Here is a 67,566-nt window from a genome sequence, read left to right as displayed (position 1 = left end):
GCTTTCAGTAAAATATGGGGATTCTGGCATCCCCGAACGTGCTTTCAGACATAGAGCTTGAGGAAACTACCCCACCCAATTGTGCCCTCTCTGTGCACACTGCTCTGTTCCCAGACCAGACCTGATATCCCAGATTGAAGTGGGGCAAGAGCCATTCACTCTTCAGAACCGAGGGGAAAAAGAGAAGACAGAAGGACCCGTGCTCACACAGGGGACAGAAGCTCTCCTGTGCTGGTGAGCATTCGGATTTGAAGAGCATCACAGCGTGGCTGTTTGGCTAAGTAAGAAGGAGCTGGAGCGCTGACACTTGAGACTATGCGATGAGATTATACAGATTCCTTGTCTTAGTCTTCTCGTCATAGTCACTGCTTTGGGGTGGGGGAAATGGAAATGACTGAACTAGAAAAGAGACCTTATTGCTCTTCTAGACAGGAATAAGAGACGTGGGCTTGTTCACTGATGGATTTGTAAAGCCGATATCAGAAATAGACCAAAAACCCTAAGATGAAACTAAGACTTCGGGGGCCGGCCCTGTGGCCAAGTGGTTAAGTTTTCACACTCTGCTTCAGCAGCCCAGGATTTCGCCGGTTCAGATCCTGGACTCAGACATGGCACCACTCATCAAGCCATGCTGAGGTGGCGTCCCACATGCCACAACTAGGACCCATAACTAAAAATATACAACTATGTACCCGGTGGCTCTGGGAAGAAAAAGGAAAAATAAAATCTGTAAGAAAAAAAAAAGAAAGAAAGAAATAGGAGCGCTGGAGTCAGACAGAAGGTCCATATCCTGTATGAATTGCCACATGCTCTGACAATTAATATCAGTATGACCCGGGACAAGATAAGATAATCAGGCTCTTCAAGTCTCAGTTTGATCTCAGTAAGATGAGGATAAAGATAATGCTTGGGCCATCGGATTATTGTGGGATTTAAATGGAAAAAAATGCACGTTGAAATGCTTGGCAGAGCACCTGTCATATAGTGCTTAAAGGTCACTAATTTCCCAAGATCATAAATTTCACAAGGGAAGCGACAATAACTAGGGTTACCACTATATCCCTGGGCCTCACTCAATGCCAGCCCCACAGTTGGTGTTCAATAAACATTTATAGTGTGCTCCTCTCCATACCTATGTCAGGAAAATATGTGGCTCTGCTACTATACTAAGTCACCTAGTTTATTGCACACATCCAGTTATGGGGTTTATTTAATTTAATTTAATTTTTTTTGAGGAAGATTAGCCCTGAGCTAACATCTGCCGCCAATCCTCCTCTTTTTGCTGAGGAAGACTGGCCCTGAGCTAACATCTGTGCCCATCTTCCTCTACTTTATATGTGGGACGCCCACCACAGCATGGTGTGCCAAGCGGCACCATGTCCGTACCCAGGATGCGAACCGGCGAACCCCCAGCCACCGAAGCAGAATGTGTGAACTTAACCACTGCGCCATCAGGCCGCCCCCAGTTATGGGGTTTAAATCTAGCTTGGCCAGTGCCTACAGGCTTCCTCTTGTTGAAAAGGACCGTATCCTCGTGTGGGTTTTCTTTCTGTCCTATCAGCGACTGGTTAGCTCAGATGGCTATTCACCACAGTAATGAGGATAAGGTGTTGCAGCTCATCTCTGAGTAAGCTTTACCTTTAAAAGGAAGATTTTTTTTCTATTTTTCTCTAAAATGGTTTTCCTTTCCAAAAAGAAAATCACATCTTGTCTCTATTTTTCTATTACATCCAGTTATTTTAAAGTACCCACGAAAGTGGAAAAATCCTTCAAATATAATGTTAACAGAAAAAGAAAAATAACACAGCGCCCAAGACTGTATACATAGTATCTCAGTTTTGTAAAAGAAAATTTGGAGGTGTGTATTGTGTGTTCACACTGATAGAAAAAAAAATTGGAAGGAGCTAAAACAAAACATTCACAGTAGTAATCTTTGAGTGGTGGGGCTATGGATTTTTCCCTTCTAATATTTCTTTATACCTTCCAAATATTCTACAAATAATATGTATTACTATTTTTAAACACCTCATGAAAAGTCCATAATTACTTCTCTGTTGATAAATCTTAGACGTCATTGTTCTTCTTCATCTTACTGTTCTCTCTTTCATGAAACTTTTCTCTTTCACAGCAAAATGATCATTCTTACCTCTCTTGTTTCCTATGACGATCCCTGAAATGTTATTGTTCCCCAAAGTTTCATGCTCGACCTTCTTCTCAACACACTCTCCACGGGTGATTTCATCCACTCACAATGCTTCACTCCTATTCTTATACTGGTGTCTCTCCTAAGCTCCAAACCCGGCCGACTGTGTATCTCTACTTAGGTGCCGCCCAGGCATTGTAAACTCAGTATGCTCCAAACTGGAATCATTCTGCCTCACCCCCGCCCTAGTCCCCGCCTGCCAATAACCCGTTCCTCCTCGTCTGGTCCCTATCTCATTGAATGGCACCACTAGCCACCCTACTGACTCTTCATTCCCCTTCCCCGTACAGCTTGGTGAATCATCAACTTTCACACTGACTTTAGCTCCTTATTATCATTTACTTTCCCTACTTTTCTTCCTCCCCGCTACCACCACCATCTCTCATCTGGGCTAGCATGAGACCACCTTCTGTCTGGTGTTCGTGACTCCAGTTGCTTCCTCCACTGCAACATGCCCACCAGAGTGATATTTATAAAATGCAAATATTATCATGCCACTCCTCTGCTTAAAACCATTCACTGAGGGGCCGGCCCAGTGGCAAAGCAGTTGAGTGCGCACCTTCCGCTTTGGCAGCCCGGGTCCGCCGGTTTGGATCCTGGCTGCAGACATAGCATCGCTCATCAAGTCATGCTGTGGCAGGCGTCCCACATACAAAGCAGAGGAAGATGGGCACGGATGTTAGCTCAGGGCCAGTCTTCCTCAGCAAAAAGAGGAGGATTGGCGGCAGATGTTAGCTCAGGCCTGATCTTCCTCCAAAAAACAAAAAAAAAATCCTTCACTGACTTTTTCTTGCCCTCAGGCTAAAACCTTTTATCATCTGGCCTTCTCTTCTCCAGCTTCATCTCTTGGTGCCCTCTTTCACTTTATCTCTGCTACAGTAAGTAACCTGCCTTTCTCCAAATTCTCCATCTTCCAGTTCTTTGCATAAGCTCCCCTTACATGGACTATCTTTCACTATGTATCCAAGCTATATTATGTTTTCCATTCTTCATGTTCCAGTTCCTTTGCATGGACTCTCCTATATCTGCCCTCTCCACCTACCTAATTCAAGGTCTAAAGCCATACTTAGAGGGAAGTTTATAGCACAAAATGCCTACATTAGAAGAAAAGAAAGGTCATAAATCAATAATTACCTCAGCTTCCACTTTAACAAACTGGCAAAAACAAACAGTAAATAAAACCTAAAGTAAGCAGAAGAAAGGAAATAAAGATTAAAGCTGAAATCAATGAAACAGAAAACAGAAAAACAATAAGGAAAATCAATGAAACCAAAAGCTGGTTCTTTGAAAAGACAAAAAAATAAGGTATAAACCTCTAGCCAGACACAACTAAAAAAAGAGAAAAGACAAAAATTATCAATGTCAGCAAGAAGAGAAGGAACCACACTACAGATTCTACAGTTATATAAAGTATCAGAAAAGAATATTATGAATAACTTTATGCCAATAAATTTGATAACTTATGTGAAGTGGGCAAATTTCCACTAAGTGCCAAAGCTCACTCAAGAAGAAATAGAGAACCTGAATAGCCCTGTATCTATTAAAGAAAATGAATTTATGGCTAAGATCTTTGCTACAGAGAAAATTTCACTAGGGGCCAGCCCTGTGGCTGAGTGGTTAAGTTCACGTGCTCTGCTTTGGCAGCCCAGGGTTTTGCCAGTTTGAATCCTGGGCATGGACATGCCATCTCTCATCAGGCCATGCTGAGGTGGCGTCCTACATGCCACAACTAGAAGGACCCACAACTGAAAATACACAACTGTGTACTGGGGGGCTTTGGGAGAAAAATAAAATCTTTAAAAAAAAATTCAGTAGAGCATTCTACCAAACATTTAAGAGAGAAAGAAAAGTCAATTCTACACAAACTCTTCCAGGAAATTGAGAAAGAGAGAATATTCCCCAACCCATTCTATGAGGCCAGCATTACTGTGATATCAAAGCCAGAAAAAAATGGGGGCGAGGTGAAAGGGGTAAAGGTGCGCATATGTATGGTGACAGATAAAAATCAGACTATTGGTGGTGAGCACAATGCAGTCTACACAGAAACTGATATATGATAATGTACACCTGAAATTACACAATGTTATGAATCAATATGACCTCCATAAAATAATTGAAAAATATATATATATTTGATTTATGTAGTTTCTTGGATCTGGCTTTCTGTGTGTGTGCATTTTATTTCACCAGAAAAATATTTTTAAAATTCAAAAAAAATGCCAGACAAAAGTATAACAAGAGAAGGGGCCGCCCCATGGCATAGTGACTAAGTTTGGCACACTCTGCTTCAGCAGCCAGGGTTTATGGGTTTGGATCTTGGGCGTGGACATATACCACTCATAAGCCATGCTGTGGCAGTGACCCACATACAAAATAGAGGAAGATTGGCACAGATGTTAGCTCAAGGCAAATCTTCCTCAGCAAAAAAAAAAAAAAAAAAGAAAAAGAAAAAATAACTTTCAGAAAACTAGGAATTAGAAGGGAATCTCCTCAACCTGATAAAGGGCATCTATTAAAAGCCTATAGCTAACATCATATATAATGGAAAAGACTAAATTCTTTCCCTAGGATCAAAAACAAAGCATGGATAACCACTCTCACTACTTCTCCTCAACATTGTACTGGAGGTTCCAGCCAGTGAAATAAGGAAAGTAAAAGAAATGAAAGGCCTCCATAATGGAAGAGAAGTAAACTGTCTTTATTTGCAGATGACCTCATTTATGTAGAAGATCCAGTGGAATCTACAAGAAAGCTACTGAAACTATTGTGAGTTTAGCAAAGTTGCAGGATACAAGGTCACTATACAAAAATCAGTTGTACTTCTATACACTTGCAATGAACGATAGGAATTTGAAGTTTAAAAAATGCACTTTAAAATAGCATAGGGGCCGGCCAGGTGGTGCAGCGGTTAGGTTCACATGTTCTGCTTTGGCGGCCCGGGGTTCACTGGTTCAGATCCCAGGTGTGGACCTACCCACCACTTCTGAAGCCATGCTGTGGCAGGCATTCCACATATAAAACAGAGGAAGACGGGCACAGATGTTAGCTCAGGGCCAGTCTTCCTCAGCAAAAAGAGGAGGAATGGTGGCAGATGTTAGCTCAGGGTTAATCTTCCTCAAAATAAAAAAGAAAGAAAGAAAGAAGGAAGGAAGGACGGACGGAAGGAAGAAAAGAAAGGAAAAGAAAAGGAAAGAAAGAAAATAGCATAAAATATTCCAAAATGTGTGCAAGATTGCACAGTGAAAACCACTTGACGCATATTTGGTACTCAATAAACATTGAATGAGTAAATAAAGTGGTAGGGTCAAGGTCATGCAGTCTGACTCTAGAGCCTCTACCCTTTCACAAAAGATACAGTAAATAGTTTTTGTTTCTAATATAAAAGTATTCTGTCTTTGATTTAAGTTTTATGTTTAATTTCCATGAATCCCAGGAGTGTTGGTTTTTTCAGTAACAGCTACCAAATGCCTGGAATCTTGTAGCATTTGGTGACAATGAAACTTATATACTAAGAAAATCATCTTAGTTTGAATCTTAAAACATCTTCTTAAGAATTCCTTCATCTAGGCCCGGCCTCATGGTCAAGCGGTTAAATTCGCGCACTCTGCTTTGGCGGCTGGGGTTTCGATGGTTTGGATCCTGGGCGCGGACATGGCACTGCTCATCAAGCCATGATGGGGCGGCATCCCACATGGCACGGCCACAAGGACCCACAACTAAAAATATACAACTATGTACTGGGGGGCTTTGGGAGAAGAATTAAAATAAAAATAAAAAATAAAAAAGAAGAAGATTGGCAACAGATGTTAGCTCAGGTGCCAATCTTAAAAAAAAAAAAAAGAATTCTTTCATCCTTAGAACAATGAGAAATCGTGGTCAAGACCATTGGCTTAACAAACAAATGACTGTGCCAGTTACATATATCCGCAAACTTTGAAAGACTATCTTGTCACGACAACATGCTGCAAAAATGTCACCTTGGCCTTATTTTCAATGGTCAGCCACACCCATTTGTGTGAATATTTCCCTTTTTTTTTTTAAAGATTGGCACCTGAGCTAACAACTGTTGCAAATCTTTTTTTTTTTTTTTTTTTCTGCTTTATTTCCCAAACCGCCCCGCCGCCTCAACGTGGCCTGACGAGCGGCGCCATGTCCGCACCCAGGATCCGAACCCTGGGCCGCTACAGCGGAGCACGCAAACTTAACCGCTCGGCCACGGAGCCGGCCCCTATTTCCCTATTTTGAATCATATCAAAGGCAGTCAGTACTCGAAGTTACTGGAAGATGCAATAAAAGTTGCAGCAGCTGGAATATCATTACATTCCATAAGATAATGATAGCATCTGAGGAGAGTTAAGGGATACGGTGGGCATTCTCAGGCAGCTGCTGGAGCAGCAAAAGAAGTTCTGAGTGGGTATGGGAGCTCGTTTCAGTCTCTAATCTTCATGAATCAAGGTGGACCCTTCAAAGGAGAGCTAAGTTCCCTCAGAAGACAATGTAACAGCATGGGAAAATGAGTATGATGTGATAGTAAGTTAAAAATGTGGGATAGAAAATTACATGCAGATTGTGTCTCTGGCTACAATAGTATTTGCCTGAAGAGGCAGAGATTTCTGAAAGCTTCAGCTTTTCCCCTTTCTGCGGAAGGGGAAGTATGTGAGAACCATGGGAAGGTAGTCAGGCCCGTTTCTGAGTTCTCGGCACATATAAGAAGTTGTTTCATCTCACACTAATAAGATTGATCATAAGCCTCATGCACGCAGGGCATGCAGGTGTGCAGCTGCCTGGTTTCAGTTCACGGTTTTCTGACCATATATTCTTGGCTTCTGACGGTTGGCGTAAGTTCTAAGATTGGTGATGACACTGTCACAGATCTACCTGGAGACTACTTAGATGGGGAGGATTATTTCCTCATAGCCCACTTCTCTAGAGAGTGCTGTGGGGGAGAAGAGGGAAGCACATGTTCAAATTGACCTATAAACATCACTTAATAGTGTTAAATGGCAGCCCCGGGGACAAGCCAGGGGCCAGTTCTGTGAGTTAACAGTCAGCCTCTCTGTGCTCACAACCAATTGTGGAAATCTTGGAGATAATCATGAAAATATCATCTCTCTCCATTCTGACCCTCAACACAGTGATCTCCCAGCCTGCTTGTACCCATAACAAAATTGGGTGAGATTCAGGAATAAAGAAGAAACAAGGAGCTTTCCAACTTGATAATGTTTTGCTGTTGAATGAACTTCTGCCACTTTAAATGCTTTAAAAAAGAATATAGTACTTTAATTTCACAAGGAATACAATACTGATTTCATATGGATGTGTGTGTGTGTTTACATACATATACGTATACTGCATTTTGAGAGGTTTCCTTCCATACCTTGTATCATCAAAGGATCTTAGTGAAATTGGTTGTGTTTGAGCCACATCTCGGCAAATGGGCCTCTCATTCCTCTCAGTTTAATAAGGGTTCATAGGAAAGTACCAAGAAAGACAAAAATTCTGGCTGGGCTCTATTTTTTGGAAGAGTTCTTTAAAATGAACTGTTTGATATTCCACGTTCATAGCATTCTGATAAATCACTCAGTGCATACTCTGGTGCTAAAGTTAGTTGTGTAAAGTCTTTCTGACCTACAAAATTGAGGGGGGATCCATCATATTGAGGAGTTCAATAAAAATGTATTAAGTTAAAATTTTCTAATTGCTAAAGCCTGTGAGTAGCCAGCTTTCTTTCTTCCTGACTTAATCTGTGTACACGGAAAAATACTCCTGGACTCTTGGGTTTTTTGTTCTGTTTGTCTTCTATAATTCTTCAGGCATACTAATCCCCAGGTGTTAAAGAAATCTCAAACCCTACTACACACCACAGGCTTGACACACAAAAATCATTATCTTAACCTAGTTTTCTTCTCCTAAGTTGTCAAGAGGTGAGACCTCAAGTCTATAGACTTAGGTAAACCACTAGATTGCCTACCTGATGTATCACTTATGCAAAAAATCACGAGAGGAATAAATAACATGAGGCAAAGATTAGACACGCATCCGATGGCCTGTTCATAGATGAAACCGTGGAGAGAAGCTTCCCCAAATCTTAGTTCTGAATTAATTTTACTGCATGCTCATCCCCGCTCCCAAGCCCAGTATGTGTTTTAACCCAGGAAAGAAATGCAAACTTTTATTTGCTCAAGCAGAAAAAAGAAACCAAGAAGCCCCACGAAGACGACGCTGACTTGGGAGTCCTGTTCTCTCCTTTTCCCACCGACAGATTTGCTCGGGCCCCGACGCCGGTTGGATCTGAGCCTCCCGGGGCCCGGGCAGGTTACACGAACATCCCTTTTCCCCACCGCTCCGCTAAGGACACGTGTTCTTCCTGCCAAGCTAGACCTCAGGACCCGGAGCTGCATCCCGCCCCATTCCTTCCAGGCCCCGCCCCGCCCACTGAGCCATCAGCCAATCGAGCCTCGATGCGTAGCCAGGCCCCGCCCCTCAGGCTCTGGCCCGCCGCCTTTGTTCTTCCCCGCTCCCACTCTCAGCCTGTGCGTTCCCAGCAAACCGAGTGGCAGCCGCTGATTGGTGGCCGCGACGCAGCCAATCAGAAGGGGGCACCTCACGTTAGCGCTCGGAGCTTTAAACGCGCGAGGCGCTGGGCGCGCGGAGGAGGCTGGGGAGGGGGCCGGCGCGGAGGGCGGTGCCGCGGGGCTCAGCCGCGCAGCGAGGCACACGCGGCCCGCGCTCGGGTCGGGCTGGGATTGGCCGGCCTGTGGCTTCCCCCGCCCCCAGCCAATCGCCGGCGAGGTCTTTCGGGGGGCTTTCTGTCCCTTCCTCCGGCTTGGCTCGCGAGCCCCGGGCCGGAGATCCCGAGCGCCCAGCGGCCGCCGGCGCGGAGAGGCCGCGCCCCGCCCCGCCGCGATGAGGCCCCGGAAAGCCTGCCTGCTCCTGCTGCTCCTGGCGCTGGCGCAGCTGCTGGCCGCGGCGAGCGCCGGGGGGCCGGACGAAGGTGAGCGGCCGGGCGGCGGGCCGGGCCTGCGGGCTGCCGAGCGCTGCGCGGGGGCCGCGGGGGCGCGACCCGGCCGGTGGTGCTGGCGGAGCCCTCCGGAACTGGCGCCCGGCGCCAACTTGGGGGAGTCCACGGGCGTAGCGGTGGGCAGGGCCGCCGAGGAGATCCCGGGAGAGGGGGCTGTGGGGCCGGGCCTCTTAACGAGCTCCCCGCCACGGGGGCTCGGACGCGGGGAGGGTGCCGAGTGCCTTCTTTGCAACCGGCTCCTTCGCCCTGGTTCTGCTCAAATTTCTCTCGGGTCCAGGCGGACTGCCCGTCCCTGGGAAGGGGCGCTGGGGAACTGGTTACCATTTCCAGACGAACGCGCCCGGGGAGTGTGAAGGGAGAGGGGCCACTGCTTTCAAAACAGGTTTTAGAAAAGGGGCGAGGGTCTGGAAACCGCATCGGGAACTCTCTGGGGCAGCCGCGGGCAGCAAGCATTTTACTTCTTAAAGATGGGGTTTGTAGATAAATGATTCAAGGGTTCTGGTCTGAGGGAGAAAGGGATGGCTTGGTTTGCATCTTTTAGAAACCTGAGAGACCATTGCTTCTGCGAGCATTTATTCAGCACCGACTCCGTGCCAGTCGCTGCGCTGGGTTCCGGGAGTAAAGGATGATGTGTGGCCCGGGCCCATCAAGTGCCCGCTCTAGTAGGAACATTAGACAGCTACTAGACATGGTTCCTGCATTTTTCTTGGAAATAAGCTAGCAGAAAATAAATGCGTAAGAGAACTTTGAAAATTAGAAGTCCTAGTCAAGACAAGGCGGCTATTCCTGGAGAACAGGGCATCCCGTTGCTGGTCTTAATCTTCTTCCTCTCCGGCCTTTCTCCTGATGACTGTTTTTTTTTTTCCTATTGAGTTTGTTCCAATGTAAATAACCCCTTTTTTCTAATATTAGTTTGTAGGGGAAGTGTGAACTTTATACTCTTTCAGACAGATTGAGTAACTTATGTGTGAATCACTGATTCAGGAGCCTGTCCCCAAATAGAAGAGGAAGTAAAAACCGGCACTTGGTGAAAAGAACACCTGAAAGGAACTAGATAGCAGTGTAGCCCACACGTGTGTCTTGGGACCTTTATCTAAATCACCTGGTGCCTATTTAAATCTAGAGTCCCGAAATATACCCAAGCAGAATGTAGGAGGGAGCCCTGGAATCTGCATTTTAAAGATGTTCTTCATTGATTCATAGGCAGAATAAACTTTGGGAGGACCAGTGGGGATGGAGGGTAGTCTTTGGAATGTAGCCAGAAAGCAAAATAGCATTGTCTTGGTTTTGATCCAGTGATTCCATTTGGGGGGGATTTTTAAGACGCCTAGGAGAGTGGTAAAGTTGGGTGAACACCAAGGGCTATTGGGTCCAGTAAGTTTATCATTTGGGTCACAGGTCACCAATGCAGTGGAGGCCCTGGGAAGCATTTGCCTCTGGGGTGAGCTCAGGAACCTCTGGAGTTGTCATGGCCGTGGTTGGCCTCTGAGGGGCATCCTCTGGGGTGCGGTGGGGGTTCTAGTCCTCATCTTCACTTTCCCATCCCTGAGGGCATCCCTGGCCCTTTGCTTTGAACACCTATCACAGGGGCTGCCCTGGTGGCTCAGCGGTTAAGTTTGCACGTTCCGCTTCGGTGGCCCGGGGAGGGGGGGTTCACCGGTTCGGATCCCGGGTGCGGACATGGCGCCACTTGGTAAGCCATGCTATGGTAGGCATCGCACATGTAGAGTAGAGGAACATGGGCACAGATGTTAGCTCAGGGCCAGTCTTCTTCAGCAAAAAGAGGAGGATTGGCAGCAGTTAGCTCAGGGCTAATCTTCCTCAAAAAGAAAAACAAAAACAAAAATACCTATCACAGGTAACAAGTCCTGTGGATTTATTTAGGGGCCACACTTCCCTCCACCCCAGAAGTTCCAAGTCTTTGGGCTGTTTTGTTTTGCTTGCCTCTCTTTCATTTTAGATTCAAACAGCACAGTGGTGTCTGAGTTTCTAAATGCCGCCCCCGCCCCCCGCAACATGGTTCCTAAATAGAGCTTAAGCTCTGATGGTGTAAGCCACAGGATGCAGGCTTTCCATGTCTCAGATGAGAAGTCACTTGTCCTCTGCACATCTTTCCAGCCAAAGTAGTAAAGGAAAATGTTTTGGTGCTGGTTGTTGCCTCCTTTTATTTGGGATTGGTTTAGATTTGAAAGTAAGTGGAAATTCACTTGGGTGTAGTGCTAAGGACCTGCCCATCTCTTTTCATTCCTGAGAAGTAATTATCAAACGATTCCCCCTAAAACTTAGGGTATATTGGGAAGAAACTCTGATGCGACAATACGGCATAGCAGGTGAGTGGTCAGGACCCTCCACTGAGCAGCTTTGTTATCCTTGAGCGGGTGACGAAAGCTCTGTGCACCTCAGTTTCTTCATCTGTACAGTGCGTGTAATGTGTTTCCCTCAAGGGGTGAGGTGGTATGTTGAGGAGCTCAGCACAGTGCCTGGCGCATAATGAATGTCGGCTGTAATAAAGTTAGATCTGGAGTTAATTTCTTTGTTTAATGTAAACATTCAGTATTGACCTAGTGGTAGAGTTTTTCCAGCTCTTACAGGCACTTTGTGGGGGTGAAGAGTGGCCAGCTGAGGAGGTAGAGGGAGGGCATCCTGAAGGAGCTGCCTGCATCCAGGCTGGGCAGGGATTCACTGCTGGGAGTGGACAGGGCCTGCAGTGACCTGGTTGGAGGAGCGGCCCCACATTTCAGGAGTGGCCCTTACATTTGGGCTAAGCAATGTAGAAAAGCTGCGAGAGCCTTCCCAGGCCTCACGCTGAGGAGGATGGCACCCTTCCAGAAGGTGCTAGAAGGCTTTGGATATGTTTCTGTCCCAGAATGTCCAACTTTAAAAGTGAAACTGAGTGAAGAGTGGTCTCCCCATTAAAATGTGGGATGTTTTCCTGGTAGGGATGTGTGGGTGTCTAGTGAATAGGAATACAGAGCCCGCACCTTCTCACATTGCAGAGGAACCATCCCAGGGTTATCTGCGAGTCGGGGAGGAATGGAAAGGAGGGGCCCCACCTTAATGCAGATGAGAATCTTTAATTACGTAGGGGAATGTTCTGTCATTTTCTTTGTTATCCTTAAAAATATAAAATGAAAATCTTTTTTTTTTAAAGTAGCAAGAAATGAGCTCACTCTTAGGAACTCTGTCCCATGGTAACTCACGGACACCCATTTAATCAGGAGACCATCACTAGTGGTGGTCACAGATGCTTCGGGCTGAGCATAGAGCTCAGAGCGTCTTTGCTTTTCTCTTCTGTGAAGTTCGCCTTATCCCCGTGCGTTGAGCGGATCGCCAAGTCCCTGTTTCTGCCTTAGCTTGAAGAGCGGATTAGGTCCCCAGTGCTTTCTTTTCAGCCTCCGTCCAGTCTTTCCATCTGCCTGCAGGTAAATTTGATTCTCATACTGGACAGAGCAGCCGGGCAGTGAGAGTGGATATGCACGGCCCGCGAGCCCTGCCAAACTGCCCTCAGCAGGCCTTCCAGACCGTGTGAGCATCCATGTCCCGGGCAGCACATGTGGTTCCTCCTAGGCTCCCCGGGTTTGCAGCCCCCATGCAGCTCACTTTGGGTAGGACCTTCAAGTGAGGGGTGGTCAGACTAGCCTTTTGGAAGGCCATTGTGACTAGCGTCCCACAGGCCTGCTTAGGTAAGCTCAGTACTTGTCCTGCAGTATTCCTGGAAATACCTGGAACCCCTAGCCAGCCAGGGTGAAACTCAAGTTCCCAAGAGCCATTAGGTCAGGACCTGAGTGTAGAGTGTCGGCTGCCAGTCACCAGTGGAACGGGATTCAGTGTGATGTGAGTGTAAAGAGACAAGCTTAGGCCATCAGCCTAAGAGGTGGAGATGGGGCCTGAGCCCAGGGGTCTCCCTCGGGTCCTGTCCTCTACACACCCCAGGAGCCTGGTTCTTACCACTCTCCCCAAGCCCTCTTGATGCTGCCTGATGACAGTGCTGGGGGCCTGGGGCCTCTGCAGGTCTGTCCACCCCAGAGGGTTCCTGCTGTGGAGGAAGGAGGTGGTGAGGTGACCGTGGAAGTGGGGATGTTGGAGAGCTGTGGCCCAGAGTGCAAAGGTGGGGAGGGGCGACAGGGCAGGGAGGGAACTTGCCCCAAGAAATATGGGCATCTGCTTGGTTTGTACTTCTCAAATTGGTTTCTATTTGGATTTTAGAGCTGTTCTTCCCAACACCGCCCCCCCCCCCCCCCAAGGAACTTAAACTTTAAGTTGGAGAGCGGAGAGAGGAATGTGAAAGTCAGGAAAAAGCAGTGGGATGTTTAAAGGGACACAGTTGAGGAAAGTGTGGCTCCGTGGGGAGGAGGTGGGTTTTTGGTTTGCTTTTTGTAATTAGTTTGCAGATTGGGTTGATCTTAACGATAATGAACAAAACGGCCACCCCACCCAGACCAGTTCCCTGGCTTGTCCAGCAGCTGCAGAGGCGCCACTGGATTAGTTGGGGCGGGGCGCAGATTGGACAAGTCCCAGGGGTTCCAGGATCCCAAGGGCAGGTTTTCAAGCCCCAACCTCACCCTCAGTCCCAGATAGCTGTAACTCTTAGAGTTGGTTTATCTCCTGGGGAGCACCTCCAAAAATGACTAATTGGCGCCTTGAAACATCCTGCCTCGGGAGTTAATGAAATCGTGCTCTTCTGCGTGCCCATGTGACAGTAGCTGGAGAGCCTAGTTAACGCAAGTGCGGTCCCACAATTCCTTGCATCTGTAGTTGGGCAAAAAGGTCATTTGAACCTTGGTAATAAGATGTACTCGGATTCTTGCATTCTGGGAAGAGAACTTTGCTCCCAGACAGGGCATCCTGCACAGGTGTAATTTGTTGTATATTTTTGATGCATGTTGACCTGTAAATCCCTAAAATTCTTCATGGGATAACGCCCACCCTGGAGATTACTCAGGGCTGACTTTATAAGCAAAACGTAATTCCCCATCCTCTTCCCTTCATACTTCAAACTTTCTCTGAAGGATAATGAACTTCTGGGGCTGTTTTTTATGCATATGAGGTAAAATGCCATCCCCTTTTCAGAAGTGGAAATCGTATTCTGTCCTCAAGAATGAAAAGAGATCAAGTACTTATTTCCGGTTTGTACTGTTTTGGGAATCAGACAGTCGTTCAGTCACGGGAGATTGAAGGAGGCCCTGCCTCTGGAAAGCATAGAGGGTGAGCGAGAGGAGGCATGTCCCTAAAGTTAGCCTTGCCCTTGAGCACAGATGTGGGGGAACCACAAAATGAGGAGCTCCTCACATGCCAGGCGTGGGCTGCGGGTACAGGAGCCTGTGCTGTGGGGGCGAGGCCTGGAGAGACTGCAGAGGGGCGGTGCCGAGGACTGGATCAGACCTCCGGCAGGAGGTGGGGAGGAGAGGCTGACGTTGGGGTTCTCTGAGTCTGGGCAGGAGGCATGCACAGCAAGCCCCAGGGGGCTACGTCTGGAGAGGGGGCCAGTCCTGCCCTGCGAGTCCTGCTGGGGCATATAGCCTTTAAATTCTAGTCCTCTTGTTTTCAGATATCTCTTAACCATCCCCTCCCTTCAAATGAAATCTTAAGAGGCCACCCAGTGTGCAAATTTAGAGGATAATTTCTGGGATGGGGGAGGCCTGATGTCACCACCTCTTCTCCTGGTGGCCCCCAGGAACCACTTAGTACTTATGACACCTTTTGAGGGTTTGGGGTTCTAGGGAGGTTTCTGAGGAGGAGAGTCACCAGTTCTCTAACCAGTCTGGATGTTTTCCACTCAGATTCTTCTGATAAGGAGGATGCCCTTGAGGAGGAAGATGAGGAGGAGGACGATGACGATGAGGAAGAGGAGGATGACTTGGAAGTTAAGGAAGAAAATGGTGTCTTAGTCCTAAAAGACGCAAACTTTGATAACTTTGTGGCTGACAAAGACACAGTGCTACTGGAGTTTTATGCTCCATGGTGAGGACCCACGTTCTGCTTCCGTCGGCTGGATGGACCAGGGGTTTCTCTGTGCTCGCATGCTTGACCTCTCACAGAGTCATCCAGATCTGGCAGGGTGGGAGTGTCTGCGTGCAGGAATTTGGCCCCTTGGTTCAGGAACACCAGGAGCACAGCATTCCGCAAGTGCATCGAGCATCCAATGAGCCAGCCCTCAGGGACCGCAGTCTCACTTATTTCAGACTCTAGTAGTTTAAAATATGAATATGTCCTCTGATAGTTACAGCTCAGGCGGGGGGACCTTTAACAAGTTGTATAACTTGGAGAACTGTGTCAGTGACAGACATGTCCCTTGTTACAGATTCTGCCCCCTACCCATCTCATGGCCACCCCACCTCCCTCCTCCTGCCAGTGGTCAGGCCAGTTGCCCAGTGCAGGCTTGGCCTGCGGCGTGGTTTCCAGTTAGGAAAGGCACACAGACCCTGGGGGAAGCAGAGCTGGGCGCCCCACTTCTTTTCTGGTCTCTCACCCTCACGGTGTGGCACCTTTCAGCGCGTGCACCTTTCCCTCACCTCTCTTCTGCTGGGTTTTGTTCTTTTTTGGGGGGGGGGTGGAGGGAGAAGATTAGCCCTGATCTAACATCTGCCTCCAATCCTCCTCTTTTTGCTGAGCAAGACTGGCCCTGAGCTACCATCCGTGCCCATCTTCCTCTGCTTTATATGTGGGACACCTGCCACGGCATGGCTTGCCAAGTGGTGCCATGTCCACACCCGGAATCCCAACCGGCAAACCCTGGGCTGCCGAAGCGGAACGTGTGCAAACTTAACCACTGTGCCAGTGGGCCAGCCCCATTTTGTTCGTTTTAAATCTCACAATCCCTTCTTTTCTTTTTTCTTCCTCCTGCCCTCCCTGGTTGACTTCGGAGACAAAATAGTCAAGATATACTTATGTCATTTGTCCAGTGCCTGCTGTTCAAGCATGGTACAGGGTGTCTTGCATAAAATATCTAAATAGTCCTTTGAACAGGTCTATGCCATTATATTCCTATCTTATAGATCACCAGTTCTCAAACTTTTTGGTCTTAGGACCCCTTGACACTGGAAAATTGAGGACCCCAAATAGCTTTTTATGTGGGTCATGTTTATCAGTATTAACCATTAAACTGAGAAATAAAAAAGTATTAATTCATTTTTAAATCACAGTAACCCATTGCGTGTTAATGTCAGCATGCTGACATCATTGTCGTTCATGGAGCCTCTGGACAGCTCCACTGTACGCTTCTGAGAGAATGAGTGAAAAAGACAGAAAACGTCTTTTGTAGAGAGTTCTCACCACACAGACCCCCTGAAAGGGATCCCTGGGCCCAACTTTGAGAAACTTACAGATGGAAACCCTGGGGTTTGGAGATGTTAGAAGTCTGCCCAAGGCAGAGCTGGGATTCAGACCTCTATCTGATGTCCAGCTGCCTTGGCCTCCCTGTTGTGTTACATTGTGTCTCTCCTCTTAACTGGAAACATTTCTGGTCCTAATGCCACCGTTTTTTTGTGCATTGCTGGATTTAAGTCTCCTTAAGTTAACCTGCTGCTGCTTCCCTAAATCTAATTCTTAGGTGCGGACATTGCAAGCAGTTTGCTCCAGAATATGAAAAAATTGCCAGTACTTTGAAGGAGAATGACCCTCCCATTCCTGTCGCTAAGATCGATGCGACCTCGGAGTCGGCACTGGCGAGCAGGTTTGGTGTGAGTGGCTACCCGACCCTCAAGATCCTTAAGAAGGGGCAGGCTGTCGACTACGAGGGCTCCAGGACCCAGGAAGGTGAGTGGTACCTGAGCTGTTGGAGGAAGCTGGGGCCAGGACTCTCCTCCTGGAACGGAAAGTGAGGGGAGGGAGAATTTGGATAATAGAAAGGAAGACAAGTTGAGGGGACTAGGAGTGACCCCTGGGAGCGCCAGCTTCTGGGAATGTTTGAGGTAACTACGATCAAAATGAACTCGTCCTTGGGTAGGGGGATGCCTTCCCATTTAAGACCATGAAACTCAGGGTCTAGAGCAGATGTGTTAAGAAATGACATAAGAGGCCAGGGTTCTTGGTGCTGTTCTAGAGCAGTGGTTCTTAATGTTTACCTTGCATCAGAGTCACCTGAAGGGCTCGTAGAGACAGATGGCTGAGCCCCATCCCCAGAGTTCTGATTCAGTAAGTCTCAGGTCAGGATCAGTAATTTGCATTTCTTATGAGCGAAGCTTCTTAAGTCCAAGGCTTGCCAAGGCTGCCAGTCCAGAGCCCTGCATTGAGAACCAGTAGTGTGGGACCCAGATGGTTCTCTAAAAGTAGGCCTAATGGATCCCTGCCTGGCTCACATTAGGCACTAAATAAATTTTTTTTTTTTTTACTTTTTTTTTTTAATTGAGTTATTGATAGGTTACGATCTTGTGAAATTTCAATTGTACATTAATGTTTGTCAGTCATGTTGTAGGTGCACCACTTCACCCTTTGTGCCCACCCCCCACCCCACCTAGGCACTAAATAAATTTTATTAAATGAATGAACAAATAAAATTGTGGCATCTTTTGCATATCTCTTAATCACTGAGAAAAAAATTACTCGATGCTCCATTTTCCATTCCCAGTGTGGCATAGTGAGAACAGCACTGCACAGGGTTTGGGTCTTTATAGCTGTGAAATAGCGCTGTGTCCTGGACAAGGGCCTTCCCTTGCCAGGCCTCGGCTTCCCCATCCTCGGAACATGAGGCCACTCGGACTTGGTCCCCAAGTTTCCTTTGAGTTGGTGCGAGAGTCTGTCCTGTGATCCTCTGAGCGCTGGAACCGTTGTGGGTACGTGAAGAAGACATGATCACGACCATTAATACTTTCACATTGTATTTGTTGACTAGATAATGTGGTTTGGAATTCAAAGAGGTGGATAATCAATAGTCTTTCCACGCTGGCCCCACCCAGCTCCCCTCCAGTAAGGCGGCCGGTATAACACGCTTCTCCTGTGCCCTTCATGGATACTTTGTACACAGCAAAGCAGATACATCTATGTGTATAATTTTCACACAATTATTAGCATATCTTAAACACCATCTGCACCTTCATGATTTTACTTAACAAATTTGTTGTAGCTATATCAGTACATAAGGAACTTAATCTAAAAACATGCTGAAAGTTTACTGTTTAAAAGTAAATAGGCCTGTATATTTGGAGGTCTGTGCTCAACCTTTGACCTCTAGGGTTGTGGCCCCATTTGGAATCTTGAGAGCAGTACTGGCCAAAGTGGGCTCCTCGGGCAGTCTGCCCCCCAAGTGCGTGTTAACAAATGGGCCTGTTCCGCGTTCGCTGACTCGGCCTCGGGCGTGGGCTGGGGCAGGCACCTGACCTGTGGATGCCGTGGAGGTGCTGCTGGTGCTCGCTTCGTCTGAAAGCTTGTCATTCGCAGGCATGGTTCTCAGACCTGGCTCCTTGGGTTCCACTGCAAAAAAGGGGACATTTTTAAAAGTTTGCCACCACTGCTCCTAAGAACCACTTGGAAAGTGCTTTGTGAGAGTATGTTCTGTGTCCTGCTCCCACCATTGATTCCTGCTCTGGGGACCAAAGCCACAAATGGACCTTTTTTTCATGGCTTCCCAGGTGATGCTGGTGCAGCTCAAGCCATGGGGGAGCTGCTCCTCTTGTCCATTTTTCTCCATTTTCACATGCATTTTACCATGATGAAATATGCTGGTGCTGAGTGTGCATGACTGAATGCGTATATATTTGCACATGCAGAGGGGAGACCCCCACGACTATTGCCGGGCCTGTGTGGTCCAGGCACTGGGGTGCCCCCTCGGGGTTCACTTGCAGTTAGTACCGTGGTCCGTAAGAACGGAGTCTCACCCATCAGGTTGGTTGTGGTCCGTAGAGAAGTCTGCAGGTTTGTGCAAGGCAGTGGACCTTCTGACTCCTACCTGTGGCCTCAGAACTGCAGAGTGGCCCTGGCTAGAGATGCTATTGGACTTCAGGAACTCAAATGTTCCCTCTTCTCCTGTGTCATTTCCCCCCCACCCCCACCCTTTTCTCTCTTTGCCCCTCCCCACCTGCCTCTGGAGTGAGGTGAGTGCCCACTGTCTTTGGGTCTGCCTATGCTCAGTCTTTTTGGGTTTCTTTCAGAAATTGTTGCCAAGGTCAAAGAGATCTCCCAGCCTAACTGGACACCTCCCCCAGAAGTCACGCTTGTGCTGACTAAAGACAACTTCGATGAAGTGGTGAACGATGCAGACATCATTCTTGTGGAGTTTTATGCCCCATGGTAAGATGGTGTCGCTCTCACATTATTCGGATTTTGATCGGCCCTGTACTGTGCGCGGTACCCTAGCAGGCACTGGGCGGGCGTGTCAGAGGCAGACCCCCTGCACGAGGCAGAGGTGGCTGAAAACCAAGGTGTGCAAAGGGTGGAGTGGAGCTGCTCAGTGTCCGGGCAGGGGTGGGTGGTCCTGTGCAGTCTTCTCCCATGGCATAGGATGAGGCTAAACAGAGAACGGGAGTGTCGAGCAGAGTGAAGCCCACGTGTTCACATAAGGGGGCTGCCGGGTGATCCCGGGCCCCTCAAGGCTGGAGGACACCACTGTGCACCAGGCCTGTGCCTGCCTAGATCACCTTTGTCACTGCACACCTGCGAGTGCGGGGGAAGTGTCGCTGTGAAAGCACTCTGACAGCCATGACTCGCAGTGGGAGCTGGCGCTGTTTCCTATCCTGCAAGGCATCGAAGTGCTGCTCTGAAAGTTTGTCCGGCCATGATAAGGAGGAAAGAGCAGAGCTGCCACAACAGCAGGTGGGGTGGTGGCAGCTGGCCGCCTCGTGCTGCCTGTCCCAGACTGTAGTCGGGGCCTTGATGCCTCCCTCCCGAGGTGTTTGAACCATGGTTTCCTCTGTCTTCATCTTTGCTCATCGCTGTTCCAGAGTGAATCTCGGAAGATGACCCCCAGCCTTGCTTCACTCCTGAGACGTGTCCCCTTCTCACGCTGGAGCCTGTGGTTTCCACAGCTGTCCTGCCGTCTGTCCCTCTGCTCACCTGTCTCCTTTGGCCTCTTGTGCTCCCAGATCCTCCATTACAACCTGTGCCTCTTGATGCTGCCCAGCCTCTCCACAACCCCCAATCTCAGACTTTAGCTCTGGGAGGAGATAAGCAGCAGAGAGCCTGGCTGGTGGGGGCCCCGCCTCCACTCGCCCCCAAAAGAGCCCTTGTTTGTTTGGGTGCAGTGGCCCCAGGATATGGTTAGGATTGGAGAAGACACAATCCCTTAACCCAAGCTTATGGCCCACTCCCTGCCAGAAAATAGGAGCCCCCAGTGCTGCAGAGGAGTCAGGCCAGTCCCTTAGCGTTTGTGAGGGATGTGGCTGCATGACTGCCACATACACAGGTATCATAGCCAGTTCTGGCAGTCAGATAATGAGTGATGACAGAGCTTGTCGAAGAGGGGAAAGCAGAAATTATTGGAGTGGAACATGCAGGAGAAGGAATCCAAAGGACCGAGGTGGGGTGAGGGGAGGACCGGGGGAAGGAAGAGGCCAAAAAGAAAGGCAGTGGCAGACAGTGACTACTCCTTGAGCGCGGCTTAGGGGCAGAGGTGTTGCTGTTTGAGGAGGGAAGGAGGCCTGAGCAGTTGGAGTAGACGGAGCCGGGCAAAGCAGGCTGTTTTCAAGGGAGATGTGCCTGTGGCTGGTGGTCCAGGAGGCTGTCAGCCTTCCCAAGGAACAGCCCCAGGGGCCGTGTATTATCTTGGTGAATTCACCATGGATCAGCTAGTGGTTCTGATTCTTGAGCAGGCTTGGTGTTTGTCAGGATGGGCAGCGTAGACCAAAATCGGGAATATGACCATGGGGCAAACAGGCGTGACCCCAGGTGGCGTGTGCTCTGTGACAAAGCCCCAAAGCTCTGGATCCTGCCGCAGAAGACGCTGTGCTTGGTCGTCCTTGGGCCTGCACACGGGAGAAGGAAGGGAACACCATGGTGCATGTGGGGGGCGGGTAGGCCTGTGGCGCCCTTGCAGCCCTCCTCCGAGGTTTTTGCTTCAAGAGGGGCCCGTTGTGGGGCCGGGGGGTGTTGAAGGAAGAGCAGCAGCACTGTGACGCCTCGCTGCGTGGGCCCATTGTGGAGCGTAAACGTGTGACACCCTGAGCTGGGTCAGCGGGCCACTTCCTCACATCGGTGCTCAGTACGTGCCTCGAGTGCAGATTCTTCCTCTTTCTATTACAGCAGGGGAACAGTTATCCTTTTACCTGCGAATGGTCCGCATATTCCAGGAGGCAGCCTTTAGTTCACCTGGGGGTCCTGAGGACCTTGACTAGACAGGGTTTTGTTTTTGCTCAGTACTGAAGCCCCCGGCTTGCCATGCCAGGCTGGATGTGGTCCACAGGCTCTTGTTGGACAGAGGCATTCTAGGTTATCTCAGTTCCGAGGTCTCTGGACTCATGCCTCCTCCTGCCCTGGTTGGTTGGTGTCAGTGAGGGTTTGTCATTGCTATTCCATCTGTCCTCCATGCTTTCGTTATGTTATGACTTTAGTCCACCGTCCCTCGCCTCACGCCTCCTTTAACAGGCTAGTGTCAACTTCCTACCTGTCCCTCGTGTCCCAGATCAACTGTCACATCCTGTATGAAGCCATCCTCCTTAGCTATCCCAACTCTCCAACCAAGAAAATCTCCCCTCTTAGGACATTGTCTGTCTTGGCCTTTCTTCTGTCTTACCCCACACCCCAGTCACACTCCTGTCTGCACCTGTGTTGCCTGTGAGCGTGTGTACACACACACACACCCCATGTGACTGCCACAGGAGGAAGCGATGTCATGCTGGCCTCTCCAGGGGCCTGGCTCAGCGCCCTCACCTAGGAGACATTCAGAGCTTGGCTGGATCTAAGCAAATTGCTCAGGAATGCAAGTTGGATCGTTTCCTCATTTAGCTGCGAGGCTGTGTCCATGCTAGAACAGCCCCTGACAGAACTGGCTTCCTCTTGCAGGTGTGGACACTGCAAGAAACTGGCCCCCGAGTATGAGAAGGCCGCCAAGGAGCTGAGCAAGCGCTCTCCCCCAATCCCCCTGGCGAAGGTTGATGCCACTGCAGAAACAGACCTGGCCAAGAGGTTTGATGTCTCTGGCTACCCCACCCTGAAAATCTTCCGCAAGGGAAAGCCTTTTGATTACAACGGCCCACGGGAAAAATACGGTACAGTGGCTTCTTCCTCCTACCTTGGCGGGAAGGGGAGGCTCCCTGGCTGATGTGGGCAGCGGGCAGAGCCGCAGCAGAGCGCCCTGGAACCCTGGGCCCCTCCTCAAGTGAACCTCTGCTCCCAGGGATCATTGACTACATGATCGAGCAGTCTGGGCCGCCTTCCAAGGAGATTCAGGCCCTGAAGCAGGTCCAGGAGTTCCTGAAGGATGGAGATGATGTCATCATCATTGGGGTCTTTAAGGCAGAGAGTGACCCAGCCTACCAGCAGTACCAGGATGCTGGTAAGTAGTGGCTCTCTGGGCTGGACAAAATGCATGCGTCCTGGCCATCTGTCTGAGATTGCTGGGGAGTCTGCTGCTTCTGCATAAAACTCCTGGGCTTGGGGCCGGCCTAGTGGTGCAGCGGTTAAGTTCACACGTTCTGCTTTGGTGGCCCGTGATCTGCCAGTTTGGTTCCCGGGTGCGGACATGGCACCGCTTGGCAAGCCGTGCTGTGGTAGATGTCCCACATATAAAGTAGAGGAAGATGGGCACAGATGTTAGCTCAGGCCAGTCTTCCTCAGCAAAAAGAGGAGAATTGGTGGCAGATGTTAGCTCAGGGCTAATCTTCCTCAAAAACAAAACAAAACAAAACCCTGGGGCGTTGATTTAGGGGATGGCTTGATGGAAGAACTGAGATGGCATCAGTGGGAACATGCTTTCCTTTCTGGGGTTGAGGTTGGAGGTTAGTTCCCTGTGGCCTTGATTACCTATGGGCGATATGATCTCGTACTAAATAGCTGCGCCATCTCCCTTCTGGCCTCTGAGAGGAGGGGAGGTCATCCAAGTTCATTGTCTACCTTCTTCCCCTTCCCAGAGCCCCTCTGCAAGGGGAGGGTCTTGACCAGAAAGTTCTGAATCAGACCCAGGTTGGAGTCCTGGCTCTGGCACTTCTTAGCACTGTGACCACAGGCAGTGGCTTGATCACTCTGGCGTTCTCACGTCCAGCATGATGATCTTTTCTTCGTTGAGAGGTGGTTAGGTTAATTGAGTATGTATGTAAGTGTAATGTAATGTAATGTAAATGAATGTAAATGAAGCGCCTAGCCAAGTGCCTGGTAATCCTAAGTACCCAGTGAATGCTGGTTTAGCTCGTCTGAGAAGTGACATTGTGATGAACAGCTGTCAGTAGTGGTGTTCTTTGGGGCAGGGGTCCTTGCCGTCCTGGGGGCCCTGGGTTATGAGTGGGAGACGGCTATTTGAGGAACACTCAGGGTCCTCTTCATCCTCATCAGCTCCTTCCTAGCGCCCTCCCCCCTCACCCCGTGTTCACACGTACCTTCGCTCAGTTTCCTACTTCAAAGTGGTAATTATAATCTGTTCAATGCACTGCTGGCCACTTCGTGCTAATGTCTGCACTACACAGTAACAATTGTGCGTATGTCAGATGCAGATTTGCGTGGTGACACTTACGGTAGAGCTAAATTCCATTCCCCTGTCCAACATGAGACCTGAGGGCCTTCTTCCGTCTTTATTGATTAGGTAACCTTGTCATCCACTGGTAACCAGTCAGGAAGAAGCTTGAGGGGGCCTGCCCAGGGCCATGTCTGGGTGCAAGTTTCACGCTGTGTGGATGTAAATCCCCGGGGGTCCGTGTTAGGATGCAGGATCGGGTGCAGTAGGGCCGGGTGGGCCCGGGTACTGCCCGTGCTTCGGGTCTGGGCACCACACTTCGCGTGTGACTCCCACGTGGCTCGGTCGGTCGGGTTAGGCAGCAGGCAGGGGTGAGAGTCACTGGGCCTGGTATGCCCGCCCGTTCACCGTGGACTGCGTGGAAGGAGCCAGAGACGGCCCCAGGGGTGCGAGTCCGTCTATGAGAGGCTGTGAACGTGGAGGGTAATGAAGGTCTTGAGGCGATTGACCCACGGCCAGCTGATGACAAATGCCTGGGGCACGTGGAGGTTCAGAACAGGAGTGGGAGACTGGCCTGCGAGTGAGTGCCTTCTGGAGGGGCTGCCTTATTTAATCTTCACGGCGCTCTGTGACGTGGACTCTCATGTTTCCACAGAGGAGGCATGGGGAGGTGAATAGCTAACATGCCTGAAGTCACACAGTGAGGTCAAAATTATGCTTTGAATCCAAGTCTGTCTGATTCTGAAAGCCATGAGCTTGTCCAGGCCACTCCCTACCTCTCCCAAAACAGGTGGTGTACTGTCTCAGCCGTGTGTTCCTGTAACCCAGTTGGGAGGCCCGCCTGCAGGGGTGGGGTGGCACCTCTGGGGTCTCACCCAGTGTGTGGATCGCACACTCAGCTCAGGATGGGTCTGCATGCCTCAGCAAGGCCAGAGCGGAGGGACTGAGTGCGTTCGCCAGGGGGATCTAGGGCAGGGGTGCCCTCGGCCAGATCGGGCCCCACCTGGTTTTCTAAGTGTCATTGGAGCGCAGCCCCACACGCTGCTTTACGCATTGTGTAGCTGCTTTCACACTGCGGCACAGAGTTGAGTGGTTGGGACGGTGCGGCCTGCAGAGCTGGGGATATTTACTGTCTGATATTTATTGATGCTTTCCAGAAAGTTTGCTAGTCCCTGTTTTAGCATATCCTCAGTCATTGTGGGGTTTCATCTTGGGAGTTTTTAAATAAAAGTGTCCATACAGCAAAAGAATGGCAGCCCACAGACAGGCTGCCCACCAACTCTAGGAGGAGAGGTGGCCCCCCTGGGGAGGGTGCGATGCTCACTCATTCTTGTGACAGACGCTGTCTGAGGTTAATGTGCTTCTCAGCACTGGAGGCGGCAGTTGACCGTAGCTCCTGGCAAATTAGCTCTAAGTTCTTCTGTGAACATTCAGTTTGTAGGTTTTTGTTTTGCTTTGTTTTGTACAAATTCCAGTGTAGAGTATTTAAGGCATTACATCTTTACCAAGTTTTAAAATCCAAACTCCCTTCAAGCATTTAGGCTCTAGTGGTGCCCGCACAGCATTCTCCATGGTAATTACACTGTTTTTAGGGCATTTGCTTTGCCTGAGAATGGATAATGAGTTAAACCTAGGTCGTGCAAGCAACTTAATAAATTGTATCTTGATCCCTCTGTTAATTTCTCAGCTAACAACCTGAGAGAAGACTACAAATTCCACCACACTTTCAGCACTGAAATAGCGAAGTTCTTGAAAGTCTCCCCCGGGAAGTTGGTCGTTATGCAGCCTGAGAAATTCCAATCCAAATACGAGCCCAGGAGCAATGTGCTGGACATCCAGGTGAGTGCAGGCTCTCTGCACCGGCCAGGCCACAATGCCAGCGCCTCCAAAGTGCCAGCCCCTGGGCGTCCGACTGTCATGAAGACGCCGGCAGTGCCACTGCTGGGGTTTTAAAGCATGGAGATTTCGCTCCGGGCTGCAGGCACGTAGGGTCTGGAGTGCCTTCCGCGGCCCCTGGTGAGGGCATAGGTTCCTGGAAGGCTGAGGATGGGAACACAGCCAGCAGGGTGGCCCGTGGTGTATTGGAGAGACTGGGGGGCTCCCACACACCTGGTGGGTCTTGGGGCAAAGTCCTGGCGGAGCTCTGCCCACTTTTGCAGAGAGTTGCTGCCACTCTTCCTGTGTCCTGGCAGGCAGCACCGCCCCTCCCGTAGGTGCCCCCCATGCTGTGGGTCTTGCCTGCATCTCTGCTGTTGCTCCTGCCAGGACATGCTGCTTGCTCAGAGGTCTGCCTCATTTGCCAATAGGCTGCAGAGCCATGGCCAGCCTCTCTGTTCACTGGATGAAGCTGTGGAGCATGGCACATGGGTGTGGCCTTCTTTTCTCTCCACCCTCATCTTCCTGAAGGGTGTGACACTCTCACCTTCAGAAGGGCAGAGGGAGTTCCTAGTCCGGCATGAGCCTGGATCCACAGGGGCCCGTGCTTCAGTGAATAGATCTTCAGATTTGAAAGAAACCTTAGATCTCAAGTGCAGAGTTTTTGTTTGGTGGAGACTGGAGGCAGAGAAATGAGCTGTCTCAACCTGAGTCCCACAGCCACTTAGGAGCAGACCGAGGGGAAAATACAGGTGTCCTTGTTCCTGGGCAAGCACTGCTCCCGGGGTGCCATGACCGGCTCCGTTTGGGCCAGAGCTCACAGGACCTGGAGGAGGTGGTGCCTGTCGGAGGGCAGGGCAGGGTGAGCTGCGCCTCCTCACTTGAGTCCTCTGGGCGTGCAGCGCAGAGAGCAGCCATGCCCCTGCTGATGTGTTCTTGTGACCAGGGAACACGGCGTGGCCCTGGAGAGACCGCCCTAAGCTTTCTGAGCCCGGGTCTTTAGTGCCCTCGCCCCTTCTCAGAGTCTCCCGTGCGTCCCCGTCTGTCTGCTGCTGCTCAGGCTCGGGGCCCCTCACCTCTGCCCTGGATGTATGGTGGCTGCCGTATCTCCTCTCCTCCAGCTTCTCTTCTTTCATCCTCAGATACTGACGCGGGGTCCAAAGAGGGACCCGGATGAGCTTGGGGGGCTGCAGACCTTGGGAAGTCTGGCAAGTTCTGTGTGGTATGCAGGTTCCCAGGAAAAGGGGGTCTGTAGCTTTCAATAGATTCTTGAAGGGGTCCTTGACCCCAAAAAGGTTAAGAGTCACACAGTCTAGACTATTATACATCCCTACCATTTTACTCTTTTTTAAATTTTAGGGGCTGGCCTGGTGGCCAAGTGGTTAAGTTCGCACGCTCGGCTCCAGCGGCCCGGGGTTTCGCCAGTGCAGATCCTGGGCGCAGACGTGGCACCGCTCATCAGGCCACTTTGAGGCAGCGTCCCATATGCCACAACTAGGAGGACACACAACTAAAATATACAGCTATGTACTGGGGGGATTTAGGGAGAAAAAGCAGGAAAAAAAAATTTTAAATAGATGGATATTATTTATATGCCACCTTTGTTCCAAAAATTGTTCAAGGCTGCTTTGTAAAAATTCACACAACACAGTAAATGCAACTTAAAACAAAGTGGATTTAGCAGTGAGGATACAGAGAAGACCGGGCAGCATAGCTGAGAGGAAGCCGAGTATCGAGTCCGCACATGCAGCACTGCTGAGAGATGAGGAGTCTGTCTGCCTGCAGGACGTGGGGAGGCGGCCCTGGCCTGAGTTCACACTGAGGCCACAGGATGTGAGTGCTCGGCTCTGGAGCAGGTGTGCCCTGGCGTCACTCCACCTTACCCTGGAGTCCGCCTTCTGAGTGATGTTCAGTCCTGAGCTGTCAGTGCCACCTGGCCCCCTGCAGCCTTCCAGCACTTTCCTCCCTTCCTCCCCCACCCAGTGCTCTGGGACCAGACCCTCTGCACCTTGTCTCCTGCCTCATTCCTGCCGCTTCCCCCGTTGGAGTGCCTCCTGCTCCCTCCCAGCTGGCAAGTCCTGCCCGTCCTCCAGTGCCACACAGGGCCTTCTCCCTGACTGTCCCATCCAGATGGGACATGGGCCCTGGGGGAAGAGGCAGTGGTCATCCACTCTTTCCTAGCTGTACGAAGTAGGGCGAGCAGCTTAACCGTGGACATCAGTTCCCTCACCTGTAAAGTGAGACAGCAGTGTCCACCTCTGGTGTTGAGGCTGGGGTCTGGAGGGCCTGGCTCAAGTCCTGACTTAGTGGGAGCCCTTGGAGCCCTCTGTGCCCAGGGCACTCTGCCTGTCCCGCAGGGCAGTCATCCCACCTCTGCTGACAGCCTGAGCTCTCGATATGTCCCCGAGCAACTGCCACCACGTCAAGCCGGTCACAGATGCTGCGTAAATGTCAGGGTTGGCTTCATTTCACTTGGAAAACACCTGGAAAGCCTCATGAGCCAGCCTTAAGAGCCACCATTGTTGAGCCTGACCAAGGACAACTGCCTGGGGTCCAGACCCAGCTGAGCTTCCTGCACCGCAGCCTTCCAGCTCCATCTCGGGAGGGATGGCCTCGGGTGGGGCAGTGTCCCCAGCTGCATGGCTCTGTCCGGCTCTGTCTGGCCCCACATTCCTCCCCAAGGCCACCTCGTGTTTTGGTGTCGGGGGTAGTTGAGAGTGTGGTTTCTCAAGGCAGAACGCAAAGCCTCAGTGGCTCCTTACAGCTGTGTACACTGGGGGCTCCCTTACCTCCCTGTGCTGCGATCTTGTAAAACATCCCTGATGGGGCCGCTGTGAGCATCAGCTGAGGGGAAGATGGAACGTGCCACTCAGGTCAGCCACGTTAACAGCTGCTGTCATCCGCAGCCAGGCCTTCCTCCTGCAGTTTCTGATTGACGTTGACAGTGAGCCCAGCCCTAGGGGAAAGGGTACCTGGCATCTGCAGTTGCCTGGGAAGCTCACTTCAGGTTCTCTGGAGGAGAAGGAGCCCTGAAAGACAGCAGGGAATTACTGGGGTGTGCTCGAGTGGGGCAAGCCCAGAGCGTCTCCTCCTGTGCCATGTCCCTTCAGAGAAGATGTCTGTCCTCATTAACAGTGACAGTGAAAGGTGGGAGTGTTTTGTTGGGCGCTCCTCACCTGTCCCCTCTTTGAGGCAGGGCTCCACGGAGGGATCAGCCATCAAGGACCACGTGTTGAAGCACTCCTTGCCCCTGGTGGGCCACCGCAAGACCTCCAACGACGCCAAGCGGTACACCCGGCGCCCCCTGGTGGTCGTCTACTACAGTGTGGACTTCGGCTTTGATTACAGAGCTGGTGAGGGACCCCCAGGGCCTGTCTCGCGGGTGGGACACTGGGAATCCTGCCCCCAGACCCTTGTGGTTTGGTGGCTGGGTGTGTTTTTTATTTACGCCTCAGGGTCGTTTTCCATTTGTGCTGTGTAGCTAGCCTTTTCCTTCCATTTTGAGTAGGAGGGGAGCTTAGAGTAGAGACCAGCACCCTCTTGGAGATGAGGCAGCCGAGAGTTGGAGATGGTCGGAGGCTGCAGAGCTAGGACTAGACCAGCCCTGACTCCCAGGCAGGCGGGGCTTATGCCACTGGGCACAGACCCCATCACAAAGGTGGCATTTTTTAGAAGTGCTTATCTCTAATTGAGGCTTGAGCCTTGTCAGAGGATATGAGCGACAGAATCTTGAAAGTGACCTCTTCGGCTGAGCCAAGACTGGAACTGCTTCCCTGCTCAGCTCAGCCCTGGTCCCGTTTCAGCCACTCAGTTTTGGCGGAACAAAGTCCTGGAGGTGGCCAAGGACTTCCCCGAGTACACCTTTGCTGTGGCTGACGAGGACGACTTTGCCACGGAGGTGAAGGACCTGGGGCTCAGCGAGAGCGGGGAGGACGTCAACGCAGCCATCCTGGACGAGAGCGGCCGCAAGTTTGCCATGGAGCCCGACGAGTTTGACTCTGACACCCTCCGCGAGTTTGTCACAGCTTTCAAAAAAGGTGAGCGACAGCCAGGCCTCCCCTCGGGGCCCCCTCTGCTTCCTCTCCGCAGGGGGCTGGGCAGGCACGACACCTGGCCCCCCAGGTTTTCCTCCTGGACGTGAGGGACGGGAGGGTAGAGACGGAGAATCTCCATCCTTTGCTGTCTCTTTTTTTTTTTTAATAGAAAGATGACAGGTGTCTTAGAAATTTCAAGAAGGCTAATTTTTAAAATATTTACAGTAGAACAGGCTCCTGGACTTTAGAAATAAATTGTCTGTGTGTGTAGAAAACTTGCTACGGGGCTGTACACAGAATGTTTTTTCCATCTGGTTGAGCGCATGGTCCCAGTTCCCCAGTGCTGGCAGGTGGTGGCCGTCGTCTCGCTGTTTGCCAGGATGCTCAGTGCTTCTCCCCACTGTGGCTTTCTGGGCCCCGGGTGCCGGCTCTCCCAGCAACCCTTCTACACCGGCAGCATCTCTCTTGTGACAGCCTCACTGAACAGGACCCAGAGGCCCAACACAGCCGGGTGAGGCCCACCTGCACCCTCTCTGGCCTTTGCTGGGACCGGGAAAGTAGAAGATTTGAGGAAACCATAGAGAGAATTACGTTGCCTGTTGTTGGGGGTGGGGTTTTGGAGACAAGGCCTTGCCCGGCCCTGGGAGCGTTTGACTTGCCCCATCCTCCTGCACATCAGGTGGGCCTCACTGCCTGGTCCAGTCAGAGCCACCAGGGTCCCAGATCTTCTCAGCACTCATGCCCCTCCCCTGCTTGCTTTCCTTGGCAGGAAAATTGAAGCCGGTCATCAAATCCCAGCCGGTGCCCAAGAACAACAAGGGGCCTGTCAAGGTCGTGGTGGGGAAGACCTTTGACTCCATTGTGATGGACCCCAAGAAGGACGTCCTCATTGAGTTCTACGCGCCCTGGTGTGGGCACTGCAAGCAGCTGGAGCCCGTGTACACTGCCCTAGGCAAGAAGTACAAGAGCCACAAGAATCTGGTCATTGCCAAGATGGATGCCACTGCCAACGACGTCACCAATGACCGCTACAAAGTGGAGGGCTTTCCCACCATCTATTTTGCCCCCAGTGGGGACAAAAAGAACCCAATTAAATTTGAGGACGGGGACAGAGATCTGGAGCATTTGAGCAAGTTTATAGAAGAACATGCCAGAAAACTGAGTAGGACCAGGGAAGAACTTTGAAGGCCATGGGGTCTGCGGAGGGCGGGAGGGACCAGGGACATTGTAGCTTCCAGCAGCCAGCGCTAGAACCCCAGCGAGCCACCCAGCTGATGGGTTAGCGCAAGGGCAGTATCTCTTTGGGTTTTTGTTTCTTTTTCTAAAAAATTTTTTATACCCTGATATTTCACTTCATTCTCTGAATACTGAATAGATAAGAATGACTCAATAGATTAGTCCAGATTTTTACAGAGGATATATCTATTTTTATCATTATTTGGGGTTTGATTTTTTTTTTTTAACCTTCCACTTTCTTTAATATATTTCTTCAAAGCAGATAAATTGAATCTCTTCTGTGTGAATTTTTTTTTATTTAAAATTTTAAAAAAACCTTTGCCAAATCATGTTGATTTTTGCCTTTTATTTTATCATCGTCTGAGGAATTAGTAGGTGAAGAAGATTTGACTGTTGATGTGCTTTAGCTTTTGTTGCTTTCTGTTGTGGCACCAAGTGAGAACTGTCGCCAAGCCCCTACCCAAGGATGACATTTCAGCCCGATCTCTGAGTCGCACCTGGTCCAGAGAGAAGCACCGTCTCTGTGCAGGACTGGGCATCGCCGTGCCTTCTCTTTTCAAACCAAGGACTGCAGGGTGAGGAGCGTTTCTCAGGTCTCCTAGACCCTTCGAGTCAGGTTCCAAGGCTCGTTCATGGAGAGAGCCACCCACCTGTGGCAGGCAGCCTCGCTTCTTCAGAGTCAACATTGCCGGAGGAGAGATGACCTAGGCACAGGTGGATACTTGAGGGTCATGGAAAAGATAGGGAAGGCTGTCATGATGGAATAAAGAAATTATTGAAAATTAACCTGCCCAGCTGTGTCAGAGAACATCCGCTCCGCCCCAGAGCCTTGGTTGAGTTGAAGATGGAGAGGCTGAGCTGGGCCGGGTGAGGAGGACGCTCTGTCCTGCAGAATGCAAGTCACCTCACCCAACCCCTGAACGTCCGCGCACTGGGGTGTCATCCTGACCTAGCTGGGGGGCATCCGTGTCTCAGCTCTTGGTTGTGTGGAGGTGGGCAGTGGCACATTCTGTTGGGATAGGGTAGGGATAGAGGACAAGGAGCCTGCCCTGAGCACTTCTGGGGGCTGGAGGAGGGGATAGGACAGGGCGAGAAGCTGGCCCAGCCCTCACTCAGGCTCTGGGGGATTCGTGTGATGTCCGCTCCATTCCAAGAGTTGATGCACCGAGATGTGCCGCCTCCCCCTCCCCTCCCCCGCCACTCACTCCTAGTTTTGATTGAAAGAAAAGTGCTGAGGTTGAAGTTTCTTGAGCTGGTGGCAGTTCTTTCAGCAGTGACTGGTGTGGGTGTGGCAGGGGTTGGGTGCGGGGCAGGAAGCAGGTGTCACGGGAAGGGGCAGCGTAGGTGGGTCTTTCCAAATGATCTGCTTTAAAGTTGAGTCTGGCCAAGGTGGACTGGGAATTATGGGTGGGCGATGGTGTCTGGTAAGTTCTCAATCTCCAGTGTGACAAAGTCTCCTGCACCCTCGGTGTCCTCTTCCATCAGGGACTTGATCTCAGAAAGCTCACAGGAGTAAGTGAGTGTGGGGCTTGAAGGCGTTTTCTACAACCGAGAGGCATGCTCCTCCAGCACCACCTGGAGAACAAAGTGGTTCCTCCCCTGGGGCCTCCAGTCTAGTCAGGGAGACATCACACACACACACACAAACCCACCCCCCAGGAGGAAGAGACCTGGGCACCAGGAGAGAGTAACAGCATGGCTTTCTTTGAACTGAGATGACCTGGAAAGCCCCTCTTTCTGAAGTGACATCTGAGCTGAGACCCAAGGATGGGTTGGCTTGAACCCGCAAAGGATAGGACTAAGTCTGGCTTCTCAGTGTAGTTCCAGGACCTGCAGCTCTGGCACTCCCTGGGCGCTTGTCAGAAATGTGGAGTCGCAGGCTGCGCCCCAGACCTGCTAAATCAGAATCCGCGCTTTAGGAAGATCCCTGGAGATTCATAAGCACATTGGAGTTTGAGAAACACCAGACAAAGGCTCTGAGGCAGAAGTCAAAGTGTATCCTCTTCTGAAATAATCTGGAAACCAGGTTGCCCAAGAGAGTATCTTACCTGAGTTAACTCCTCCTATATTGACTATGAAAAGCAGACCCCCTACCTCTGTGGAAGAATTTACCCCAGACTGATTAGGGAGCTTGTAGACAGGTAAAGCAGACAGGCAGCAAATCGATTCCAGTCTGGTGTGGACACAGCCGTGGTGACAAGTGCAGGGGTGTGGAGGCTGGAGCAGCCCTTTGGAGAGGCTGACCTGGGAGCCAAAGGAGGAGGGGGGAGGGGTACACTTTCCAAGGCATAGCAGATGCAAGGGGGCGGAGGCATCCGACTGCGGGGTAACTGGAAAACCACAGAGGGAAGCAGTGGAGGTGAGAGGTGGGAGTTGAGGCTGGAAGAGGTTGGGCCAGATGTGGGGGTCCTTTTGCAGTAAGTCAAGAATTTGACCTTATTCAAGAACTTTGTGAGGAACCATTGATGGTTTTAAGCAGGGAAGTGACATCGTCAGGTTGAGATTTTTACAATACCAGTTAACAGTTGGGACCTTAGCAAAAGCCAGACCCTGTGTTCAGGAGTTTGCCGGGTTATCCCGTTAAAGTGATCTGTGGGGCGAGAACTACTGTGTTCATTTTACAGCTGAAGAAAGGAGTGGGGAGGGGTCAGCCAGCCCCAGGGCAGGTGTCTGCAAATGCAGAGCTGGGGTTTGAACGCAGGCCCCTCAGTCCCTGTTCTGTTGCCTCTCCCTTGTAGAAAACCCAGTCTGGCAGCAGGGGTGTGAGGGGCCAGCTGCATTTTGAGTATTAAATGGGCTCCAGCAGGCTAAAGGGGCGGGGTCTCCAGGACTCGGGCTGATGGGAAAGTGAGGGTGGGTGAGTGGACCTGAGAAGTCTGGTATGACATCCAGGTTTCTGAATTGAGTTTTTGTTATCAATTATGAAACTCCTCAAGCATACAAAAAATGTAAAGAAAAGTATAACCAACGCCCTAAACTCATCAGCCACCTACAACAGTTAGCAAAATTTTGATACATTTTCTGTATCTGTCTGTCCTCCCTTCTTTAATGACGCATCCAAGACATCCAAGACATGTCGTTACCGCCCTGCATACTTGAGTATGCGTTTTCCTGCAGAACCGCAGTGCCTTGTCACCCCTACCAAAATAAACAGTAATTCATCTCGGACCCAGTCTGTAGTCAGATTTCCCTAGCTCTCTCAAAAGTGTCTTTCTATAGTTGATCAGCGAGCGGTGCCTGCCCTTGGGCTTTGTCTCCAGTCCTGCTCCAGAGTGGCTCCTGTCAGCTCTTCTTTCCGCCAACAGCTTGACCCACTGCAGACACAACGACAAGGGACCAGTTGGATAGGTAGAGTTGTGTTTTGTACACGCATGAGGAACGGCCAGTTGTCGCCACCTCGGTGGTGTGTCCAGGGGGGATACCGAGACCTGGAGGGACTGAGTGCAGAACACAGCACCAGATCTTACCAGACTGATAATAGGTGCCATCGACTGGGTGTCCACTAGGTATCAGGGACCTGGCGTATGTTATTAATCAAAGCTTTAATCCAAGCTGGCTACTGTTTAGCTGTGTGTCTTTGGGCAAGTTACTTAGCTCCTCTTGGAGCTTATTTCCCCATCTCTAAGGTGAAGACAGGCCTCTGCAGGGTATTAGTAAGGATCTGATGTGATAACGTGGGCCCGGAGTTTAGCCTTGTTCCTGGCATGTGGTCCTCACCGGGGTGCAGTGGCTGTCGCTCCAGGTTGCAGAGGGAGCAGCTGAGTCCCAGGCTTGCAGTTCTGCTTGAGGAAGGCGCAGCCGCTCTTCTAAGTGGTCATCTTGCAGCCGAGTCTGCTCAGGAGATGATGTGCTTCCTGGTATACGAGAGGCGATTGGGGCACAGAGCACCAGACACCAACTCAAGCTCTGCAGAGCCCTGAAATGCTGAATTTCAGGCCTTGTCCCATTGTTTAGACAAAGAGCCCATCTCTTTGTCTGTACTGCCAGTTTTGATGGGCCAGGATGGGGCCATTGACTAGCATGGTGCAGACACCGGTCGACCCCAGATGGAGGCTGTGGGTCCGTGTGTATAAAATGCAGGTTGCTGGACCCCATTTCTGGCCCACTGAATCAGGTCGGGCAGGGTTGGAGCCTCGTGACCTGTTTTCAGAGGCTCCCAATACAATCACATTTCACCCTGAAGGTAGGCAGGACAGGTGTGATGACCTCTCTCATGTCATAAAGGAAATGGAGGTCAGAGAGGTTAACTGATCTGCCCACAGCCACACAGCCAGTAGATCATGAAGCCACCGTTAGGACTCAGAACCAGTGTTCTTTCCCTGGCACCAGCATTTCCCAGATGTGTTGGCACTTCTGAAGGAGATTAAGAAATGCCCCGTTAAAATCGAATTCTGTTGGTAATTTTACTTGGGAAATACTGGAACTAAAATAAATGCATAAGTGAGGTTCTTGAAGAAGCTCTCGGTCTGCGATGTGGTGTGCTGGGGCTCTCCGTGAGAATATTGGGCCTTCACCTGGCTGTTTTGACGGCAAACCACACGGATCCACAGAGCTCCATGGTAACCCGCTCTCCCAGTGCCCAGCCCTGTGAGCACAAGTGTGTTTTATGAGAACAGACCTGCCCTGGGCTCCTTCCCCAGGCCCTGTGGAAGTACGATGCTTTCCCCGCCCCCCTCAGTCCCCCTGTCAGTGTGGACCAGCCCTAGAGTGGGGGACGTGGGCCAGAAAGTGCTCCAGGAGCCCAAGGACAAACCTGCCTCATGAGCCCGTCAGTGCACAACTTCAATAGCAAGGCAGGGGTGTGTCCCAGCCCGCCTTCTGAAGACCCTGTCAGAGAGGGCACTTGACTGTGGTTCCTCGATTCCTAGTGTAAAGGCATCACCTGTACTAAGGTGCTGTAGTCCCTCTGGTTACCCACGTGACAGTCAGCTGGCCGGGCCAAGCACGGGGCTCGGGAAAGCGGAGGATGTGGGAGGCCGCTGAGGGCCGAGCACAGAGAAACGAAACAGCTCAGAGCTGTGGGTCCTCAGGTGGACCGGGCGGGGGGGGCTCTGTGGCCCCACCTCCCCTAACACAGAGTCCCCTTCACTGCCACAGCCACCCCGCGTGCTCTCTTCTCACTCAGCTTAACGAGCACAGCGCTCCAGCGCCACGTGTTCCCACCTTAGATTACAGAGATACTGCGGGAGGGGGAGGAGGACAAAGGACCACTTGTCAGGAAAGACTGAGAAGGGGGCTTTTTAGAAAGCGGTGACTGGCTTGGAGGAGTCCTGTGGGAAAGGGGCCCTCTGTCTGTTCTTCCTGGCTTTTCTCATAAAAAGAAAGTGTGGGCTTAGCTCAGGTTGGATCGAAAACCGATGCCTCAATTGCGGGCGATACAGGAATTAAGAGTCCTCCCTCTCCCCGCCTGCCACAGAGTGTCCTGCTCAAAATCGCAGATGCTTGGGGTTAGTTGGAGATGTGAGAGACCTTCAAGGTCAGAGGTTAAAAACTCCAGTGTTCAAGGCACCCAGTAGGTAAGTTAAGTGGACGAAGGGGCTCGATGCAGGCAATAGGGAGTGGTGGTGACCAGGGCACACTTGAGATTCTGTCCTACCCAAGGGGGCACTTGTTGCCTGTGGGAACCTGGGCCTGGTGTTGCTGTTCTGATTTTTCAAGAAAAGTCAGACGTTTTTATGTGAAATCCTCCAATTTTTAAAGGTTGGAACTAGTTCAAATTGTTTTATCAATACTATGAGGGCTGGCCCTGTGGCCAAGTGGTTGAGTTTGCACGCTCTGCTTCGGCAGCCCGGGGTTCCAGGGTTTGGATCCTGGGCATAGACATGGCACTGCTCTTCAAGCCACACTGAGGCAGCATCTCACATAGCACAACCAGAAGGACCTGCAACTAGAGATACAGCTATGTACTGGGGGGCTTTGGGGAGGAGAAGAAAAAAATATTGGCAGCAGATTGGCTCAGATGCCAATCTTAAAAAATAATAATTATAATAAAATATAGTTTAAACCTAATATGTCAACTAAAAAAAAAACACTATGTGAGCCAAGAAAAGGCATCTGAGGGCTGGATTCAGTTAGAAAATGCAGATCTAAGTAAAACCCACTTTTGTTTTCCTGATTGTTTTATAATCACAAAAAACAAACTAGCACAGAGGATGCCCTGAGTGTAACAAAGCCTTAAAAATTGAGTTCCTTAGGAAAGCAGAAGATCCTGTCTGGTGTTGGAATTTGGGCTGGGTTGGGGTGTTTGGATGGATTGCTGGGTGCACGACATGGTCCGTGCTTCAACCACATTTGAGCACAAGAATGGGCAGAAGTGCCTGCTCCATTTCACGAGTCACCTCGACTCAGCGCGCAGTGGAGCTGTACTTGGCAAAGTCCTGCCAGTTGTTTCTCTGACCCTGGGAGCTCGCCCCGTGGACACCTGCGGCCGCATTTTTCCCCACTGCCTTTCGGCCGCCCCGAGGCTGATTTGGGTCATGGAAGCAGCAGCAGTCCTGGGGGTGGGGCCAGCTGCTCCAGCCCACCTGAATCTCGGTTCCCACCAAAGCCTTGACACCTCTGACTCCCTCCTTTTTAGGAAACTGAGGCCCAGAGAAGAGGCAGGCCTGCCCAAAGTCACAGAGCTAGCCCAGGGCACTTCTGACTATTCAAAACTGAGGGATTAGAAGCTACTGTCAGTTAATTCTGTTTCTACGCCTTACAATTCCAAGGCAGGTGGCGGCACCTCGCACAGGACCGTGGGGAAAGGGAGTGTCGGCCCTTCGTGTGTTGAGGAATTAAGAGGAAAGGGGCCAAGCCATGGACGCAGGTCCTCAGGGAGGAAGGGCCCCTGGGTTTGCACCCGTGACACCATGACACTGGGGACCTGGTGCCCTGGGAGTGGCTCATGCCTGGGATGTTGGCTCATGTGCACCTGAGGGGCTGAGAGCTGCCACCTTGGGATCCTGAGCAGGAAGCACCTGTGGGCCTGCCGTCACTCCCAGGATCACTCCAGCCTCTACAACCACCTAGACAGAAAAGCAAATCCCAGCGGGACCAGTGTTATGGGCTGAATACTTCTGTCCCCCTAAAACCCATGTGGTGAAGCCCCAACCCCCAATGTGATGGCATTTGGGGGTGGGACCTTTGGGAGGTAATTAGGTTTAGATGAGGTCATGAGGGTGGGGCCCCCATGATGGGATTAGCGTCCTTATAAGAAGAGGAAGAGAGGCCAGGGCTTCCTTTCTCCGTATATACTCACCCAGGAAAGGCCATGGAGGACATGGTGAGAAGGCAGCTGTCTACAAGCCAGAAAGTGGGCCCTGCCAAGCACTGCATCAGCCGGCGCCTTGATCTTGGGCTTCCAGCCTCCAGGACTGTGAGAAACATGTCTGTTCTTTAAGCCCCTGGTCTGTGGTGTTCTGTTACCGTTCCTGAGCCGACTGAGACAACCGGTGTTACAGGTCTGGCTGTGCACGACCCTCATGCAGTGGCCCACTCAGATCCCCAAGGGTCTCGTCAGCTGGGTGCCAAAATCAGATGGACCCCTCCATGGGGCTGTGGAAGGCCTGCCTGGGGTGTCTTTTTATTTCATTTTTGTTTTTTTCTGTTATTTAATTTTATTTTCACAATTCAAATTCAGGAGAGGCTCAAGAAGACAGATGTTTGATTTGCAGCTAACTTTCCAGGGGTGTGTCAGTGAGTCATGAGAAGTCATGACTTCTCTGTACCCCAGTCTTTGGTATTCAGACAGTTTTGAGTGTCATTTCCCCAGGGTTTTTTGGGGGAGATTCCCCCTATTTTTCCCTGTGATCCAGGGCGGGAACGTGAGGAGGCCAGGAGCAGCCTAGACACAGGAGGGGCGGTACAGTAAGACCCAGGGTGTGAGCCCCCTCACCTGAGCCCCGGCCCCAGGGATGCTCACATCTGGGGCTTTGAAAAACCAGGAGGCAACTTGAGAAACCAGCTCAGCTCCTGAGGAACCTGGGAAAGTGTGCGGCCGGGACCGCAGGCTCCTGACTGTTCTGTTATTGGGACAAATGACCTGGTCAGATGGTCGGGCCCCATCTTGGAGAGTGGGGAAGGGGAGAGGAGGAGGGGAGCAGATGTGGCAAGAACGGGACCCACCACAGTGGGTGTTGAATGAAGGGAGGGAAGAAAAGTTTGAGAGAATGTCACCTGGCCTGGGAGGGCACATAAAAGCAAGGGGAAAACAGAAAAGTGCCCTCGTAAGGCACTTGGAAGTGTTTCAGAGGGATTTTTTTTTTTTTAATTTTATTTTTCCTTTTTCTCCCAAAGCCCCCGGGTACATAGTTGTGTGTTTTTAGTTGTGGGTCCTTCTGGTTGTGGCATGTGGGACGCCGCCTCAGCATGGTTTGATAAGCGGTGCCATGTCTGTGCCCAGGATTCGAGCTGACAAAACTCTGGGCCGCTGCAGCTGAGCGCGCAAACTTAACCACTCAGCCATGGGGCCAGCCCCTGGAAGGAATTTTTGATGATAAAATCAGGGCGAACTCCCTTCTCTTTGCCCTAAATTAGTTGATTAGAACTTTTTTTAAGACAGACATAGTCGGAAGTTTTTCAACAGAGTACCTCCAGTGTCTCCTTAAGATGACATTCTGAGAAGCAACTCTGCATCGCCAACGTGGACCTGCGGGCGAGCCCTCCCGGGTCCAGCCCATGGCTGTGGCCTCCTGGGAAGGAAGGGCCCACCCTGGCCGCACTGCACGCCACGTGGGGTTGACCAGGTCCACAAGTCCAGGGATCAAGGGACCACGGGCCTTGGCAGATGGCCTCACAGCTCCCTTGGCCTCCTGCAAGGCTGTTCTCAGGGCCATGAGGGCTACGTGACCCTCCGGGGGAGGGTTCTGAGCCAGCAGGCAGGATGGGAGATGGGCACGTCTCCACACTCCCGTGACAGGGAGACTGAGCTGGGCCTGGAATCGGAGACTCACTGCTCCGGACCCCGACTGCCACCACTTAGCTTAGTAACAGGGCAGGCCCCTCAAACCACTTCCAGCCTCATTTATTGCAACCATTAAATTAGAAAAAATATTGCCAATCCTACTCCCTTCACAGGATTGTCATGAGGACCAAATCTAATGGGATACTGTTATTTGAAAGCATTCTTAAAACTTGAGGGAGAATTTACATAACACAGAATTCACCATTTTAAGCGTACAATTCAGTGGTGTGTAGCACATTCACAGTGTTGTGCAAATGCCACCTCTATCTAGTTCCAAAGCATTTTATTCACCCCAATAGGAAACTCCATTGCGTCCTTTAAGCAGTCACCCCCCAGCCCCCAACCACCAATCTGCATTCTGTCTCTCCGGATTTACTTACTCATCTCGTATAAATGGAATCGTACACTGTGTGACCTTTTGTGTCTAGTTTCTTTCACTAGCATGATGTTTTCGAGGTTCATCCATGTAGTAGCATGTATCGCTGTGTTATTCCTTTTTAAAGTAGTTGAATGATATTGCATTGTAGGCACGTAGCACCTTTTGTTTATCCATTAGTGTTTGGTGGCTTGTTTCCACATTTTGGCCCCCGTGAAAAGTGCTGCTATGAACGTGGGTGTGCATGGATTTGTCCGAGGACCTCTTGCAAACTCCTGGGAGCAGCACTGCTGGGTTGTGAGGTAACTCTGATTAACTCTTTGAGAAACCACCAAACTCTTAGTTGAAAGCAGTTTTGCAAAATCAAGAAAGTGTGAGGAGGGTGTCACCACCTCTATCACGTTCCCCTGAGTACTCTAGTTTGCCAGCGTCTTTTTAAAAACTGACCCCTGGGCTCTGGGGACCACCTGACCAGGGCACACCTCAGGGGGACAATGGTGGCCACCTTGTGTGTGACTACGCTAGTATTTACGTTTTTACTTTTTTGAGATTCTGTCTGGTACCTGCTCAGATGTTTTTGTTTTCAACTGAAAAGGGAAACTTCAGCTCTGTTAATTTGTGTCTATTATCTTCTTATTTTGTATCTGTTCATTTCTTGTTAGTTTTTGTCTGCTCAGCCAGGAAAAGTGTTTCTGAACGTCGAGAGCCACAATTCTTACAGGACTTTCTATGTGCCAGGCTAAACTCTCTACATGGCTTCTCATTTAATCCTCTCAACCTCCTACAAGACAGATACTCTGCTTATGCTCATTTTATAGATGGAGAAACTGAGGCTCAACCAAGGTAAGCGACTTGTCCAAAGACACAGCTAGTAGGTGGTAAAAACGAGGACTCAAGCCCGGATAATATGATATGAGCTCATGCTGTTAATCTCTGGTGTCTTCCTGATTCTCACAGCATGTTACCTATTGTGTCATCAATAAATTTGATTCGCCGTTAAGTGTCTTCATTCATGTGGTTGATAAAAACAGGGGAGACAGGGTCTGGGTAAAGAACAGCCCCGTGCCTCAGCCCCAGAGACCCCTCTCCCAGGATGGCATCCACCCCCGTCAGCCGCGGGGGCTGGTTGTTCACTCGACGTCCAGCCCACTGAACTAGACCACCTCCAGCCCACGCAAAGGCAGAATAAGAGATGTAAACAACTGAGTCAAACAACCAGTGCAATTGAAAAGCAGAAGTGAACTACTTGGTGTGTGATTTTTTCCTTGTTAATTTCAAACTGGCTCCCAATATACATCCACCTCCTTGATAATCCATTCTAGAATTTAGCTAGAGCAAAGCTACAGCAATTTGGAGATTATCTATAATTTATGAAACTGTTACTCTCATTTATTATGACGATATTAGATGACACTTCCCTTTGTCTGGTCTTCTGGGATTGTCATTCTTCTTAATCTCATTCATTCAGTCAACATATTTGTTGAGTATGTGCTCTGTGCCAGGCACCAAGAGGAGCCAGACAGTCAGGGATTCTGCTTTCGCATCAGCTGGGGCTACCCACAGGTGTGTTTTGTCTGGAGATTTGAACCCATAAAGGGGCAGCTGCCTGCGCTCCTGCTCCCCTGACCTGCACTCTTAGAGAGTTGGGTCTGCCCTTCTTCAGGAGCAAAACGGAGCTGAAAACTCTGCTGCCCCACTACCGCCTGCCACGGAATCTCCCTGTCCTCGTTGCTGCAGACACACCCCTGCCGTCCCTTTGCTATTCTTTGCAGCAGGGATGAACTTCAGGTCTTCCTGAGCTTCGCCTCTTTGACGCCTTTACAGAGATCTGTTCCACTTGCATTCATTCACTCAGTCATCTTTGCTTCTGACCTTCGGCTTCTGTCTTTTGTCCCTTAAAATTCTGAAGTCCTCAGAAGTGTCCAAGATGTGTGTGTGTTTCAGATGCCTCCTCCTTCTGTTCCTGTGGTGGTTTCTGTTTTTTATCAGTTGGGGTATAAGAAGGAGGACGGGGATCCTGATCAATGGGGAGGCACCTCTGCCCTTCTGAGGGGAGCAAACTCTGCCAGGATGGGAGAGCAGCTGCTTCCAGGGTGTGCAGCTCTGCTGGGCTTTACAGATGTGGGGAAGCACAAGACTATCTGCCCCAGCTCACAGAGTTTTCTCCAGACCTCACAGAGCTGTCCCGAGAGTCACGTGTAAATAAACAAAGGAGGTCAGCGCTGATTGGGCAGCTCCCAGATCCTGTGCCTGCTGAGCCACGCCAGACCCACAGGACGGGAGGAGAGACGCCCCAGTGACGAGTGCTCATTTTGCATGTCTCTTTCCCAGGATGCTCAGCATCGCTTCTGATTCTTGTTGTTAAACACATTTATGCCATCTATTGATAAACATGCTCTGGAGAGTTCTTAGAGAATGCATATCATCAATACTGTGAATGCAGTCATTTATAAACTATAACTGAAATATCGCTGTAAGGGAAAGATGAACAAATGCTTTGGCTTTAAATATTTCAAGCAGCAGGCCATGCTCTTGGCTGGTCCGAAGGTAGTGAGTTATCTCAATTGATTGCTCACAGTCAGTCACAGATCGAACTCCTTGTTCTACTCTTTCCCCCCTTCTCACTACTGCACTTGACTAGTCTTTTGCAGAGCTGCCCCTCTAGGAATTAAATACTTTGTTGTTCTTGTTTTTATCTTAATTTAAAAGTTTTAAAAGCCAACACTGCCAATTAGTACTACTGTTTTTGTATCATTGAGATAACATCTGAGAATACAAAAACTTTTTAAAATATAGTCCTTTCCCTCTAGGAGCTAACAATGAACATGGGGAAACCCATCACAGACTTAAAAAAAAAATCAAATAGACTTGGTCAAGACAGCACGTGTTCTAAGAGATCAAGGAAAGGAAATGGCATGGGGGTGAATAAGGCTTTTATTTTTCCCACTTCGAATAGACTGGGTTTTATTTAATTTCTACATTCTTTAAGTCATTCGCAAAACAAACAAAAGGAAAAGTCTTTGAAGCTATGTAAGTATTTTTAAATGTTTTGAATATCAGTAGGATGATAATACTTGATACTTGCAACACTTAAGAGGCAAAATTAGGAGATGTTTCAAAGCTGACAATCCTGTTAAGTTTTGATGGTAGAGATGTGAACATTCTTTCTTTCTTTCTTTCTTTCTTTTTTTTTGAGGAAGATTAGCCCTGAGCTAACTACTGCCAATCCTCCTCTTTTTGCTGAGGAAGACTGGCCCTGAGCTAACATCTGTGCTCATCTTCCTCTACTTTTTATGTGGGAGGGCTACCACAGCATGGTGTGCCAAGTGGTGCCATGTCCACACCCAGGATCCGAACCGGTGTACCCCGGGCCGGCGAGAAGCAGAATGTGCGCACTTAAGCGCTGCGCCACCGCCACCAGGCCGGTCCCAAGATGTAGACATTCTTAAAGAGAAAATATTTTGGAACAAGAAAAACCAAGTCCAAGAGTCTGAAAATAGAGAAGGCAGGAGAAAGGCAGAGTATATTGTGGGACACCCAGCAGGGCCTCAGAGCCACTTTCTCATCCTCGTTCCACCCGTACATTCTTGTGTACCTGGAGAAAGCCATTTGGCTGCCTCCTCATCTGAAACTATGGGTCCTAACTCTAAGCTGCCTTCCCTTTGCTAGATAGAGGTGTAAATTCCTAACAGCATCGGAAGCAAGGTATGGTACCGTATGAGTGCCACAAATGTCTATCTAATAAAGGAAACTATCTGGTTTGTCTTCACGGGTGCAGGCAACCCAAGGCACCTTCAGAACATGTTTGATTTCTCTAGTGCTTCCATGACTATCATCTTGTTTAGTCCCTAAGTGACCCCACAGAGAGGTAAGGCGGTGTTTGGGGCAGCATCCTCAGGAAGCCAGGGCCGAGAGAGACCAAGGGCTCCCTGTGGGTATTCTCACAACCTTCCCTGGACACGTCACTGCTGCCTCAGCAATAGATATACCCTTAGAAGGCAAACCACCTTAATTACAGTAGATCATTCAAGCCACTTGATGATGCTATGATCATCCACCAGCAGTTAACACAGGACTACCATTTTCTGAGGAAGAACGGCAGTGAGCGACACCGTGAGAGAATAGCGGTCTGTTGGCCACAGTCAACATTCTGCATTTGCCAAACAAAACCCTTATGTTTGTGTTGTACAAGGTGCAAAGTATTTTCACATTACACATTTCACTTAATATTCTTTACAACTCGGTGAGGTTGGTATGGCGGACATCACCATTTTACAAATGAAGAGGTTCTGAGAGCTCACGCGGCAGCTCAGGGCCAGCCAGGGTTCACTACTTGCGGGGCCAGAACAATCTTGCTTCTTCGAGAGTTCTCCCCGCTGCCCCACGATGAAAAACCACTAAGGAAACAACGGCGACAAAGCCGTGAAACCAATTGCTGTGGCGTCCCAGTGAATGGAAACATTGCAAAAAAATGAAAAGATAGATAACAAAGTGAGAGAGGGAGAGGAATGTAAGTGATTGGTGGTGGAACACACGTGAACATGGGCACTAAGAAAGGAAGGGACTGCGGCGCAGAGTCAGTTTCTCTGACGGAGAAGATCTCATTCCATGGGTTAGGCGACTGCCCAGTCCCACCAGTCTGGATGACGCAGGTGTCCCATCTCCAGAATGTCCCTCACCAGACGCAGTGACTGCAAAGCAATAATGAGTGGCCAAGGCAACAATGAGGCCAGTCCAGAGTAATATAAAAACTCTAGAAGGAAAAGAGTTTGGAGTTAGTTCTTTCCTAAGGCTTATGTGACTCAGATAGGGTTGCCAGATAAATACCAGATGCCTAGTCCAATTTGATTTTCAAACAACAAATAATGTCCAGTATAAGTATATCCCAACTATTGCATGTGTCCTGCTATTATTGCATGCCCTATAGTCAGAAGCCAAAATAATCTTGATTTGCGAAAGCCTGGCATTGAGAAGAAACGGGTTTTTTTTTCCGATACCAAGATCTTTATGTTTTATTAAGCTTGGTGGACCCAGGGTTTAAGCCAATACCACCAACCCCGGGGTCTGGGGAGCGCACGCCGTGGCATGGGCAGCGGGCCCACCTCTCAGGTGGGTAAAGCGGCGCTTCTGCACGGCTCCGAGAGCCGTGGGTTTCCTTCCTCACCCTCTCTGCGCTTTCTGAGAACACAGACAGTCTTACACACGGTTGTGTAAAGTGTTCGCCGTTTGTAGACTGAAATAGAAGCATGCTGCACAAATTACTTTGAACTTGCAAACTCGCGCTCTCTCCGCTGCAGTACGCTGCCCCTTGCTGGGCTGCTCTCGTCCTTCACGCCCGACCCTGTGGTCAGGAGGAGTCGCAGACGCGGTTCACCCCCTAGGCCACCTAGACCTTTTGCTCTCCTTCTTGTCAAGGAGGAATCCGGAGACAAGGGAGCCTCCCTTTTCAGCACGATCCATGCAGACTCGTAAACGCTGAACCTGCTGCAGCCCGCTAGCCGTCTTCGCTGGCAGAGGGTCGTGCCCGATGCGTTTCAGAAATCCTCAGGCAGGACCTAGTACTTGGCTGTCCCACAGAAAAGCAAGATTCCCTTCTCCGCGTCCCCACCCCACCCCACCCCACCCCACCCCACCCCACCCGGGGCAGCAAAAGGCTAGTCAAGTGAAGCAGTGGGAGTGGAGAAGGAACAAAGAAATCTGTAACTGGCTGTGATCAATTAATTGTAAACACCACTGCACTCGGACCAGCCAGAACAAACCCCTACCCTGATACTTATATAAGAGGCCATAGTTCCATCTCCTATACACTTATGGTAACTAGTTATAGTTGGGGGGGGTATTTTTTAATGTATCAATGTATGCCTCATATGTAAACATATAGCTTAAGGATAAAAACATTAAACATACTGACTTTGTCAAGAAAAACGCCTTTGTCTCTTCAGGGCCGTTAAAGGACCTCCCGGCAGCCCTGCTAGAGCATTGTGGGTGATACGCATGCAAACAGGCAGCGGCCGCATCCACCAGAATCCAAAAGGTGGGTCCTGGCGGTTCTGTTAAGTGTGATGAAGTCACGCGATTTGTCTCAAATCTCAGGAAGGACGCATGCAGAGATGACACCGAGCGCGGCAGGTGTCGCCTCTCCGGACGCCACGATCCGGGACTCGGAGGGAGGATGAGCCCTGGAGCGGCCGGCGTCCTCCGCGAGGAGCCCCCTGCGCCGGGTCCCCATCTCCCCGCCCGCGGCGGCGGGGCAGCTTCTCTTGCGCCTCGGCCCCCTGGTCTCCGTGGAAATTCTCCCCTGTTCTTTGCAAGCGCTGTTGTTCCTAAGCGATTTGGGGACTGTCACCTATCCTGGAGGGAGATGGGGATCCCCTTGTCTAAACAGAAAGGGAAACAAGTGAATTTTGTTCTTGGAGGCGAAAATAAAAAATATATAATTAGCAGTAGGTTTTAAAAAATGATGCCGCGCGGAGAAATAAGGCGCGCGGTAACCGCAGACACAAGTCCCGGGACTCGGAACTTTCCTGGTTTTCTCTCAAAGAGCGGGTCCCCCGGGCCCGGACCCTCGGCCCTTCTGTGGAGGTCATGTGCGTGGTTGGAACCATACAGTACGTAGCCTTCAGATCGACTTCTTTCGCTTAGAAGTAATGTGCCTTTAGGGTTCCTCCGTGTGTTCTCATGGCTTGCTAGCTCATTTCTTTTTAGTGCTGAGTAGTGTTCCTTTGTGTGTATGTACCGCAGTTTATCCATTCACCTGCTGCAAGATGTCCTGGTTGCTTTCAAGTTTGGGCAATTACCAGTAAAGCTGCTGTAAACGTCTGTCTGCAGGTTTTTGTAGAGACATAAGTTTTCAGGTTCTTTAGGTAAATACCAAGGAGCATGTTTGCTGGGTCATCCGGTGAGAGACTATCTAGTTTTGTAAGAAACCACCAAACTGTCTTCCCAAGTGGCTGTACCGTTTTGCATCCCCACCAGCAGTGAGTGAGAGTTCCTGCTGCTCCTCATCCTCCCCAGCGTTTAGTGTTGTCAGTGTTCTGGATGTTTGCCGTTGGAATAGGTGTGTAGTGGTATCTCGTTGTTTTAATTTGCAGTTTCCTAAAGACATATGATGTTGAGCATCTTTTCATATACTTATTTGCCATCTTCTTTGGTGAGGTGTCTGTCCAGGTCTTTGCCCATTTTTTAATTGGATTGGTTGTTTTCTTATTGTCGAATTTTAAGAGTCCTTTGTGTACTTTGGATAACAGTCCTTTATCAGATGTGTCTTTTGCAAATATTTTCTCCCAGTCTGTAGTTTGTCTTCTCATTCTCTTGACAGTGTCTTTCTCAGAGCAGAAGTTTTTAATATTAATGAAATCCAGCTTATCAAATATTTCTTTCATGGATTGTGCCCTTGATGTATCTCAAGCCATTAGATGGCTAAAACACCGTTGTCATCCCCAAGGTCACCTAGATTTTCTCCTGTGTTACCTTCTAGGAGTTTTATAGTTTTGCATTTCACATTTAGGTCTGTGATCCATTTTGAGCTAATTTTTGTGACAAGTATAAAGTCTGTGTCTAGATTCATTTTTTTTGCGTGTGGATGTCCAGTTGTCCCAGTACCATTTGTTGAAAAGACCATCTTTGCTGCATTGTATTGCCTTTGCTGCTTTGTCAAAAATCAGTTGACTGTATTCATGCGGGTCTATTTCTGAGCTCTCTGTTTTGTTCAGTTGATCTGTTTGTCTGTTCTTTCGCCAACACCATGCTGTCTTGATTCCTATAGCTTTATGGTAAGTCTTGAAGTCAGGTAGCGCCAGACCTATGACTTTGTTCTTCTCCTTCGACATTGTGTTGGCTATTCTATGTCTTTTGCCTTTCCATATAAACTTAGAATCAGCTTGTTGATATCCAAAAAATAACTTGCTGTCATTTTGATTGGGATTGTGTTGAATCTATAGATTAAGTTGGGAATAACTGATATCTTGACAATGTTGCATCTTCCTATCCGTGAACATGGAATATCTTTCCATTTATTTAGTTCCTCTTTAATTTATTTCATGAGGGTTTTTGAGTTTTCCTCCTATATATCTTGTACATATTTTGTTGGATTTGTACCTAAATATTCATTTTTTAGGGTGCTATGTAAATGATATTGTATTTTTAATTTTAAACTCCACTTGTTCACTGCTGGTATATAGGAAAGTGATTGATGTTTGAATATTAACCTCGTAGCCTGTAAACTTGCTATAATGGCTTATTAGTTCCAGGAGTTTTTTGTTGCTGATTCTTTCTGATTTCCTACATAGAAAGTCATCATATCATCTGCAAACAAAGACAGTTTTATTTCTTCCTTCCCAATCTGTATATGTTTTATTTCCTTTTCTTATCTTACTGCATTAGCTGGGACTTCTAGTGTGATGTTGAGAAGCAGTGGTGAGAGAGAACATCCCTGTCTTGTTCCTGATCTTAGTGGGAAAGCTCTGAGTTTCTCACCGTTAAGTATGACGTTAGCTGTAGGTTTCTGGTAGATGTTCTTTACAAAGTTGAAGAAGTTCTCCTCTATTTGTTTCCTGAGAGTTTTTATCACGAATGGGTATTGGATTTTGTCAAATGCTTTTTCTGTATCTATTGATATGATTGTGTGATTTTTCTTCTTTAGCATGTTGATGTGATGGATTATATTAATTGATTTTTTAATATTGAACCAGCCTTGCATACCTGGGATAAATCCCACTTGGCCATGATGTGTAGTTCTTTTTATAGATTATTGGATTTAATTTGCTAATATTTTGTTGAGGAATTTTGCATCTATGTCCATGAGAGATATTGGTTTGTAGTTTTCTTTTCTTGTGATATTTTTGTCTGGTTTTGGTATTAAGGTAATGCTGGCCTCATAGAATGAGTTTGGAAGCATTCCTTCTGCTTATATCTTCTGGAAGACGTTGTAGAGACTTGGTATATTCTTCCTTAAATGTTTGGTAGAATTCATGGGTGAATCCATTTGGGCCTGGTCGTTTCTGTTTTGGAAGGTTATTATGATTTATTCAATCTCTTTAATAATATACACCTAATCAGAGTGTGAATTTCTTTTTGTATGAGTTTTGCCAGTTTGTGTCTTTGAAGGAATTAGTCTATTTCATCTAGGTTATCAAATTCTAGGGCATAGAGTTGTTCACAAGATTCCTTTATTATCCTTTTAATGTCCATGGGATCTGTAGTGATTTCCTTCTATCATTTCTGCTGTTACTAACTTAGGTCTTTTTTCTTTTTTCCTTTGTTAGCCTGGCTAAAGTCTTATTAATTTTGTTGATCTTTTCAAAGAACCAGCTTTTGGTTTTGTTGATTTTCTCTGTTGATTTCTTGTTTTCAGTTTCATTGATTTCTGCTATAATTTTTATGTCTCTTTTCTTCTGCTTACTTTGGTTTTAATTTTGCTCTTCTTTTTTTTAGTTTCCTAAAGTGGAAGCTTAGATGATTGATTTTAGATCTTCCTTCTTTTTAAATATATGCATTTAATGCTATAACTATCCCTCTCAGCACTGCTTTTGCTGCATCTCACAAATTTTGATAAACTGTATTTTTTTCATTTAGTTCAAATATTTTTAAATTTCTGTTGAGATTTCTTCTTTGATCCATAGGTTATTTAGACATGTGCTGTTTAATATTCAAGTATTTGGGGATTTTCCAGCTATCTTTCTGTTTCTGATATCTGGTTTAATTCTATTGTGGTCTGAGAGTAGGCATTGTATGATTTCTATTCTTTTAAATTTGTTAAGGTGTGTTTTGTGACCTAGAATGTGATCTATCTTGGTGAACGTCTCATGTGAGCTTGAGAAGAATGTGTGTTCTGCTTTTGTTGGATGAAATAGTCTATAGATGTCAATCAATGACTTATTTGTAATGAAGTGAGTCTTGGGGAAGCAGAGGAGTTCACTCCTCAAACACACGCTTGAGCTGAGTCCATGTGTGTTGGTTAACTATACGCCCGAGAGTTCTCCAACTTAACTCCTATGTAGAATACAGTGTGTGTTAAAGGAAACATTTAAAATGTGCTCATTCCAAACTTATCGGTATATTATTAAATTCAAGAGTAACTGCAGCAATATTTTAGAACTTAGATCAACCAGAGATTGTGGGAGAGGAGCATTTTGTTGCTAGCATTGCTTAAAATTGCCTGCGCATCATGCTAATAAAAAGCAGGCCACCTTCTGGTTCGTTTTATGATTGTTTTTAAGTCCCCTCGGACCACTGCCTGCACTTGGTGGCAATGCATCCACCACCTAGAAAGAGGTTTTTTTCTGTCATTTTTCAATCTGGGTGTTGGGTCTAAATGATTCTGCTCACAGGCGCCTGGGCCCAGACAGGATGATGAATCCCCTCCCTTCCTCAGGTGGCTGCTCACGGGGCACTTTATCTTGTTCCCTTTCTGAGGTCCCATCCCAGCATTTCCCTAAAAGCTGCAAGGCTCTGCACTTCTCTGCCTCTCCCTCTTTGCATATTCATTCCTCTGTCCTAGCTGTGGAATTTGCTCCCTAACTAGCCCAGAATTTGGCGGGGGGGTGGGGGGGGGGGGTTGGGGGGGGTGGGGGGGGGTGGATGTTGCATATTTCTGCCTACACTCATCATCAATAACCCACATGTTTTGTGTGCTCCTCCTCACCCATGAGTGAGGATGGATTTGCCATGAGCAGGGCCATCTTGCCACAAATTGGTTAAAGGTCCCCCTTTCTCAACTTAAAAAATTGTTTACATCATGTTATTTATATGTCAATAATAACAATAGCAACAAACAAAATCACTCCATATAAGTGTATAAACCGTGTATAAAGGTCAAAATATTAAACATAAAATAATAGAAATATGAATTTTAAATCACTATAAATAAAAACTCAAAATCACCAAGATACGATAATTTGCTATCCAACAGCGTTGCTTTCACAGAAGGAAATGGCAGTTTCGATGCTTACTTGCATTACATTACGGCACTGAATTTTTGTACTGGCAAAATTCCCTCAACAACAAATAAATAGTTTTTATAATATAAAATAATAAACCATTACAAAGTAATTTCTGATTTCTGTCTAGGTGATCCTTACTTTTTGGATAATGGGGGTAAATGTATATACATTATTACATAGTGAAAGGGCTTGTAGGTGTTATTTGGGAATTCAGCAAGACAATGCTGACACAGCAAACAAACAGCTGAAATGGGAATCAACAACGCAAGCTGTCAAATTTAGCCAACGTACTGGTTAGTGCGAAGAGAGGATTTGTTTAATTTGAAAATAATCACTGATCAGGGCAGAAAAAGAGCTCCATTTTTAGAAGCATAAGCTATTTCGGATATTAGATAAACAAGGTTTTTCTCTTGTAAAATGTTTTCCATCTTTGTAATTCCAGGTGGAATGATTTATATCAATCCTGTTAAAACAAAACTTCTTACATCTTTTAGTGTATGTGATGCTCTAATTCTGTAAAGAGATACTTTATTGTTATTGCTGGAAGATTGTTAAATACATGTATAAATCACTAATCACTGTAGTCAATACAATTATAATAAAAATATACATATTGGGGGTGACCCCATGGTGTAGTGGTTGAGTTCAGTGTGCTTGGCTTCGGTGCCCAGGTTCCCTGGCTTGGATCCCAGGCACGGACCTACACTACTTGTTGGCTGTGCTATGGCAGAGACCCACATCTAAAGGCAGGGAGGGGATTGGCACAGATGTTGGCTGAGAGCTAATCTTCCTCAAGCGAAAAAAAGAGGAAGATTGGCAACAGATGTTAGCTCAGGGCTAATCTTCCTCAGCACAAAATAAATAAATAAATATTTTGCAAAATAATGAAGATATCTGCAATGGGAGTGGCATCCCTGTGTATGCGGTACCCTTGTGCAGGGCATACCCTGAACAACTGTACGTGGAGCTCAGGCTTTGGAGCAATGGTAGTCCTTTGGTCTTCCCCCTTGTAGGCACATACACCTTCCAACAAGGCCTGCCTGTCCAGTGAGGTGGGTAAAATGTGCATAAATAACTAATCTGTGTCTGGAGACTGGGGCTGAGCTGACATAAGTGGACTTATGCTGGTATTCTAATGTGGGGTATTTTATTCTCCTCAGAAAACAGGTAACTCTCACATTGAACACTGAGATGAGTATATTGTTTTAAAGGGGGGGGGTGAAACTTTTCTCCGGCATGCACAGGTGTTTTAGAACCCACACTGTTATAACTCACAGCCAAGTCTGTGACGTGAACAGTGTGGCTTGTAGGAAATGTCTGTTTCATCCATGTCCCTTGTCTCTCTAGTTGCCATTGGTCCCATAAGCCCAGCAATTGTAACAAGTGGCATGATGGGATCTTTGTCCTTCAGAGCACTTCCCAGAGGCACATGCAACCTCACCATGTGCTTGCCACCTTCAATTAGTTTTTTACTGCAGTAAAATATACGTAACATAACATTCATTTTATGTATAACATACATTTTATGTATAACATAACATTTTAACCATTTTAAAGCGTGCACTTCAGTGGCATTAAATGCATTCACAGTGTTGTGCGACCATCACCACCATGCACCTCCAGAACTTTTCTCGTCTCGTAAAACTGGAGCTCTATATCCATTAAACAGCGACTCCCCATTTCCTCCCACCACCAGCCCCTGGCAACCACCATTCTACTTTCCATCTCTATAAATTTGACTGTTCTAAGTGTCTCATGTAAGTGGAGTCATGCAGTATTTGTCGTTTTATGACTAGCTTATTTCACTTAGTGTCCTCGTTTCACTTATGTTGTAGCACGTGTCAGTATATATACACATATATACATAATATACATATACATACATACATATATATACACACACCACATTTTGTTTATCCAGTCATCTGTTGACGGACATTTGAGGGTTTCCACTATTGTGAATAACACTGCTGTGAACATAGGTGCACAAATATCTGTTCATGTCCCTGCTTTTAATTCTTTTGGGTGTATACCCTGGGGTGGAATTGCTGGATCGTATAGTAATTCTATGTTTAATTTTTTGAGGAACCGCCACCCTGTTTTCCACAGCATCTGCACCATCTTACCTTCCCACCAGCAGCACACCAGGGTTCCAGCTTCTCCATATTGATCTATTATCTTTAATCACCTCTTCCTTTTTCCTCTTAGCCATACCCGTTTCCTTACCAGCCCTTTCAGTCTTATCACTGCTTTTGCGTAAATCAGACATGGTGGGATAAGTAGTCTTCCTAAAAGACTTCCAAACAAAGCCAGTGGCAGCAATCAGTGGTGGACCAGCAGGATGAGACAGAATGACCGCTTGACCTCTAACGCCATCTGTTGGAAGTGGATAGAGTAACAAGCTTTGGCTCCAACAAGGAAAGCCTGCAGGAGGCGATTCAACAGAGACAAGCTGTGGGCTGGCCTGGTTGGGCCAACACCTGCCTCTCTCAGAGACTCTGGGAAAGAGTAGGAGAGGTTCTTGGACCCCTGGAAGCTTCCGATGGAGAATTGAAGAAAGCTCCATGTTGCCCGATACCCACAAAAATAGGGCACCAACTGGGCGGAGATGGACAGAGGCAGAGAAGTGGTCATCTGGGGCATTTCCAAAGAAGCTGGGATGCAAGATGTTCATTGGGGATCGATACCTGTGAAAGGAAAGGAGGAGAACAGGATTGGGTAGAGGGAGAAGTTGAAGTAAGATACAAATCCAGCAGCCAGCAATCCAGTAATGAGCTCTCGAGCAAATCGTGCCCATTAGAGTCAGACCAATTTTCTTTTCTTTTCTTTTTTTTAAAGATTGGCACCTGAGCTAACAACTGTTGCCAATCTTTTTTTTTTTTTGCTTTTTCTCCCCAAACCCCCCCAGTACATAGTTGTATATTTTAGTTGTGGGTCCTTGTAGTTGTGGCACGTGGGATGCCACCTCAGCATGGCCTGACGAGTGGTGCCATGTCTGTGCCCAGGATCCGAACTGGTGAAACCCTGGGCCCCTGAAGAAGAGTGCGGAAACAACCACTCGGCCACGGGGCCGGCCCCAATTTTCAACATTTAAAAGTAGAGGGATATCTGAACAGATATTTCTACACTATGCTTGTAGCAGCATTATTCACAACAGCCAAAGGGTGGAAAACCCCAGGTGTCCATCAATGGATGAATGCATAAGCAAAATGTGGTAAATATACACAATGGAATATTATTCAACTTTAAAAAGGAAGGAATTCTGACACGTTACATCATGCATGAACCTGAAGACATGCCAAGTGGAATGAGCCAATCACAAAAGGACAAATACGTATGAGTATTTGATTCTACTTATACGCAATACCTAGAGTGGTCAAATTCATAGAGACAGAGAGTCGAATGGTGGTTGGCAGGGGCTGGGAGAGAGGAATGGGGGGTTGTTGTTTAATGGGTATGGAGTTTTAGTTTTGCAAGATGAAGAGTTCGGGAGACTGCTAGCACAACGTGAATACACTTAGTAGTCAACTGTATGCTTAAAAATGGTTAAGATGGTAAAATTTTGAGTTATATATATTTTACCACGATTTTTTAAAAAATGATGAAAAGGTAAAGAAACGTATCGTGCGCGTGAGAGGACATCTAGAGTACAATAGGGTCCAGGTATGGTCCGGGTATGGTCCAGGCAGGGCCCTGGCTCAGTTTCCCTCGAATTCCTAGTTCTGCTTCACCTGCTGGTCTTGTCCTCAGGCGGGCTTCCCTCCTCAGCAACTGGGACCACAGGCTGACTTGGTCACATTCAGCTGGAGAGAGGCACCTCCCACCCCACCCCCCACCATGGAACAAAAGTCTTTCCCATCAGGAGGATGGGATCGTGTGCCAGCTCGCAATCGATATCAGACCCAGATCAAGGCCACGCACTGGTGGGCTGAGATCCCAAACCCATTCCTGGCAAGGGAGTTGGAATCACCATACTGGAGCGTTAAAAAAGATCATCCCTAAAGCCGGGGAGGGACTTCTGTGAGGGAGAAGAGGGGGTAACAGATAAGAACCAACAGCATCCGCTACAATGTCATCGTAATCCTGATAGCAACAACTCCTCTCGCCTGCACCCCAGCTTCGCAGTTATTCTCATATGTTGAAGTCAGTGTAAATAATCAAATTCACCCTTGATCCCCAGCAGATGCCCGATATAGACTCCTTGATTATTTGACTCAAATTTCGTGCCCTGGAGGGGATAAAATTTAGGAGAATTATCCAGTTTGGTTGTTCACGTGAATTCAATAGCTAACTGCCAAATCTCCACTTTAGAAAAATCCACAGTTTTAGTCTTTTAAAAATTTTGTTTAATAAATCAACACAGTCAACACTGACAAAGTGCAAACCTAAATCTAGAGTGTTACTGCCAGGCGCCTTCTCTAGGAGTTCAGGCCGGTCAAATGGCCATCAGGACAGCTGCTCTGGATAAGTGGGATCGATTGTGGGGAGTGTACATGCGGCAGAGCTTTATGGAAGTCCAATCGTTCTAAAGGCCTCAGAATGGTTGCCTGACAGCTTTGTCACAGTGAATTGCGTTTCTGAACAGGCAGCAATTGTTCATTCCTGCTCAGGACCATGCAGCTGGGTGTGCGCAGCTCCCCCGCAGCCCTGTCTCTCTCTTCCCTCGTCTCTCCACTCGGCGTCAGGGAGCTTCGCACTTTATCTGACCCACAGCAGATTTTCTTAGATGGTCTGTTGGTCTGCTCTTTCCTTCCACTATCGAGATTCTGGATGAAAGGAATTTTAGAAGGGGGTGGGGGTCTTGGAGAATGTTGCCGCCAATGTTAACAAAGTCAGTGCCGTTTAACCTGGAAGAGAATTCTCTCAATAAACCCCAATTTCCAATTTTAATTGCCTCAGTAATTTCCCTGGTATTCCAGCTCAGCATCCTATGCTCCCAGCAGCAACAGTAGAGAATTCGCCCATGGGGTAGGTCGTGGCGGGGGCTCTGGTGGTGGGGTTGCTCAAGGTGGCCTGGGCCAGACTGCTGAGGGTCGTGGGCTTCCCATGTCTGCACAGCCGGAGCCTGAAAGCGCATAAGGCCAAGACCAAGGGTTAACTTTTCTATTTAAATCGAAACATGACCCCTGTAGCCCAGTTTCTCTCAGATCCTATGTGCCTTTGTTACTTCGCAGACTGTAATCACCTCACTCTGAAATGGCATCTTGCCATTCGCCACTTTTGAATTTTCAACCAACATGAGATCTGATGTATACATGCATATACAGATCTTCTAATAAGAATATATAATAGAATACAGAATGTAATGGTAGATTCCATATAATAGAATATATATCTATAACAGAATATTACATTCTATATTCTATATATTTATCTAAAAATATATAAACAAATGTATTTATAAGATATATTATAAATGTATTATATTTTATAAACATATAAGTATACTTATATATATGTATATTTACATTTAAGTATATATGTGTATTTATAAAATACATTGTGTATAAATATGTTATACATTATATATTTTATAATAATTAGAATCGAATATACTTTAACAAGAAGCAGAATGTAATTACTCTGATTAATCATACACGGAGTCCACCTTGGTGCTACAAGGACAGAATGATCATTTACTTCGAGCACATTGTGTGCATTCCTGTCCAATAGGAGGAAATCGCTAATTACAGCACGAAACTAATTTTTCTATGAGTTCATTTAAAAAATTCAAATATTGTAATTAGAACCTTGCCCAGGGATCCAATTTAAACTTAACGATCCTCGCCAGCAGGCTCTGCTGTTTTAACTGAGACGATAATTATGCTGTACATGACGGATGTGGTGATTAACTGCTACACGTGTCACAGCTGAGAGGCTTAGAAAAAACAAACAAACCTTCCTCTGCAACTCACAGCCTCCTCTGTCACCCGGGGTCACAGAAACTGTCTCCTGCGCTCTAGCGACACCCACTTGCCGTGTTCTTGCTTCATGAGGATATTTGTTCGAAGTACAACGCAGACTCACTGGCGAATCAAGAGCAAGCCACGCACAAGGGAAAAGACAATACCGAAAAGGTGTTTGCGGCAGCTAATGTGGGGGCGGGGGTGTGTGCTCACAGACGTGGGTGTTGCTGTGACCAAGGGAAGTCAGGCCGCCAGAAGAATGCAAAGATTACAAGGTAAATAGCGTTAAAAAACTGGCCCACTCAACTTTCCACCAAAGAGGACAGTACGGAAAGAGAGAGAAAAAAGTAACTTTCCAGTGGAGAAACCTGACAAACCCACCTCGACCAAGTGATCAAGGTTAAGTCAACAGTCATATGTCATAGTGACACTATGTGACCTTGATTCAAGAGGGTGAGAACGGTGCTTCACTTCGGAGGTCTTCCTCTCAAAAACCCATAACCTGGGTCTGTCTAATCATGAGGAAAAGATTAGAGGAATCCCAATTAGGAGACTTTCTACAAAACACCTGGTCAGCAATCCTCGAAACAGCCAAGGTCATCAAAAAGAGAAACTCTGAGAAACTGTTCTAGCCAAGAGGGGCCTAAGGAGACCTAACTGCTAACTGTAATGTGCTGTCCCGCATGAGATCCTCAGGCAGAAAGGGGACGTGAAGGGAAAACAGGAAATCTGAAGAAAGTGTGGGCTTTAGTCAAGAATATGTGTCAATATGCGTTTGTTAGTTGTGGCAAATGGACCACACCAACATGAGGCGTCAACAGCAGGGCACACTGGGTGCCGGGTGTATGAAACTCTCTGTACTATCCTCCCAATAGCTCTGTAAATCTAAAACTGTTCTTTTTATTAAAACAAAAAACAGGCCCGCTCAAAGTTGACCAACATCTAGCTACTTCCTTGTGAAGTGATCCAAATGAGTGTCCACACGTCATCCTCTCGCAGTCGGGAAACCAGGGCACTCAGACAAAGGGGCGTGCTCAGAGTTTCAACAGGAGGCCAAGACTGCAAGGCGTTCTCTCTGCGGGGTCCTGGCTGGGAAGCAGGTTTCCCCCATAAAGCCAGCTGTCCACCGTGCTGGAGACATTGATGCTAAAGCATCCATCTTTCAACTGTGTTCTTGAACTATAGATGTCAGTGGTCCATAGGAGTAACAATGTGGTGTCTTCTAAAGTCTTGGAAGGAGGGAAATAAGAATCAAGTTACCCAAATAGAAATTAACCCATCAGAGTAACCTAAGGAACTGTCTAATAATATGATGGAAGAATTGTCACGTCGACTTAAGGAAGAACTGCGCTGTGGTTACATGATCTGAGCAGAACCTTATGCCTCTGTCCTGTTCCTTGTGTGGGAAAGGCTGTGATCAGACTGAAGATGGATAAAGCAGCCTAAGGAGCCCAGAGAGGGCAGCAAGCATCCAAGAGCTGACCAGCAGAGGATGCCTAGCCACAAGACCTGGCCTCTCTGCATCCTCCACTCCTGTTTGTGTCTTTCAGCAACTTCACTTTGCTTGGGACTCCTGGCTCCCCGTTACGGGTTGAACTATCTCCCCCAAAAGATATGTAGAAGCGCTAATCTGGTACCTGTGAGTGTGACCTTATTTGCAAACAGGGTCGTTGCAGATGTAATTAGCCAAGTTAAGGTGAGGTTGTACTGGAGTAGGGTGGGCCCTTAATCCACTGTGACTGGGGTCCTCATAAGAAGAGGAGAAGAGACTTGACACGTGGGGATAACCCACATGAAGGTGCGGAAGGTGCGGACACACACAGGGGAGAGGGCCCTGTGATGCCAGAGGCGGGCACCCAAGTGAGGCAGCTGCGAGCCCAGAAACACCCAGGATTGCTGACAGACACGGGAAGCCAGGAGGAGGCAGGCAGCTCCTCCTCTACAGGGTCCAGAGGGAGCAGGGCCCCGCTGGTGTCTCTATTATAGACTTCCAGGCTCCAGCACTCCTAGACAGTAAACTTCCGTGGTTTGAACCCCCTAGGTCTGTGGTACTTTGTTTGGCAGCCCTCCGAGACTAATTCTGCCACCTTCGTGTTTTGGTATTGATACTGTAGCGCCAGCATCCTGGTCCCACCAGCTGCAGTTCTCGCCGTAGGTCGAGCCGTTAGCACTCAGGCTCACACCCGGCTCAGGGAGCTTCTGCTTTCCTCCCTGTGGACTGACAAAGCTGCTCTGAACCTCCAAGGATGAAGAGCAGCTCCTGGACTGTAGTGCACTCAAGAGGAAGACGTGGCCCTCCCTATGGACACGGTAGCCTCACCAAGTGCTTTTTATTCCACACTTCCTCCCCCCCCCAACTACAAGGAACGTGCAAAGAAAAGAGATGGGGAAGAAAGATGCCTGTCGACGAAAATAATCCATAACCAATCTGTAAATGAAAATTTGGGTGAGTTTATTCTGAGCTGAAATCTGAGGACCATGGCCCGGGGCCTTTCTTCCCAAAGGAAGAAAGGGCACCGAAGAAGTGGGGTGCACATAGTGGTTATATACCCTCAAACAGGGTGTTTCACATATCATTGAAATGTCCCTCCCACAATAGTCACAAGATTGCCCTGTCGGCACAGCACTTGATGGACACAGCAGGTAGTGGGTCTGCTATCTTGGTGGGCATAGCAGGAGGCAAGTCTATTGTCTCGAGCTGGGCAGTCACAGGTGAGCACAGCAATCAGTTTCTAGCCTAAGGAAAGATGCTTAATGCTTAAGGAGACACCAACGTTGGGAGGGGGAGGGAATTTGCACCTTTATCTCAAGGGCCTTTGTTCTTGCCATAGGGAATCTCTAAGGCAGATATACAATGCATGCTCAACGGCCTCGGTCAGGCCCTTTTGGAAAGACAAGGTCAGGCCGAATTAGGTTTATACCAAATGGCTTCCTCATATTCTCCAATATATCCTATTGCTTGCCATTTTTATTTGTCACTCAAGAGGAAGACGTGGCCCTCCCCATCGACACGGTAGCCTCACTGAGTGCTTTTTATTCCACACCTCCTCCCCCTCCCCCCCAACTACGAGGAACGTGCAAAGAAAAGAGATGGGGAAGAAAGATGCCAAAGACTTTCAGTGGGATTGTGCCTGATTTTTTTTTCTGCTTAAAAAAAAACCTTTCCACTTTTCTCCCCTATAATGTGCATGTATTGTCTTCATAGTCAGATAACTAAATCTCTTGTTTCTTGGTGGGAGGTATGAGTCAAGTTTATTTTCATTGCATTCTGTAGTCAGGTGGGCCCTCACTCCAGCGGGCCCCCACCATTAACCCCCCACCTCATGTGCATCCTCAGTCTCCCCCACCACCGGAAAAAATACATGGTCTTCACCACCTTGAAAAACTATGGTTGCCTCTCTTCATCCCAACACCACGGGCTCATTTCTTTCCTTCCACTCGCTGCCTGACCTGTGATGCTTATTCTGGATGACGAGGCGTTGGCCAGGGAAACAGAGACCCTCTATGAATTTCAGGCAGAAGGACATTTAACCGATGTGTGTGTGCTTACATCGCAGGAAGGGCTGGAGCAGCACAAGAGGGTAGTGGGGCCACCGCTACCTGCCCAAGTTGGCATGTGCTGCCACCATCACAGGAGGAAAAAGAGCTTCTACCTCCTGTACAACTTCCGGATTCATTAAAGTGCATCTCAGGTGAAGGCCAAACTATGCCTGGAATCCTACTGGCAAAGGAGTCTGTGAAGCAGACTGCTCATGTGTCCAGCCTGCACGGTACTGGAGTGAGATGGAAGAGGATGGGAAATGGGCACTGACTGTTGCTACATGATATCCAGTACATATTTCCTCTTGAATTTTCTCCAAATCCCCCACCTTTCTCCAGAGTCACCAGTTCTTTCTATCGTGACAAATCCAAAGGCCATCTCGATTCTTACTCTCCTTGACCCAACTCTGATTATGTGGCAGCTTTTACTGGGTCTCCCCCCTCAGCCTCCCCGACTCTGGGCTGGCCTGCCTTATCTCCCCATCTACCCTTTTCTGTTCCCTCCTCCAGCCCTTTGAGCAGTCCAATTTGCCTGTCCCTTGACAAGTCTTTTCACACTCACGGCTTCGGCGATCACCAGCATGCAAGACCTGGATATTTCCACATGAATGTCCCATTCTAACCTCAGAAACCTTTCCAATACCAACTTTGTCATCCTGTTCTGTCCTTCAGAACTGTCTCCCTCACCCGACCTCCCTTTTTTATCCCTTTCTCTGGTAGGAAACTCTAGAGTCCTGGCTGATGTTCCCCACATCTTGTCAATCACTTGCAGTGTCTGAATTGTCTTTCACAATGTTTCTTCCGTGTGTTCTTTGTTCTCCGTGTGTTCTTTGTTCTCCGTTTCGAATCTTGTCAGCGGCTTCTCTCTCATTAAATTAGAGCAGCGGATCCTTTCTGATCTGTGTGACTCTTGCTTCTTACTCCCCTGCCCTCACCCCAGTCCATCCTGACATTCTGCTGCCTTTTCCAATCTTCCTTCAACACCACTTTCACCAAAGAATGCCTCAATTGGAAATCAACAATGCTCCCCAAATGCCACCATTTATGCCCTTCTGCCAGATTTTAAGGTCCTCCAGAATCTGGACCTATTCTACCTGTTCCACATTTATAATGGGTTTTATAATGCATGGTTTATAATGATACTTCCAAAAAAAAAGCCCTCGCTGATCAGTCTTGGAGAATGCTTGCTCATGCTTGCTATGCTTCCATAACTGTAAATAGAGGAAAAGACTCAAACATTTATCCTGCCTTTGTTCAACACACTGTGCCTCAGAGGAATCTGCTAGTCGCTGAAGGAGAGGTCCTCTTGTAGAGATATGCCAACTAATAAGTGAGAACGAATGCCAGGATTAAAACGTCACCATTCTGCAACTCCTGATGAGTGAATGGATCTAGGTTGTCAATACCACGAAAAGGAGGAACCTGACATTAAGTTCGTCTTTATAGAGATTCACAATACTGCTTATACAGTAATAAGAAAACAACCCAACTCGAATCGGATCAGGACTCCAGCTCTAGCTTACTCATTTACAGGAGATACAGAGCAAAGGAACACAACAAACCACGCCCCAGGGAGGCAGTTGTGAAATCCAGCCTGTGAAAACTCTGCACGTCAAATGACCCAGTTTCCTCAACAAGTAAATTGCATAAGAGAAAGAGGAGAAGCCTATAGATGAAAAGAGAATTAAGAGACAGAAAATGGATTAGTGGTTGCCAGGGGCCGGGGAGGGAGGAGAGAAATGGAAGTGTTTGCTAATGGAATGGGGGTTTCTTTCTGGGGTGAAGAAAATGTTCTGGAATTTGATAGTGGTGATGGTTGCATAACCTTCTGAGTATGCTAAAAATAACTGGACTGTGTACTTTAAAAGGTGAATTTTATGATATGTGAATAATATTGTAATTAAAACATTTTTTCTACAGAGAATTACAAGACATGCCAACCAATGAGAGTGTATGCATCTTATTTGGACCCAAATTCAAAATACAAGCTGGAAAAAAAATGTTACGAGACAATCAGGAAAACACGAGGGCTGCCTATTTGATGGCGTTGAGGAATTAGTGGCACATTTTTCGGTAGGCGATCGTGTTGCAGCTTTGTTTTTAAAAAGAGTTTTCAAAAGGGTGATTTTCCTTTGTAATTATATGTTGAAATATTTTCAGTTGAAGAAAATATGATGTCTGGGTTTGCTTCACAATAATCTGGGGAGGGAAGGGATGAAACAAGATTGGATGGAATCCTGGGGAGGATGGACGGATGGAGGGTGATTGGCCTGCTGTGAGGCCGGGGTGAGGGGCTGGTAGCTGCTACTCAAAATCAGTCACCTGTTCTTCAAGCCACTGTCTCAGGATCTTTTTTTTTTTTTTTAAAGATTTTATTTTTTTCCTTTTTCTCCCCAAAGCCCCCCAGTACATAGTTGTATATTCTTCGTTGTGGGTCCTTCTAGTTGTGGCACGTGGGACGCTGCCACAGCGTGGCTTGATGAGCAGTGCCACGTCCACGCCCAGGATTCGAACCAACGAAACACTGGGCCACCTGCAGCGGAGCGCGCGAAATTAACCACTCGGCCACGGGGCCAGCCCCTCAGGATCTTTTTGACAAGGGACAGTGGTGGTGTGATTGGGCCTACACCCAGCTCCTGCGGGTGGTCCCTGTCCTGGGGCCTGGAGCTGGCTGAGAACTGATAAGTGCGCTGCACGAGGCAGCGATGCTCAGAGTCCGCCCACACCTTCTTCAGAAGCATCCCTCACCAAGAGCAAGGATATACTGCCGCTGAGGCGGTGGGGCAGCCACCGAAGAATCCAGCTTTCTGTGGCCACCTTTATCCCTTTCCCAGTACGACCTCTGTTATTAACTCCTCGGTGCCTTAGGAAGCTCACGATTCCACTCTGCAGAGTCAGAAGCAAAGAAGGAAAAAGAACTGATTCGGAAACAAGGCGCATGAGAGCTTAACTATTGGGGAGCCTCCACGGAGCAGCAGAGCTGAAAATCAGAACACACACCAACTCGTCCTGTTTTGGAGTGGTTTCTATTCTAGAGATAAAGGGCAGCGAGTTATTGGGAACAAACACGAGAGCAGGGGGACACAGGGCTATTCACTTAGCCCTCCCGTGGAAAGGCGTAGCTTGCAAAGGCGGTAACAGGGACCCACTCGGTTTCTGGAAATGACCCCTGGCTGAGGCTCCGGGCTGACAGAGAACAGTGTCAGGGTCTGCCTTCCACGTCCAGTTGTGGGGAGGAAGTGAAGGCGCTTCTGAGCTGCTTCTGATTAGAGTGGGGTCAGGAGGGGAGCCTTATCAACACCATCTGAGCACCACAGCCAGGAGCCCGGGGAGAGGCGCGACCAAAGTGTTCTGTGACAGCTGCTCAGAGTGTCAGTTTCCATTCAGTCCTTCTTTCCTCCCCACTCCCTTAATCCCACCGTTTACCAGCACCTTCTACCACTTGCTCCAGCTGCCAGAGGGGCCCTCCAGCTTAGTTTAGTCGTTAGGAACTGACTTCCCTACCGAGGCCTTGAAAATTTTGTATATTACAGTCAGTGAATTTTATTAAGTGTTTATTCACTCAATTGTTCATTCATTTCGAAAGCCCTCACTGAGTACCTATGAAGTGGGAGCTTGAGCGCTCAGCACAAGGAATGCATGGATGAAAGAATTCGGGAGCCATTCACTCTCTAGTTGGGGAGCCAGAAAAGCGGGTGGCTGATGAGAACATGAGGCCCTAGGCAGCAGGATAAAGGCAGCACAAGGGACTCTGCCTGGACAGTGACAGGGAGCGGGGAGAATATACAAAGGGTTCAGAGATGTGGTGATGGAGTCAGAGAGGTGGGCCCCGGAAGTACTCCAAGGGATTAATTTCCATTCTGGGCCCTGGAGAGCAAGGCATCTGATATCCAGACCAATGCAGTTATTAGTCCCCAAGGGACCATGCAGAGGAGAAGCAGCGTGGCTGCAACGACACACCTGGGTGCAGGTCCCTGAGGCATGCATGCTGCTCCTGCTGTGCTGGGCTCTGGAACAGTTGTCCTACACACACGTGGGAGCAGAGGCTGCGGTCCAGGCAATTGAGAAAACACTCTTCAGATATAAGAGGCAAAGAGGTTCGGGGAGCAACGGGAAGGCTGTCTCAATTATACAGGTATTTAATTTTCCATTTCCTGTAACCATGTCTATCAATTGAAATTATGATGAGATTTAGATGAGGGATCATCTAACGTGGTATTTCCAGTGACTCGGACTATTTCTATTTCAGTAACTCAGCCACGAACCACTGCAGGAAAAAGGAAAAGAAAAAAGATACACATATTTATTATTTCCTCCATAATCAGGAGCTTTTGGGAGCGATATCATCCTTGTTATTTTCTTCACTTTGCTCCGATGGCCAGTCTCATTCTCTAAGAAAGATTATGCTGGCTTTGTTATTATTTTTATTATCATCACTATTTTAAACTAAAGCAAATATGATAGAACAGGGTGGAAGAAAGTTTTGTGGACTTTCCCCTTTTTGCCCCACACCTTAGCTCTCATTCCTAAACTCCTCTAAGCAAAGTGCTTAGGCGTGAGCTACTGAGAGATGCTCACAGAGACAAGCATTTGCAGCTTAGCAATAGATAACCATGACGGCAAGGAGAGCCTCGGTCCTCCTGGCAAGATTGTACCCGGCGCCCTGAAACCTCCCTCCTTTCTGAGCCAACAGGCACCTGGACAGCCCTCTTTCTCCCAGGCTGCCGCCTGGAGGCTTAACTCTTGAGGGTGACGCTGAGCTGGCCCCATTTCAGAGGCTATTACCAGGGAGGTATGCTTCAATCCCAAAGCCATAGGAAACCAGACTTCAATCCTAAAAGTCTGGCATTTAGGCTAAGTATGAACGAGAGGATCAAACCTGCAAAAGACCATTTCTGGTAAAAAAAGAGATTACGCAGTTGTCCTTAAACTTAGAAAAAGAATGACGTTATTCCTAGTTGTTGTAAGTGTATTTATTAAGAACGTTCCCCCTGCCCCTTGTGCTCACCTGGGCAGCACATATGCTAAAATTGGAACGGTACAGAAAAGATTAGCATGGCCTCTGTGCAAGGATCACACACAAATTTGTGAAGCATTCCATTTAAAAAAAAAGATTATTCCCCCCCCAAGTGAATATTTTGCCAAGTTACCTTTTTAATTGGATATAAAATCAAATGGTAAAAAGCCAGTCAAATTTAGCAGTGGGGGGTTGTATACCAACTTTAGTGACACTAATGTTAATAAGTTCTGATAACCCACTACCATCGGACCAGCCAAAGCAGCTGCTTTCACTTTCATTATATAAATCTCTGAAGTAGCTACTCCAAATAACTTAGGATGAGCTTTTTTCGTAATTTTTCAAAAACAATTTAATATTATATGAACAATACTGTACCATGCTACAAAAAGCAATACATTTCCTGATTATTTTCCTTGGATCTTAAATGGCTTAGCACAAACTGATATTCAAAATGAATGTAGTTGCATGATGGGAAATAGAAACAAATTACCAGATGGAAGCCACTTGTGTTTCACAAATATCTTAAGACACACAGGGATCGCAGAAAAAAATAATGAACATACTTGTGCCAAATGTTTAGCAACAAAAATATAAAACATTTAATGTCAACAAAATCAGCTTTGATTTTTTGATCATCTTCCTGTCTATGATTTGCAAAACGCCTTCCTGATTCAAGGCAGCAGCAGATGGCAGTCATACACAGAAGATTCACTTTCCACATAAAGCTTGGCTGGAGAACTTCTCAGCCAAAAATACACTTAGCGTTCCCACTTGTTATTTTCTAGACTTTTTCCTCTTTTCCTAATAACCCCTAATAGTCATAATAAGTCAAACAGTTATGCCAAGCTTAATATGACCATATCCTTCACCTTTAAGAAAGACAGCTGCTGCTCTGTGGAAGTTGCCTTAAAATGCTGAAAATACTCTTTTATCAATGTTGTTGGAGGTGGAATCCCACTCAGTGATTAGCTATAAGCACCCTTGCCAAATTCCAGGTAAGAAATCCTACACGAACCAGAAGAAAAGGAATGAGAAAGATTAGAAAATGATCAATAAATAGTTATTATCTTTACCTGTAACTCTTAATTTTCCTGTTTTAAATCATTCATACTTTAAAATACTAAACATTAAAGTAAATTGAAGGTTTCAAGGACAGAAGAAAATGTGTGTTCAAGATTATGATTAACTTGAATGCTTAGAAATGCCACTTTCTAAGGCATAACGTAAGTCTAAGTTTGCAGACTTTGTATGCATTGAGCTTGGCCAGTAAGATGGAGTTTTTTAAAGTAATTAGAAGGAGAATTATGATAGTTCCCTGGGACCAGAGGCTTAGAGACGTGAAGGGCTGAGACTTCTGGAGAGAAAAGAATAGAGAGAAGACACAGTCTCTAACCTCAGCTTTATAATCTCTCAGGCAGTGATTGGGACCACTTGCCAAAATGCACGAGCTATGATTTCCTGCAAGCCCGACCAGTCCGAGATTACTTTCACCTCTGCCACATTTGAGAGGTTCTTCCATTCATTTGGATGGAAGGCCATTCTGGTCTCAGACTACTCTTAGCAAAATGTAAGTAATCAACTTCTGTTTGACATGGTAGCCTGAACACATGCATTTGTCTGAATTTCTTCTCTAGCCCCACTAACTCTAGAGTGAAATAACAAAAAAGGGGCAAAGAGAAGAGAAAGAAGACATACCTGCATGTCTACCTCCTGCCTGGAACGGGGATTGGTGCCTGGAGCTGGAAAAGCCATCTTGAGATCTTGAGACAGATGCCCTCACTAAGGATGGCATAAGATGAAGAGGAAGGATCTTGGAGCATTGATGACACATTGGGACATTGCTCCATCTCTTGACACTGCCTTGCTCCACACTTCTTGTGACCTGAGGACAATACGTCTGCATGGGTTCAAGCCACTATGTTTGGGTTTCCTGTTACA

The 67,566-nt window shown here is 48.1% G+C and overlaps 1 protein-coding gene and 1 non-coding gene across 2 annotated transcripts; both read left to right on the top strand.

The window, feature by feature from the left end:
• Positions 1 to 8,819: 8,819 nt before the first annotated feature.
• Positions 8,820 to 31,688, top strand: PDIA4 (protein disulfide isomerase family A member 4). Its single transcript, XM_044765511.2, has 10 exons — positions 8,820 to 9,197; positions 15,005 to 15,185; positions 16,774 to 16,979; positions 19,310 to 19,448; positions 22,155 to 22,360; positions 22,489 to 22,647; positions 25,445 to 25,596; positions 28,829 to 28,985; positions 29,436 to 29,669; positions 30,436 to 31,688. The coding sequence occupies exons 1-10, from the start codon at positions 9,110 to 9,112 to the stop codon at positions 30,849 to 30,851; spliced, it is 1,938 nt and encodes a 645-aa protein (XP_044621446.2). The 5' UTR covers positions 8,820 to 9,109; the 3' UTR covers positions 30,852 to 31,688.
• Positions 31,689 to 65,608: 33,920 nt separating this feature from the next.
• Positions 65,609 to 65,715, top strand: LOC123288366 (U6 spliceosomal RNA). The gene has a single exon (XR_006532042.1). It is a non-coding gene; the product is annotated as a U6 spliceosomal RNA (small nuclear RNA).
• Positions 65,716 to 67,566: the final 1,851 nt, after the last annotated feature.

This window comes from Equus asinus, chromosome 1 (genome assembly GCF_041296235.1).
Source record: "Equus asinus isolate D_3611 breed Donkey chromosome 1, EquAss-T2T_v2, whole genome shotgun sequence".
Taxonomy (NCBI): Eukaryota; Metazoa; Chordata; class Mammalia; order Perissodactyla; family Equidae; genus Equus; species Equus asinus.
This window is presented reverse-complemented; position numbering and strand designations above follow the sequence as displayed.

Bases quoted from the DNA above. Each gene is read 5' to 3' on its own strand.
- PDIA4 (XM_044765511.2), top strand. From the start codon at position 9,110: ATGAGGCCCCGGAAAGCCTGCCTGCTCCTGCTGCTCCTGGCGCTGGCG. The intron at 19,449-22,154 runs GTAAGATGGTGT...TTCCTCTTGCAG, and splicing joins GTGGAGTTTTATGCCCCATG to GTGTGGACACTGCAAGAAAC. The intron at 22,648-25,444 runs GTAAGTAGTGGC...TTAATTTCTCAG, and splicing joins CCAGCAGTACCAGGATGCTG to CTAACAACCTGAGAGAAGAC.